General features: G+C 42.1%; 2 protein-coding genes across 3 annotated transcripts; both read left to right on the top strand.

The window, feature by feature from the left end:
* Positions 1-25,444: 25,444 nt before the first annotated feature.
* On the top strand, positions 25,445-33,188 carry LOC121584811 (neuropeptide Y receptor type 1-like). 2 transcript variants are annotated; one of them, XM_041900943.2, is made up of 2 exons: positions 25,445-25,511; positions 28,938-33,188. In XM_041900943.2, the coding sequence occupies exon 2, from the start codon at positions 29,120-29,122 to the stop codon at positions 30,230-30,232; it is 1,113 nt and encodes a 370-aa protein (XP_041756877.1). In that variant the 5' UTR covers positions 25,445-25,511; positions 28,938-29,119; the 3' UTR covers positions 30,233-33,188. The 2 variants fall into 2 exon arrangements, with proteins under 2 accessions (XP_041756877.1, XP_041756878.1); XM_041900944.2 differs by lacking the exon at positions 25,445-25,511 and adding an exon at positions 26,036-26,195.
* A 3,235-nt stretch (positions 33,189-36,423) lies between these two features.
* On the top strand, positions 36,424-65,767 carry LOC121584812 (beta-centractin). The gene is made up of 11 exons (XM_041900945.2): positions 36,424-36,649; positions 43,850-43,914; positions 45,580-45,655; positions 45,840-45,965; positions 46,137-46,261; positions 46,477-46,693; positions 64,303-64,395; positions 64,524-64,698; positions 64,831-64,892; positions 65,050-65,090; positions 65,188-65,767. The coding sequence occupies exons 1-11, from the start codon at positions 36,602-36,604 to the stop codon at positions 65,288-65,290; spliced, it is 1,131 nt and encodes a 376-aa protein (XP_041756879.1). The 5' UTR covers positions 36,424-36,601; the 3' UTR covers positions 65,291-65,767.
* Positions 65,768-72,089: the final 6,322 nt, after the last annotated feature.

Below are 72,089 nucleotides of genomic sequence, written 5' to 3'. Positions count from 1 at the left end.
CTCTCCTTGTCCTGGTCTGCTTTTGGGTTCTGGCTGAGGGAACTGTGACAAGATGGGAGGTATTGAATAGAGTTGAAGGATGGGACTAATAACAAATAACAACAAATAATAACAAAGATAGCTAATAATGTAAGCATACTGTGTCCATAATAAGTATATAGGTTATATGTTGGGAGCTTTTGGGAAAGAGCACAGTTAGAAAGATATGGCATATAGAAGCAAACCGGATGGACATCATGAAAATGATCGGAGAGGTTGAGAGTAGAAGAAGTTCAGGAGCATTATATATATATATATATTATATATATATAATATAATTATTGCAAAATGAACTGTGTCCATAAGGTGTAGATAGTAAGTATAGACCGGAAGTAGAGGCCTGGGCATTGTTGTTCACTAATTAACTCCAAGTAGGGAAAGGATGGCGGGGTTGAAAAGTAATAAAGGGGAGTATATATATATAAAAAACATGGGGATTGGAAGTGATGCAGACAATTACATTGACAGAAGATACAATCTATCTGCAATATTAAGCTGATCCACCGCCCCCCAAAAAAAAGAAAAAAGAAAAGAAAAAAGAAACGGAATGGAGCTAAACACAGGGAAAATCCTAGATTAAAACCTGGTTCAGTCTGCTTTCCACCAGACACTGGGAGATGAAGTCACCTTTCAGCAGGACAATAACCTACAGTGGGGAAAAAAAGTATTTAGTCAGCCACCAATTGTGCAAGTTCTCCCACTTAAAAAGATGAGAGAGGCCTGTAATTTTCATCATAGGTACACGTCAACTATGACAGACAAAATGAGAAAAGAAAATCCAGAAAATCACATTGTAGGATTTTTAATGAATTTATTTGCAAATTATGGTGGAAAATAAGTATTTGGTCAATAACAAAAGTTTCTCAATACTTTGTTATATACCCTTTGTTGGCAATGACACAGGTCAAACATTTTCTGTAAGTCATCACAAGGTTTTCACACACTGTTGCTGGTATTTTGGCCCATTCCTCCATGCAGATCTCCTCTAGAGCAGTGATGTTTCGGGACTGTCGCTGGGCAACACGGACTTTCAACTCCCTCCAAAGATTTTCTATGGGGTTGAGATCTGGAGACTGGCTAGGCCACTCCAGGACCTTGAAATGCTTCTTACGAAGCCACTCCTTCGTTGCCCGGGCGGTGTGTTTGGGATCATTGTCATGCTGAAAGACCCAGCCACGTTTCATCTTCAATGCCCTTGCTGATGGAAGGAGGTTTTCACTCAAAATCTCACGATACATGGCCCCATTCATTCTTTCCTTTACACGGATCAGTCGTCCTGGTCCCTTTGCAGAAAAACAGCCCCAAAGCATGATGTTTCCACCCCCATGCTTCACAGTAGGTATGGTGTTCTTTGGATGCAACTCAGCATTCTTTGTCCTCCAAACACGACAAGTTGAGTTTTCACCAAAAAGTTATATTTTGGTTTCATCTGACCATATGACATTCTCCCAATCCTCTTCTGGATCATCCAAATGCACTCTAGCAAACTTCAGAAGGGCCTGGACATGTACTGGCTTAAGCAGGGGGACACGTCTGGCACTGCAGGATTTGAGTCCCTGGCGGCGTAGTGTGTTACTGATGGTAGGCTTTGTTACTTTGGTCCCAGCTCTCTGCAGGTCATTCACTAGGTACCCCTGTGTGGTTCTGGGATTTTTGCTCACCGTTCTTGTGATCATTTTGACCCCACAGGGTGAGATCTTGCGTGGAGCCCCAGATCGAGGGAGATTATCAGTGGTCTTGTATATCTTCCATTTCCTAATAATTGCTCCCACAGTTGATTTCTTCAAACCAAGCTGCTTACCTATTGCAGATTCAGTCTTCCCAGCCTGGTGCAGGTCTACAATTTTGTTTCTGGTGTCCTTTGACAGCTCTTTGGTCTTGGCTATAGTGGAGTTTGGAGTGTGACTGTTTGAGGTTGTGGACAGGTGTCTTTTATACTGATAACAAGTTCAAGCAGGTGCCATTAATACAGGTAACGAGTGGAGGACAGAGGAGCCTCTTAAAGAAGAAGTTACAGGTCTGTGAGAGCCAGAAATCTTGCTTGTTTGTAGGTGACCAAATACTTATTTTCCACCATAATTTGCAAATAAATTCATTAAAAATCCTACAATGTGATTTTCTGGATTTATTTTCCTCAATTTGTCTGTCATAGTTGACGTGTAGCTGTGATGAAAATTACAGGCCTCTCTCATCTTTTTAATTGGGAGAACTTGCACAATTGGTGGCTGACTAAATACTTTTTTCCCCCACTGTAAAACACAAGGCCAAATCTACACTGGAGTTGCTTACCAAGAAGATAGTGAATGTTCCAGAGTGGCCGAGTTACAGTTTTGACTTAAATCTACTTCAAAATCTATGTCAAGACCTGAAAATGGTTGTCTAGCAATGATCAATTTGACAGAGCTTGAAGAATTTTGAAAAGAATAATGGACAAATGTTGCACAATCCAGGTGTGAAAAGCTCTTAGAGACTTACCTAGAAAGACACACAGCTGTAATCGCTGCCAAAGGTGCTTCTACAAGGTATTGACTCAGGGTGTGAATATATTTTTTATTTATATTTTAGTCATTTAGCAGACACTCTTATCCAGAGCGACTTACAGGAGCAATTAGGGTTAAGTGCCTAGCTCAAGGGCACATCGACATTTTTCACCTAGGGGCACATCAACATATTTCACCTAGTTGGCTCGGGGATACTTACGGTGAGGGAAAAAAGTATTTGATCCCCTGCTGATTTTGTACATTTGCCCACTGACAAAGAAATGATCAGTTTATAATTTTAATGGTAGGTTTATTTGAACAGTGAGAGACAGAATAACAACAACAAAATCCAGAAAAACGCATGTCGAAAATGTTATAAATAGATTTGCATTTTAATGAGGGAAAACATGACTTAGTACTTGGTGGCAAAACCCTTGTTGGCAATCACAGATGTCAGACGTTTCTTGTAGTTGGCCACCAGCTTTGCACACATCTCAGGAGGGATGTTGTCCCACTCCTCTTTGCAGATCTTCTCCAAGTCATTAAGGTTTCGAGGCTGACGTTTGGCAACTTGAACCTTCGGCTCCCTCCACAGATTTTCTATGGGATTAAGGTCTGGAGACTGGCTAGGCCACTCCAGGACCTTAATGTGCTTCTTCTTGAGCCACTCCTTTGTGGCCTTGGCCGTGTGTTTTGGGTAATTGTCATGCTGGAATACCCATCCATGACCCATTTTCAATGCCCTGGCTGAGGGAAGGAGGTTCTCACCCAAGATTTGACGGTACATGGCCCCATCCATTGTCCCTTTGATGCGGTGAAGTTGTCCTGTCCCCTTAGCAGAAAAACACCCCCAAAGCATAATGTTTCCACCTGTTTGATGGTGGGGATGGTGTTCTTGGGGTCATAGGCAGCATTCCTCCTCCTCCAAACACGGCGAGTTGAGTTGATGCCAAAGAGCTCGATTTTGGTCTCATCTGACCACAATACTTTCACCCAGTTCTCCTCTGAATCATTCATATGTTCATTGGTAAACTTCAGACGGGCCTGTATATGTGCTTTCTTGAGCAGGGGGACCTTGCGGGCGCTGCAGGATTTCAGTCCTTCACGGCGTAGTGTGTTACCAATTGTTTTCTTGGTGACTATGGTCCCAGCTGCCTTGATATCATTGACAAGATCCTCCCGTGTAGTTCTGGGCTGATTCCTCACCGTTCTCATGATCATTGCAACTCCACGAGGTGAGATCTTGCATGGAGCCCCAGGCCGAGGGAGATTGACAGTTATTTTGTGTTTCTTCCATTTGCGAATAATCACACCAACTGTTGTCACCTTCTCACCAAGCTGTTTGGCAATGGTATTGTAGCCCATTCCAGCCTTGTATATGTCTACAATCTTGTCCCTGACATCCTTGGAGAGCTCTTTGGTCTTAGCCATGGTGGAGAGTTTGGAATCTGATTGATTGATTGCTTCTGTGGACAGGTGTCTTTTATACAGGTAACAAGCTGAGATTAGGAGCACTCCCTTTAAGAGTGTGCTCCTAATCTCAGCTCGTTACCTGTATAAAAGACACCTGGGAGCCAGAAATCTTTCTGATTGAGAGGGGGTCAAATACTTATTTCCCTCATTAAAATGCAAATCAATTCATAACATTTTTGACATGCGTTTTTCTGGATTTTTGTTGTCTCACTGTTCAAATAAACCTACCATTAAAATTATAGACTGATCATTTCTTTGTCAGTGGGCAAACGTACAAAATCAGCAGGGGATCAAATACTTTTTTCCCTCACTGTACGTATATGAGATATTTATGTATTTCATTTTCAATAAATGTGCGAAAATGTCTAAAAACATGTTTTCACCTTGTCATTATGGGTTACTGTGTGTAGATGGGTGAGAAAAAAATACATGTAATCCTTTTTGAATTCAGGCTGTAACACAACAAAATGTGGAATAAGTCAAAGGTTATGAATACTTTCTGAAGGCACTGTATATATGGGGGATTATGAAATGCTCACTGGTTTAAATAATGACACCTGATTACATAAAAATGTCCAAGAAGTCTAGCTATTATTTTTATTTGTATATTTTTGTACAGTACCTTACAATACCATACACATTGGTGGGCTTCAATAGTTGGTGGTCTTCAATCCTATCAGCACACTGGTTTGTTCTCTGTCTCATTTCATCCTTTTCCTTCCCACCTCTTGTCCTCTCACTGTAAAAGCTTGACACAGTGTTCTGCGTCACTGTCTATAGTTGCAGGAAGAGAGGCCAGAAGTAACAAAGGGCAAAGTATCCTGTCAACCCAAATTCCATCTAACAGACCCAAAGGCAATGTGGTAGATGTTATTCCTATATTCTAGATGGCTTAAGCTGGCCCACAAAAACCCATGTCACATTAATAAATAATGCTATGCTGATTGCATTGAAACTGAAAGGTGAAGCTGATGCAGCTCCACTAGATATATCTGCCTTCCTCACAAGTGGTTGATTCTACAGTGCTTGAATAATTCCTTTTGACATTGGTCCTGGCATGGTTGTATCAAACACTTGAGCAAAATAAAGTAATGCTGAAAGTCAGACTACTAGACTGAGGAGGGTACTGTAATGTTATCACAGCTTTTTGCTTCTCCCTGGTCTTGTTGTTTTATTTGACTTGTGAGAATGTGGATAGGTTGTTTGTTGTTGTTGGGCCGGACTCAAGGTCACATCATGCCTAGTCGAGTCATTAATGAGAGTAGTCCAAACAAGCTGGTAAAAATATAATCAGTGGTCAGGAAGGGCAGTTCAGCTTGTGTACAGATGCAGTTGTTGTAGGAAAATAACTATACAGGTTAAAGCTATGGCACGAGTGAGCCAGAGATCAAATACATTCAACTTCAAGGCTATGTATTTGGCAGATGCTTTCCAACAAAATAAGCCATTGTTTGAGCTATTAACTGCCAATTGCTTGCAAATGGTAAGTAGGCATTTTCTGTTTAAACTATTTCAAAACTTTGTATTATCTTTTGCAACCATGTGGACAATGCACACCTACTGTATAGAACGCCCTTCAGCCAATCAGATTTGATCATTTAAAGGTCCATTGCAACTGTTTTTATCACAATATCAAATCATTTCTGGTTAACAATTAAGTACCTTACTGTGATTGTTTTCAATTAAATGGTAAAAAAGAAACAAAAATAGCTTCTTAGCAAAGAGCAATTTCTCAAGCAAGAATTTTGCTAGGACTGTCTGGGAGTGGTCTGAGTGGGGAGGGGAAAACTGAAAATGAGCTGTTATTGGCAGAGAGGTTTGGAACTCTCTTTCTTATTGGTCTATTAACTAATTTACCGCCTGGTGATGTCACCAGGCAGGCCAAAACTACATCCCACCAAAACAGGCTGAAATTTCAGGCAGTCTTTCAAACAGCTCTTACACTAAAAATCTATTATCATAATTTTCACAATTTCACAGTATTATTCCAACCTCATAGAGTGGAAAATCACGTTTTTGACTGCACTGGGCCTTTAACAAAGTTATAGTGTAAGAATATAATAGCACTATAGAGACTGTAAATCTTTGAATTGGACATCACTGTTCACAAAGTGTATAATCCGGACATAAAGGGGCGGTTTCCTGGACACAGATTAAGCCTAAACCAGGACTAAAAAGCATTTTCAATGGATATTCTCTATTGAGCTTGCTTTTTAGTACAGGACTAGGATTAATCTGTGTCTGAGAAACTGCCCCAAAGAGTTAATCTAGTCATAATAAGCAACTACTGTCGGCATGCAAAGAAAATGATCTATCAATTTGACATGATAATGTCTGTCAAAATAGTAATGTATCGCTAAAATCTGCAGCATCAGCTGCAGCATCAGCTGCCAGTTAGAACTACAATAGAAAGTAATGAGGCTTAGCACTAAGGTTTGTTGAAAGGCGGGTGAACCAACCGTGCTCCCCTCCACAACATGGTGAACTCTGCGGAACTTGCAGACCTGTGGACAATACAACTGATTAGCACAGGACAGGTGGGTACCAGCACTGCCATTCACACTCGGTCTTCAAGCTACAGAAGATGGTTTCCATGTCAATTAGTCCCCCTTTTATACAGGAGAGTTAAGTGGCCAAGGACCCAGTATTACTGATTTTGGCATATAGGTCTAGTCTAGTGATCATTTGTTTGGAATATTTTATCTGTTTCACAGAGTGTAATAATTGGAATTAATAAACAGATCCCAATATGCTTTACAATGGACCAACTTTGTTCTCTGTGGTGGTGTAAATCAGAGGAATGGTTGGGTAGAGACTGAAGTATGACCCTGGCAGCTGCCATTTTGCTGTGGCTGCTCAGTGATTACGAATGTGCGATCAATTCTCCTCCACACTAAGATACTATAATACAACAGCTCAGAGGGCCAATGTTTGATGAAGCCTACTGTCAGTCTCAGCTGGCTTTCTCCAAGTGATACATAATTCTCTCCCTCCAAGTGATAAACAGTGGGTTTTTCCTACACTTTTATTAGGTCGTATCAGTAATGATTTCTACAGATGCACTTGCTACATTTGTCATTGTCATAAATCATTCTGTGTAAAAACAACTTATGTTTATCACAGGGTATTCTTCTGGAAATAGCTAAGGTATCTGTTTAAAAAATATTACAGTTTTTTGTTCCGTGTTTATAGTATTTGAATTACTTCTCTCTTTAAACTAAATTCAGAAAAATACTAAGATCAGTTAGTTCAAGTAAATATTTTAAACATTACTATTCCAAATGTTTGACCTGAGCGTTTGTGGAAAAAAAGCCAGCATACAGTATTATGGCAGCTCACAGGCTCCAAATGATACAAATAACACAGCACTTTGGTTATCTTAGAGGTCAGTAGCAGAGGCCAATGTAACCATTAACAATTATTATTAAGGACATAAATAAAGGTGAAATAAAATAAAAACTAAAAACATTTCAGAGCCATTGAATGCAAGAACGCAGAAACCTTTCCTCCAACAACAACACAGGCTTGATGGCACATGGTAAATATATTCACAATTGAGGAAGTTCGAGGGATAGTGTAGTAGTCAGTCCCCTCTTGTAATATTTAAAAAAAGATAATCAGTTAGATTGTCAAGTGAGGAAGAAGACAAGGTTTTGACACATGGTTCCGTTAATGTGTCAGGGTATCTGATAACAGTGTTGCTATTGTTTGTGTCTCGGTGTTGTCCTGCTTTTTCCCTGTACCGGGCTTCCATGGCCCCCTACCATTGCCTGCTCTGATTATACATTGTTAGTTTATGACTTCCCTGAGAGACAGGTGCTGTAGTATGGGCTGGCTGATGAGTTCTCCTTTAGTACATTTCTGCATGTAGGGCCCATGTGTGGTGGCAGGAAAATTACATTCCCCAGTGGAAGTGTTAAATGAATTACTGAGGGCTGCCTGCATGCAGCCATCAACACTGCTCTACTCTACAGTAACAGGAGTCTGAAAGGGATTTGGACTCTGGCTCTGCATCTGTCTGCAGGGTAAAAGGTACAGTTGAAGTCGGATGTTTACATACACTTAGGTTGGAGTCATTAAAACTCGTTTTTCATCCACTCCACAAATGTCTTGTTAATAAACTATAGTTTTGGCAAGTCGGTTAGGACATCTACTTTGTGCATGACACAAGTCATTTTTCCAACAATTGTTTACAGACAGATTATTTCACTTATAATTCACTGTAATCTGAGAAACTGTGGGTCAGAAGTTTACACACACTAAATTGACTGTGCCGTTAAACAGCTTGGAAAATTCCAGAAAATGATGTCATGGCTTTAGAAGCGTCTGATAGGCTAATTGACATCATTTGACTCAATTGGAGGTGTACCCGTGGATGTATTTCAAGGCCTACCTTCAAACTCAGTGCCTCTTTGCTTGACATCATGGGAAAATCAAAAGAAATCAGCCAAGACCTCAGAAAAATTTTTGTAGACCTCCACAAGTCTGGTTCATCTTTGGGAGCAATTTCCAAACGCCTGAAGGTACCACGTTCATCTGTACAAACAATAGTACGCAAGTATAAACACCATGGGACCACGCAGCCGTCATACCGCTCAGGAAGGAGACGCGTTCTGTCTCCTAGAGATTAACGTACTTTGGTGCGGAAAGTGCAAATCAATCCCAGAACAACAGCAAAGGACCTTGTGAAGATGCTGGAGGAAACAGGTTCAAAACTATCTATATCCACAGTAAAACAAGCCCTATATCGACATAACCTGAAAGGTCACTCAGCAAGGAAGAAGCCACTGCTCCAAAACCGCCATAAAAAAGCCAGACTACGGTTTGCAACTGCACATGGGGACAAAGATCGTACTTTTTGGAGAAATGTCCTCTGGTCTGATGAAACAAAAATAGAACTGTTTGGCCATAATGACCATTGTTATGTTTGGAGGAAAAAGGGGGTTCCTTGCAAGCCGAAGAACCCCATCCCAACCGTGAAGCACAGGGGTGGCAGCATCATGCTGTGGGGGTGCTTTGCTGCAGGAGGGACTGGTGCACTTCACAAAATAGATGGTATCATGATGAAGGAAAATGATGTGGATATATTGAAGCAACATCTCAAGACATCAGTCAGGAAGTTAAAGCTTGTTCGCAAATGGTTCTTCCAAATGGACAATGACCCCAAGCATACTTCCAAAGTTGTGGCAAAATGGTTTAAGGACAACAAAGTCAAGGTATTGGAGTGGCCATCACAAATCCCTGACCTCAATCCTATAGAACATTTGTGGGCAGAACTCAAAAAACGTGTGCGAGCAAGGAGGCCTACAAACCTGACTCAGTTACACCAGCTCTGTCAGGAGGAATGGGCCAAAATTCACCCAACTTATTGTTGGAAGCTTGTGGAAGGCTACCCAAAATGTTTGACCCAAGTTAAACAATTTAAAGGCAATGCTACCAAATACTAATTGAATGTATGTAAACTTCTGACCCACTGGGAATGTGATGAAAAAAATAAAAGCTGAAATAAATCATTCTCTCTACTATTATTCTGACATTTCACATTCTTAAAATAAAGTGGTGATCCTAACTGACCTAAGACAGGGAATTTTTACTAGGATTAAATGTCAGGAATTGTGAAAAACTGAGTTTAAATGTATTTGGCTAAGGTGTATGTAAACTTCCGACTTCAATTGTACATAACGGGGTGGAGTCAGGGAAACTCTAAAGACAATGTTTGCCTGTCCTGGTGGCCATTCTAAAGGCCCCCCAATCTAAACGCCCCCTGCTAAGCCCTGTCTGTCATGCTTTCTCGATTGGATTGATTTATACAGCAATAATACACCCAAACCCTATTTGGACCAACCTCTTCTTTTTCTGTTGCATGTTTCTGCTCACTGAGCATGTACAAAGCCATTCTCTCTCATTTTCTAAACAAGTCATTATTTTTGCACCAGTAATCTCATTGCCAATGTAACCATTAACAATTATTCCCTGCTTTCAAGCCCATAATCTGGTATAGACTAACAACGAGGCAAATGATGAAATTAGACAGATGACTTCTTTCAAATCATCAGGTGCTAAATTGAATAAGCTTTTAATTAGGCTGTTACTAAGGCTATTACCGTGCCCAGGAACCTCAGCAACCAGCTGGTCATATCTGCCATGTGTCAGTGGATCTGGCCTGAAAATTAAAGTAGGCTGCTAACAATCAATATTAACTTGTCAATTTCTGCTCCATCATACTGGATGCTACCATCATCATACTGGATGCTACCATCTGCATCCTGCCAATTCTCACCCCTTTTTCCCAATAAGTGTTCTATTTTCAGATGTGAAATTCACCACCTCAATTTGGTGTTGGTGGTGTTACTTTTTGCTGTAAACATCACCTATTAAAAGCATAAAATCAGGCTATTGAACATAAAGTAGACAATGATATTATATATAGCCATTACTGTACATCCACTGAACTGCAGATGAAGCATATGCAGTTGAAGTCGGAAGTTTTCATACACCTTAGCCAGATACATTTCAACTCAGTTTTTCACAATTCCTGACATTTCATCCTAGTAAAAAGTCCCTGTCTTAGGTCAGTTAGGATCACCACTTTATTTTAAGAATGTGAAATGTCAGAATAATAGTAGAGAGAATGATTTATTTCAGCTTTTATTTCTTTCATCACATTCCCAGTGGGTCAGAAGTTTACATACACTCAATTAGTATTTGGTAGCATTGCCTTTAAAATTGTTTAACTTGGGTCAAACATTTCGGGTAGCCTTCCACAAGCTTCCCACAATAAGTTGGGTGAATTTTGGCCCATTCCTCCTGACAGAGCTGGTGTAACTGAGTCAGGTTTGTAGGCTCCTTGCTCGCACACGCTTTTTCAGTTCTGCCCACACATTTTCTATAGGATTGAGGCCTGGGCGTTGTGATGGCCACTCCAATACCTTGACTTTGTTGTCCTTAAGCCATTTTGACACAACTTTGGAAGTATGCTTGGGGTCATTGTCCATTTGGAAGAACCATTTGCGACCAAGCTTTAACTTCCTGACTGATGTCTTGAGATGTTGATTCAAAATATCCACATAATTTTCCTTCCTCATGATGCCATCTATTTTGTGAAGTGCACCAGTCCCTCCTGCAGCAAAGCACCCCCACAGCATGATGCTGCCACCCCCGTGCTTCACAGTTGGGATGGGGTTCTTCGGCTTGCAAGTCGACCCCTATTTCCTCCAAACATAACGATGGTCATTATGGGCAAACAGTTCTATTTTTGTTTCATCAGACCAGAGGAGATTTCTCAAAAAAGTATGATCTTAGTCCCTTTGTGCAGTTGCAAACCGTAGTCTGGCTTTTCTATGGTGGTTTTGGAGCAGTGGCTTCTTCCTTGCTGAGTGGCCTTTCAGGTTATGTCGATATAGGACTTGTTTTACTGTGGATATAGATACTTTTGTACCTGTTTCCTTCAGCATCTTCACAAGGTCCTTTGCTGTTGTTCTGGGATTGATTTGCACTTTTCGCACCAAAGTACGTTCATCTCTAGGAGTCAGAACGCGTCTCCTTCCTGAATGGTATGACGGCTGCGTGGTCCCATGGTGTTTATACTTGCGTACTATTGTTTGTACAGATGAACGTGGTACCTTCAGGCATTTGGAAATTGCTCCCAAGGATGAACCAGACTTGTGGAGGTCTACATTTTTTTTCTGAGGTCTTGGCTGATTTCTTTTGATTTTCCCATGATGTCAAGCAAAGAGGCACTGAGTTTGAAGGTAGGTTTTGAAATACATCCACAGGTACACCTCCAATTGACTCAAATGATGTCAATTAGCCTATCAGAAGCTTCTAAAGCCATGATATCATTTTCTGGAATTTTCCAAGCTGTTTAAAGGCAGAGTCAACTTAGTGTATGTCAACTTCTGACCCACTGGAATTGTGATACAGTGAATTATAAGTGAAATAATCTGTCTGTAAACAATTGTTGGAAAAATTACTTGTGTCATGCACAAAGTAGATGTCCTAACCGACTTGCCAAAACTATAGTTTGTTAGCAAGAAATTAGTGGAGTGGTTGAAAAACTAGTTTTAATGACTCCAACCTAAGTGTATGTAAACTTCCGACTTCAACTGTATGACCAACTACGAGGCCAGACGGTTTCCACTGATCCACTGAACTGTGAATGAAACTTGATTTGACTGGAGCTGCATGGTATACTTATGTAGCTTTCGAAGAAGAACAGGAAGGAGATTTGGAACATTAATTTGAATTAGTTGTGTACGATCAGCAGATCTAATGCATGGTAGATGGATTCTACCTTTAATTCTGCTAATGTAATTGTGTTTTAATAAACCCTATTGCAGTTTGTGCTCTCTCTTTCTCTCTCTCTTTCTCTCTTTCCACCTCTCTCTCCCCCTATCTCTCCCTCGCTCCCCTCAATACCATGGGCTCTGAACATTTTATTAAATTACAGCTAAACAAAATGTCAGCCTTAAAGGGCCCTATATTACACCAGTGCAGCTAAGCACTACAAAACTGATTACTATGCTACTATTTTGTGTTGCTTTCTTTCCTTTTCCCCTCACTTTCATTCTGCATTGTGTTACTTTATGTATAGATACAGTAGGATACACAATGATGCAAGGCTGCAAAACTGCATTATATGTGTGATATTTACAACATTTCTGTTGAATTTGTGCTGTGATCAAACGATTACTGCTCCATTACAATAAAAACAACATTGTTCATTTGAATTTCATATCATCAATTCTAATAATATCGTTGTTTACAGTAACTCTCCAGGATATATATTGGAAAGATGCAGGGATCATGAGGAGTTCATGGAGGGTTGTCCAGATGCTTCAGGAAGATCATGAGGGGTTGAGTTCTAAGCCACTTGGTCATGGGAACACTGGGGTTTAGTGTGGGAATGGAGATTTTAGCAAGCGAGGGGAAAGAAGGGTTTAAACTTGGTATGAGACACTGGATGTCCAGCCCAGGCAGACTTGACTGTCTCCTGATTAGTCTAGCCAATACAGTAAGTTAGACCCTCCAATGCTAAAATACATTTTATTCTTGTTTTTATTTCATCCTTGTCATCAGGAGTCATTGGACAAATACATCTCAGGTGTTCCATAAAGGCCAATTAGAACAAAGCAGCATCAGGGTGAGCTCAATGTCAGGTGTGATCTGTTGGATGGAAGGGGCTATTTGTCATCCCTGAGAGCCAGAGGCATTGTGGCCTCCATTCTAGGGCAGGGTAATTTACAGCCTCATGGGAGTTATAGGATTGTGTCAAGGATCTCTTCAACTGGGGTTCATGTTTGGGACTGCTGTTTCAGGGGGATATTGAATATTGTGCTGATCATTCCTCTAAATAAATAGTTTTTGGACATAATTGGCATGGGTGAGAGATGGAATGAATAATTAGGGTGAGGACAGGGTTGTAGCAGTGGAGAATGCCTAGTACCTACCAATACCTCTAATATTCTCTCCACACTGGTCAACTTGCTATAGCTCAGAGAGCATTGATTTTAAGAGCGTATTGATTCTGGGTGACACCCTGACTTTAAATGAAAGCAGTCTTTGGAGAACTAATGAATGAGAACTGAAGTGAATACCTAGGTGACAGACTGCTATTTGCTGTCTTATAACTGATATGAGGAAACGGTCAAGCATAGACAATTACTCCCCATGCATATCTGTTACATGTATTGTAGCAAACAGCAGGGTAGGGAAGTGAACCAGGGTCGCTGGTGTGAAAGGCAAACACCCTATGCATCGCACCAATAGGGTTAACCCACTTGGTGGGAATTGTAGTGTGGCTCATATAGCAAGGATCGCTACACTGCCCCCTCCAAACAGGAAGACACTACTCAGCTTCCTCACACGTCCAGGTCTACTCAGCTTCCTCACACGCCCAGGCCTACTCAGCTTCCTCACGTGTCCAGGCCGTGTGTTCCGATGGCCTCACGGCCCCCATCCCACGTCTGACACCAATGTAGCAAACGGCAGGGCAGGGAAGCAAACCCGGGTTGCTGGTGTGAAAGGCAAACACCTTATGCATTGTGCCAATAGGGTTAACCCACTTGGTGGGAATTGTAATGTGGCTCATATAGCGAGGATCGCTACAGTATTCTTTAAGCAAACAATACCAGTAAGGAAGCATCTAATGATAACCGGATAATTCAGCCCTTAAGGACAATGAGAGGTCTTGAAGATAAATAGCGGGGCAGATCTTCAGTCTCAAGACAGATAAATCAAGGATAAACAAGCATACTGTGAGATTACAGTACAGTGATCTGTCAGCAAGCTGCGTGAATTATGGGTATGTTAGCGTGAAGCTAGGATGCAATTTACTGTCCATGGGGCAGAGATACTTATTGATTTACACTGCCAGTGACACATAATGAATCTCAACAATTTTCCCCACAAGAAACTATGTCCAACTACTTGTTTATGTAATAGGTATCTCCCCCTAATATCACCTCATTCCTGGAGAGATTATTTGTTCTAGAACAGTTGGTTCTGTGTGATAAGAAGAACTGAGCACATTTAGTACCACTTTCAATACTTTATCAACGACAATCAACAAACAGTAGATGATAAACTGGGCAGGTTGTTATCTAGTGTCTACAGTGCATTCGGAAAGTATTCAGACCCCTTGACGTTTTCCACATTTTGTTACGTTACAGCCGTATTCTAAAATGGATTAAATAAAAAAATGTCCTCATCAATCTACACACAATACCCCATAACGACAAAGCGAAAACAGGTTTTTAGACATTTTTGCAAATGCATTTACATAAGTATTCAGACCCTTTGCTATGAGACTCGAAATTGTGCTCAGGTGCATCATGTTTCCATTGATCATCCTTGAGATGTTTCTACAACTTGTGGTAAATTCAATTGATAGGACATGATTTGCAAAGGCACACACCTGTCTATATAAGGTCCCACAGTTGACAGTGCAGGTCAGAGCATAAACCAAGCCATGAGGTCGAAGGAATTGTCCGTAGAGCTCTGAGACAGGATTGTGTCGAGGCACAGATCTGGGGAAGGGTACAAAAAAATGTCTGCAGCATTGAAGGTCCCCAAGAACACAGTGGCCATCATCATTCTAAATGGAAGAAGTTTGGAACCACCAAGACTCTTTCTAGAGCTGGCCGCCCGGCCAAACTGAGCAATCGGGAGAGAAGGGCCTTGGTCAGGGAGGTGACCACGAACCCGATGGTTACTCTGACAGTGCTCCAGAGTTCCTCTGTGGAGATGGGAGAACCGTACAGAAGGACAACCATTTCTGCAGCACTCCACCAATCAGGCCTTTATGGTAGAGTGGCCAGATGGAAGCCACTCCTCAGTAAAAGGGACAACAGCCCGCTTGGAGATTGCCAAAAGGCACCTAAAGGACTCTCAGACCATGAGAAACAAGATTCTCTGGTCTGGTGAAACCAAGATTGAACTCTTTGGCCTGAACGCAAAGTGTCACATCTGGAGGAAACCTCACACCATCCCTACGGTGAAGCATGGTGGTGGCAGCATCATGCTGTGGGGATGTTTTTCAGCGGCAGGGACTGGGAGACTAGTCAGGATCATGGGAAAGATGAACGGAGCAAAGTACAGAGAGATCCTTGATGAATACATGCTCCAGAGCGCTCAGGACCTGTCACGGTTAACTAAGCCAGAACCCAGAAGCAGACCAGGACACGGTACGTGAGACAAAGGTGAGTGTTTATTTATAGAGTCCGAGTGAAGCTGAATAATCCAGGGAACAGAGCGGGTGGCGTGGATGGGTTGTTGAGGGTGCAGTGGTTGGTCGGTACTGGCTCGGCAGCCGCCGACCATCAGGCAGAGGTTGGGTGAAGGTTCCGGGTGAGAGATGTTCATGGCTAACGATCCGGCAGGAACTGGATGTTGGCCCAGAGCCTAAGAAGGGTGATGATCAGGACCAGGTGTGCAGATTGCTGATGGGATGCAGGTGCGGAAAACCAGAGCGCTCCCCGGAGCGTTCCCGAACCCTCGGGAAACTGGAGAATACGAGCAGGAACACTAGTCACCAGACAGGACCCGACTCAGACAGCCGGGATCGTCACAGTACCCCCCCTCCGACCGAACGCCACCGGGCGGACTTCCCGGAGCGCCAGGATGGAGGCGGTAGAAGTCACTGATGAGGTCTGCGTCTAGGACCTGTCGCCGCGAATCCAACTCCTCTCCTCAGGGCCATACCCCTCCCAGTCCACGAGATACTGGAAACCCCGGCCCCGCCGTCTGGAATCCATGATGCGACGCACCGTGTAGGCAGGACCACCTCCGATCATCCGAGGAGGAGGAGGAGGAGGCGGAGGAGGCAACAGAGGACTGAGGAAGACAGGCTTGAGGCAGGAGACATGAAAGGTGGGATGGACTCTGAGCGTCCTCGGTAGTTTGAGTCGAACTGCCACTGGATTGATCACCTTCTCCACCACAAACGGACCAATGAACTTCGGTAACAACTTCCTAGACTCAGTCCGTAACGGAAGATCCCGTGTGGCCAACCAAACCCCTATCTCCGATGGTATAGGTGGGAGCGGGAATCCGGCGACGATTCGCCTGGAGCTGATACCGGTCCGAAACTCTAAGGAGTGCCTTTCTGGCCCGATGCCAGGTCCGGTGGCAACGCCGAATATGGGCCTGAACAGAAGGCACTGAGAGCTCCTTCTCCTGAGAAGGAAACAGGGGAGGTTGGTAGCCATACAGGCACTGGAAGGGAGACATCCCAGTGGCAGATGTAGGAAGAGTATTGTGGGCATACTCAACCCAAGGCAACTGAGAAACCCAGGAGGTGGGGTTGGAAGAGACCAGACAGCGTAGCGTTGATTCCATCTTCTGGTTGGCTCTCTCCGCCTGACCATTGGATTGGGGGTGAAAACCAGATGTGAGACTGACCGTAGCTCCAATGGCCAAACAGAAGGACTTCCAGACAGCAGAGGTAAACTGAGGGCCACGGTCGGAAAGCGATATCACTGGGCAAACCGTGGACCCTGAAAACCTCCCCTAACCAGGATCTCGGACGTCTCCGAGGCAGAGGGAAGCTTGGCAATTGGCACAAAGTGGGCGAACTTGCTGAATCTGTCCACGATAGTCAGAACGCACCGTGTTCCCCTCAGAGGCGGGCAACCCCGTGACGAAGTCCAGGGCCAGATGCGACCATGGTCGCGGGGAATAGGAAGGGGGTGAAGTAGTCCAGAGCTGGGCCGATTGGTACTCTTATTCTGCGCACACACTGGACAGGCAGCAACAAAACCCCGAGTATCCTCGGCCATGGCAGGCCACCAAAAAGCGTCTGCGAAGAAACGCCATAGTCCGAGCCACGCCAGGGTGACAAGCCATCTTGCTTGCGTGGGACCATTTGAGGACAGCAGGGCGAACCCGACTCAGGCACAAACAACCGACCGGGTGGACCGTTACCGGGACCGGGGCTGAGTCCGAAGGGCCGTCAGCACCTCCTCCTCAATCTTCCACATAACTGCTCCCCACGACGCAGTTCCGGGGGAGGATTGTCTCGGTCTTGGACCCACTCTCCTCCGTCTTGGAGAACATCCGGGACAAGGCGTCCGCCTTGCCGTTCTTAGATCCAGGTCGGAACGTCAGGGCAAACTTGAATCGTCCGAAAAACAACGCCCACCTGGCCTGGCGGGAGTTGAGGCGTTTAGCCGATTGCACGTAAGCAAGATTCTTGTGGTCCGTCCAGACAATAAACGGTTGCTCCGCCCCCCTCCAACCAGTGGCGCCACTCCTCCAAGGCAAGTTTCACCGCGAGAAGCTCCCGGTTACCCACATCGTAATTCCTCTCCGCAGGCGAAAGGCGACGAGGTAGTAGGCGCAGGGATGGAGTTTACTGTCCGTGGAGCATCGCTGCGACAGGATGGCGCCAACTCCCACATCAGACGCGTCCACTTCAACGACGAACTGACGGGCCGTGTCCGGTTGAGAGAGAATCGGTGCGTTGGTGAATCGCCTCTTCAAATCCAGAAACGCTCGATCCGCCTCCGGACTCCACTTGAAGGTCCTGATGCTGGAAGTCAAGGCAGTTAACGGAGCGGCCACACGGCTGTAATCCCGGATGAATCTGCGGTAGAAATTCGCAAACCCCAAAAATCTCTGGAGCTGCAATCTCGTACCGGGCTGGGCCCATTCCAGAACCGCTCTAACCTTCTCCTGGTCCATCCTAATCTCTCCCCTGGAGATGATGTACCCGAGAAAGGATGTCGTGTGGGCGTGAAACTCGCACTTCTCGGCCTTCACGAACAGGCGATTCTCCAACAATCGCTGCAGCACCTGCCGGACATGCTGGACGTGGTCGGAAGGTTCCTTCGAGAAGATCAGAATGTCATCCAGGTAAACAAACACAAAGAGACCGATCATATCTCTCAGGACGTCGTTCACCATACTCTGGAATACCGCTGGAGCATTGGTCAGTCCAAACGGCATCACCTGATACTCGAAGTGACCCATCGGTGTATTGAAACCCGTCAACCACTCGTCCCCCTCTCTGATCCGGACCAGGTGATACGCATTGCGTAGGTCTAGCTTGGTGAACACCGTAGCACCCTGTAAGGAGTCGAAGGCAGAACTCATCAAGGGCAGGGGATACTTGTTCTTGATCGTGATGTCATTCAACCCCGATAATCAATACACGGTCGAAGAGAGCCATCCTTCTTACCCACAAAGAAGAATCCTGCCCCCAGGGGTGATGACGAGGGGCGACGAGACCAGCAGCTAGGGACTCCTTGATGTAGGTCTCCAACGCCTCACGTTCAGGTCGGGAGATACTGTATAACCTTCCCTTGGGGTAGACAGCTCCAGGGACCAGGTTGATGGCACAATCATAGGGTCGGTGGGGAGGGAGTGACAGAGCCTTCTGCTTACTGAAAACTTCCCCCAAATCGTGATATGTCTCGGGAACCAGGGACAAATCTGGGGGTTTAGCCTCAATCACCTGACTGGGAACCGAATGGGGGCAGGCAGTCTTGAGACAGTTAGCATGACAATCAAGGCTCCAACTCGTTACCTTGCCCGTCACCCAATCGAACGTGGGATTGTGTTCCTTCAGCCAGGGGTATCCAAGGACCAGAGGAACATGGGAAGACGGCAGAATGAAGAATGAAATCATCTCAGAATGATTCCCCGACAACAGCATCTTAACCGGTTCAGTCCTCATCGTGATACGTGCCAGACTACTGCCGTTCAGAGTGGTCGCTTCAATGGCTTCCGGCAATTGCTCCTTGGAAAGCCCCAGCTGTTCCACCAACTCGGCATCAAGAAAGCTTCCATCGGCACCTGAATCGATAAAAGCGTTAAGCGCTAAGCTCTGATTCCTGTTCACAAGGGTAGCCGGGAAACGGGGTCTGACAGAGGTACTGAGAGGTTGAAACTGGCTCGCTAAAAGTCCTCCCAACTTTAGCGAGCCGGGCAGTTTGACGACCGCCGGGAACAGGTGGAGATGTAATGTCCCGAGCTACCACAGTAGAGGCAGCAGTTGGTCTGACGTCTCTGTTGACGCTCCTCCTTGGTTAACCCGTGCCGCCCCCACTTGCATGGGTTCAGAATCGAGAGAGGGACCTCTCCACTAATCCATTGTGGAGGAGAATGATCGACGTGTTCTGGTCCACCACCCGACCCGACTGGGAACTGAGAAGCTAATCGGTTGGACGGAACCCATTGCTTCTCCCTCCTTCGCTCTCGGACTCGATTATCCACCCGAATAGACAAAGCTACCAAGCTGTCCAGGTCACTAGGCTCCGGATAGGAGATCAACTCATCCTTGAGCTGCTCCGACAGACCCTGGTAAAAGGCCGCTTGCAGAGACTCCTCGTTCCACCCACTCTCCACCGCCAACGTCTTGAACTCGATCACGAAGTCGGCCACGCTGCGAGTTCCTTGGCGAAGCGAAAACAGGCGCCTAGCTGCGTCCCTCCCTCGGACGGAATGGTCGAAGAGCTTCCTCATCTCGGCCGTGAACCCCTGGTATGAAGCCATGCAGGGATCCTGTCGTTCCCAAACGGCTGAAGCCCACTCCAGCGCTCGACCACGCAGCAACTCAATCACAAAGGCTATCCTAGCCTTGTCTGTGGCATAAGAGTAGGGCTGTAGATCGAACACTAGTCCACACTGCATAAGGAAGGAACGGCATCTTCCCAGCTCTCCCTCATACTTATCCGGCGTCGGAACCTTGGGCTCACGGATGGACACAGCTTCAGAAGCGGCAGGCGAGATGGGTGAAACCGGTAGTGGATCCTCCACCGGACACTTGCGTTGGTTCTGGACCTCCGTCAGACCGGTAGAAAGGTTCCGAACTGACAACGCGATCTCCTGTAGTACCGTGCTATGATAGCCCAACATCTTCTCCTGCTGGGTAATAGCATGGCGAACAGAGTCCAGGTCCGCTGGGTTCATTACTGGCCGGATCGTTCTGTCACGGTTAACTAAGCCAGAACCCAGAAGCAGACCAGGACACGGTACGTGAGACAAAGGTGAGTGTTTATTTATAGAGTCCGAGTGAAGCTGAATAATCCAGGGAACAGAGCGGGTGGCGTGGATGGGTTGTTGAGGGTGCAGTGGTTGGTCCGGTACTGGCTCGGCAGCCGCCGACCATCAGGCAGAGGTTGGGTGAAGGTTCCGGGTGAGAGATGTTCATGGCTAACGATCCGGCAGGAACTGGATGTTGGCCCAGAGCCTAAGAAGGGTGATGATCAGGACCAGGTGTGCAGATTGCTGATGGGATGCAGGTGCGGAAAACCAGAGCGCTCCCCGGAGCGTTCCCGAACCCTCGGGAAACTGGAGAATACGAGCAGGAACACTAGTCACCAGACAGGACCCGACTCAGACAGCCGGGATCGTCACAGGACCTGAGACTGGGGCGAAGGTTCACCTTCCAACAGGACAACGACGCTAACCACACAGCCAAGACAACGCAGGAGTGGCTTCGGGACAAGTCTCTTAATGTCCTTGAGTGACCCTGCCAGAGCCCGGACTTGAACCCGATCGAACATCTCTGGAGATACCTGAAAATAGCTGTGCAGTGACGCTTCCCATCCAACCTGACAGAGCTTGAGAGGATCTGCAGAGAAGAATGGGAGAAACTCCCCAAATACAGGTGTGCCAAATTTGTAGCGTCATACCCAAGAAGACTCAAGGCTGTAATCGCTGCCAAAGGTGCTTCAACAAAGTACTGAGTAAAGGGTCTGAATACTTATGTACAGTGAGGGAAAAAAGTATTTGATCCCCTGCTGATTTTGTACGTTTGCCCACTGACAAAGAAATTATCAGTCTGTAATTTTAATGGTAGGTTTATTTGAACAGTGAGAGACAGAATAACAACAAAAATATCCAGAAAAACGCATGTCAAAAATGTTATAAATTGATTTGCAGTTTAATGAGGGAAATAAGTATTTGACCCCCTCTCAATCAGAAAGATTTCTGGCTCCCAGGTCTCTTTTACACAGGTAACGAGCTGAGATTAGGAGCACACTCTTAAAGGGAGTGCTCCTAATCTCAGCTTGTTACCTGTATAAAAGACACCTGTCCACAGAAGCAATCAATCAATCAGATTCCAAACTCTCCACCATGGCCAAAACCAAAGAGCTCTCCAAGGATGTCAGGGTCAAGATAGTAGACCTACACAAGGCTGGAATAGGCTACAAGACCATCGCCAAGCAGCTTGGTGAGAAGGTGACAACAGTTGGTGCGATTATTCGCAAGAATAAACACAAAATAACTGTTAATCTCCCTCGGCCTGGGGCTCCATGCAAGATCTCACCTCGTGGAGTTGCAATGATCATGAGAACGGTGAAGAATCAGCCCAGAACTACACGGGAGGATCTTGTCAATGATATCAAGGCAGGTGGGACCATAGTCACCAAGAAAACAATTGGTAACACACTACGCCATGAAGGACTGAAATCCTGCAGCGCTCGCAAGGTCCTCCTGCTCAAGAAAGCACATATACAGGGCCGTCTGAAGTTTGCCAATGAACATCTGAATGATTCAGAGGAGAACTGGGTAAAAGTGTTGTGGTCAGATGAGACCAAAAAAGAGCTCTTTGGCATCAACTAAACTCGCCGTGTTTGGAGGAGGAGGAATGCTGCCTATGACCCCAAGAACACCATTCCCACCGTCAAACAGGGAGGTGGAAACATTATGCTTTGGGGGTGTTTTTCTGCTAAGGGGACAGGACAACTTTACCGCATCAAAGGGACGATGGACAGGGCCATGTACCGTCAAATCTTGGGTGAGAACCTCCTTCCCTCAGCCAAGGCATTGAAAATGGGTCGTGGATGGGTATTCCAGTATGACAATGATCAAAAACACATGGCCAAGGCAACAAAGGAGTGGCTCAAGAAGAAGCACATTAAGGTCCTGGAGTGGCCTAGCCAGTCTCCAGACCTTAATCCCATAGAAAATCTGTGGAGGGTTCAAGTTGCCAAACGTCAGCCTCGAAACCTTAATGACTTGGAGAAGATCTGCAAAGAGGAGTGGGACAAAATCCCTCCTGAGATGTGTGCAAACCTGGTGGCCAACTACAAGAAACGTCTGACCTCTGTGATTGCCAACAAGGGTTTTGCCACCAAGTACTAAGTCATGTTTTGCAGAGGGGTCAAATACTTATTTCCCTCATTAAAATACAAATCAATTTATAACATTTTTGACGTGTTTTTCTGGATGTTGTTGTTGTTATTCTGTCTCTCACTGTTCAAATAAACCTACCATTAAAATAATAGACTGATCATGTCTTTGTCAGTGGGCAAACATTCAAAATCAGCAGGGGATCAAATACTTTTTTCCCTCACTGTAAATGTGATATTTCAGTTTTCTATTTTTTATAAAAACATGTTTTTGCTTTGTCATTATGGGGTATTGTGTGTAGATTGATGGAGGAAAAACACAATTTAATAAATGTTACAATACTGCTGTAATGTAACAAAATGTGGAAAAAGTCAAGGGGTCTGAATACTTTCCGAATGCACTGTATAAGGCTGCTCATCAAATCTATCATAACCTTGTCTTTGTCATAGATATCTTAATGTTTCTCTGTACAAAAACCTACTTGCAGTATTTGATCATTTCATGGTTTCAAATTACTCCCTTTTCTATCTTTCAGAATTACAAAGAATATCCACCCTGTAAAGACATCCTTCCATTACCTTTTACAATCAAGCTCAGAGTAAATTTTAGAGAACGGTACATACAGTCACTGTTTCAGACTATGACCTTCACCCAGAAAAACGTATATTTGATTCGTTCTGAAATAATGTTCCTTCATGTCTGTCTTTCCTAACAGCAAGGCCAGTTAAAAATAGTGTGGAAGGAGGGATGGTCATGTGAGTTACAGGTGTGAAGAGCCGTAGTCCTCTGCAGTCCATTACTGGAGAGTATTGAATGCTTGCTCATTGGGACAAAATAGACCCAAAGTCCCCAAGTGCCTCTGGTTTCTCCGGCAAAGGAGCATGCACACTCACTCTCTTCCTAATGGTCAAAGAAAATAGTCTGTTTATCCTGAGAATTCCGGTTTGGCCACTATTACATTTTTGGTGTCTCGTTTTGAATTTGTACACTAAATATTTAGAATATTGTGCAGATGTTTTACTTTTTACCTGTGAAAACAGCAGTTCTGAAACAGGAACCTAAATATGAGCGATGTGTGTATTACCTAATTGTTCAGGGAGATGACACCTGCGTCCACGCTCCATGCGAACACCATGCTGTGTGTTAATGTCCATAAAGGGCTCTTTGGATGTTCTGTCTGTCTCGTTTTCAAGCACAGTCAGTCACAATCTGACTCATTCAGGAGGTCCTCCTTCTCTTCACATCCCTCTCTAGGGTGAAGGGCATGGGGACAGTAAGAACCTGTCATCTTCTGGCTTACCAAGTGCAAAATCCCAATTAAATAGTTTTCTTTGTGAAAGCCTGTAGGATCTGTCATCATGTCTTGTGATGCTGTTTCAATTAGGAAGGATGTGATACACAGTTTGACACCAGTAGGCTATATAGGTGGGCATGGTAGCTGTGATTCTCAAATTCAAACCTAGCCTCCTAAATTTTTTGCATTGAGGAGGAATGACAATCTGTAATATTTTCGTATTAGTTTAATTGACCTTTGGGAAAACACTGGGAAACTGGTGGATTTGGGGGGATGGCTATATGAAGCTATGCTATGGGAACAGAGAGGTCAGAATTCCTGTCTGCATGGGATGTGACGACTTTAACCAGTTGAGTGCGATAGCCAACACTTTTTTCCCTAGCCTTTAACTTATTCACCATATATCCATGCTGTTGCTTAGCTTTGAATGAGAAGAGGAGACCAAAAACATTCATATGACACATCGCTACCCATCCACATTGCTCCAGCCAAACTGACATTTCTTCTCCACGTATGTAGCTATCGTTAAAGCAGCAGAATTAAATTCAAGGTGAGAGACATCAGGCAAATGGCATGATGTTGCTAGATGCTTTAATTTAGCTGTGTATATACTGTATACAGTAGCCAATTGCCACCTGAAAAACCAGCTACAGACCATGTTTTTTCAGTGTCTGCTCCCAAAATATTTCATTGTTTTTATTAATTTTTTCCTGTGAAGCACATTTTGTCTGAAATGTGCTTTATAAATAAAGCTTGATTTGATTTTGATTTGGTTACGGTGTCTCAAGATGGACTAACAGTACTATTGCCGCTTTTTCTCGTTTTTCAAGCGAAGGTCTTTTAAGGGAGTAGGCTATGCGCTCTCATTCAGTTCACCTATTGGAGTTCAGCTAGGCGCCAGCCGAACCAAACCTTTCGGAAGGCTTATGTGCGCAATTTTACATCTAACTAAGATGTTTGATGCAGTATTTCTCAAGTGAACAAAATGTGCATGAAAACTAGTAATCTCTTGTTGAATGACATCAAACACTTCATTGAAGAATCCCGTCCATACGCCGCATTCACATGCTAGTCAGAACTAGGAAACTCAGAAATGTCCGACTTGCTAACTGGTTGAACAAGGCACGTGTATAATTACAACCAATTAGCAAGTTGTACATTTCCAAGTTTCCTAGTTCCGACTAGCACATGAACGCAGCAATAGTTCCCACTTCTACTAGGAGTAGTACTGTTGAGCAATCATCATATGCCGAATTCACTTGCTAGTCGGAACTAGGAAACTGGGAAACTTTCGATTATAGTTAATCAGCTGCCTCATTCAACGAATTACCAAGTCAGAAATGTCCGAGTTCCAACTAGCATGTGAAGGCAGCAATAGACTTCGGCTACCGAACTTTGAATTGCTTCAAGAAGAAAACTCTGCCGAACACCAAAACGAACAAAAACGTCACAAAATGTTGTTATATGCGCGAACTGTTTTGAGAGGGAAGCATGCGACAGCTTTATGCTTGATGCCGACAAGCCACCTCCTACCTTCCTGTGTATGCTTGATAAAATCTCTTCTGTGGAGATTTGGTTCCCAATATTGATTCCTCCAGCAGACCAGACCTTTAGTGTGAAGTTCGGAAAAGGGGGAGAAAATAACGGTAAACGTAGAATATAGGCAATGCATTATACATCTATTTTCAAAGCATTGTAATTATGCAATAATTAATAATTAAACCAAGGAATGGTGAAGGGCAAAGTAAGGGACCTAAATTAGGTTTTCAGATGGTATTCTCCAGCTGTGGGCAGCAGATGTGTAGTTGAAGGGATAAGCACATTTATCATGGGATAGACTGCGCTAGCTATTATAGGCTATAAGATGTTGAAGCCGTTTATTGCATTTAATAGGTTGCTAAATTAGACAATAGACAATTTATTTTTTCCCCTATTCAGATTCCACTTGAAGTGGCATGATGGTTTATCATACTGTCACCCTGTTTGTGGCTTCAATGTTCAAAATGGGAACTTGTTTATCTCAATAAATTGTGGCTTAATAATTAATGTAATATCCGGTGTAGGCTACTAGGGAGGAAATGTTGTTTTAGCCTCCTTACTCATGCGGTTATTCGCTTGAACGGAAGACCTGTATGAGCGCCGGATCGGCTATTGCCTATTAGATCACGGCGCCTCGAACTACCCGCGGGAGTCGCTCATCGTTTCGGGGGAAAGAGCATTCCTCGTGCGTCTGCATCATTTGGCAGATGAGATGGAACCTTAGCTCTCGAATAGTCAATGGGGGGCAAGGAAAAACTCAGTGAAATTTAGAAAAACGTTGAGCGAAGCGGGTAAGAATCGGACTTTTCTATTTTTATTCTCACATTAGGTCTAATTATTAGGTATAATAATAAACTATATGCTTAGGCTATAACAGACAGGATTTTAATAATTGTTTTGCCATAATGCCATTTAGAATACAGCCTATTATATTTGTTGGGCTATATTACATTAGGAAACATTGTGACAAAGATCATTAATTACTGAGCAAATGCTTTAACTAATGCTTCAAAAACAATATTCACTATTGATGTTCAATGAGAGGATAAACTCTGTATCGAATATTTAGGCTAACTCACTCTGCATGCCTCTTAAACTAAACGGTTCCAAGAACTTAATCTGCATCATGACACCTCTCATTACCCCTTGTCTATATTTGCTTTAGTTCAATGAGATCTCTTTGGGTACCTATAGCCAGGATATAATACCATAGAGTTGAGATAATGCCAATTTCAATCTTCAACACATATTTAGGGTACTGTATGTATGGCTTCATGTGGTGGCAAATTCAATACATTGTTGCTGGAAGTGTCTCAATATGTCCATATAATAACTTGTATAATCTCTTATGAATATTGGCAATTGCTTGAAGTTGTGGAAGCCTTATGTTTCACATACTAAAGAGGACTAAGTAGGCTAATAAGTAGTTCATTATGTAGACCAACATGTGTGAAACAGTTCAGTTGTTTTGTACAGTATAGGCCTAATGGGTTTAAATAGGATTCTGGGGCATTAACAGGATGTTATATAATAGTCTAGCACATCATTGAATCGATTCCAGTCATATTGATTCTTGTAGCAGATTTTGTCCAGATGTACTGTATGCCTCACTTTTATTAGCCCATTCAATTGCATTGTTTGTTTAATTGAACTCCACAAGGCAGCATTTGGCATGTGTTTGATAAACTGTTCCCTCTCCATCACAAGCTCTACAATAGATAATCTGCACCATTGATGTAATGAGCCTTGGGGTTTTGTACATGAAGTTCAGCCACATAAAGGATCCTACATGAAACACCATCCATTTGGTAATTATGTTTCGGTTAGGGCTATATATCATCACAGAATATGCAGTGTGACTGTCAACCTAATCATTAGAAACAACCCTGGTTGAGCCCCAGGCAGAAGTGGTTTATTCAAGTTTGATTAGACAGAGGCCTGTCTCTATCTAGCTTATAATCACACAGGGCCTTGAACTAAGTGATAATAATCATCCTAAGAACCTGGAGGCTACTTCATTTAGAAGAAAATATCACTTCATTACTCACCGAATATCAATCTGTTGTGGTCCATCAAAGGTAGATGCAAAAACATGAGAGATATTGAATTGATCATCTCAAAGGTGCATTTATGCACAATGGGTGGGAAAGGACATCCTGTAACAATAGTGTCAATGATGATGGGGATAAAAATAATTACCATATGTTATTTCATCTCAACTCAAGAGTTTGCTGTGCTTTGACTGTGAAATTGATATTGTTGCAGTTAAAGAACATGGGTTGTCTTTGGAATGGAATGCTGATCTTATCCTGAATTGCTAGTTCCCAAGATGTGAAATTAATCCTATCCAATTGCTCTCAGGATAAATGTTGTAGCCTTGGGCCAAACATCCTGGTAATCAGTGCTGCTTCCTTCTCTTGACCTCCGCCCCCCTTTCCCCTTTCCCCCTTCCTATTTCCTGCACCTCAAGTCTTTCGCCATCCTTGGAATTGGAGTCCAGTCGTATTGCACATCACATATTAGTCAGGAGGTGGCGGTGGGTTAAATACATACGTCAATGGATAATATACCAGTACCTATGCTGTAGGACAGCTGACCCTTTGTGATAGCTTTGAGGAGTCATCTGTCAATCTTTGTGATACACTTGAGGTCATAGTCAGACACAGAGTAAAGAAGGGGAGTAATTTTCCACACAGGAGACATCTAGCTCTTGGATTGTGAGAGAGGAAGAAATATATCCATTGTCTATGCTACCCAGTTGAGGCGGCCCAGCAGGATTCTATCCTTGACATTCAGTACCTTCTCATGTTTCATTCTGATGGCATGTCATTGACATGGTTATTGTCATGGAAATGAGTTGGAACGGGTTGTTTTTGGTATGGGGAGACAAAATGATATCATGAGGCCTTTTGATGGTAACACATTTCAGCGTTCATCCATGCTGCTTGCTTGATGATATGGTGTTAATGCATCGTTAGTTATGAATACTAGTACTCAAGTAGACAGGCGGATACATTTGAATGTTTTTCAGTCACTGCCTCTTGAAGCTCTCTCATCAGTCATTCTCCTCTGGTTTGCAATAGTCTACTCGAATAAATCGAATTTCAGTGCTTACACAAGCGTCTCAAGATCCTAAACAAAGATGAATGAATACTGCAGTGATAGCCAAGGCTAAGTTTTGTTTTGACCAATTTCAAATGTATAGGCATATCTACTCACTTACTATATTTCAATTTATTTCAGAGTATACTGTGTGTGCACCAAAGTGGAACCCATTGAACCTATGTTATAGAAAGCAAAGATTACATTACATTTCAAGATTGTTTGACATTTTTCATCTTTACTTCAAAAACACACTACCTAAAGTGGATCCTAAAGTATTTTCCTGCATCTAACAGTTTTCAGAGCAGGAGTTAACATGGTTGCAAAGACAAGTCCTTTATTTATCCTGGGTTTATTCAATAACTGCATTCACATTTGGGAAATCAGCTCAGTGAAGGATTTCATCTTATAAGTGTTGTTTTCTCTTTCAGACAGCAAACAAAGACTGCAATCAATGTTCCAGCCATTAATAAGAGTACTGGTATGATGAAAACCCCAGCAAATTCAAATATACAATAAACACACATATGATAAATAATATTGAAGTGGAGGGAAACAACATACTAATACATTTGGATCCCAGTCTACAAAATAAGTTCTGACTTCTTCTAGCATGGAGGTGTCCCATGTGAACAATAGTAGTCATCACGCCTGGTGGAAAGAGATGCCATGGGGGGACACAGACGAGTGCCCCACCTCCCTGAGTGGCACCACCTTCCTGATAGTTGCCTACAGCGCACTGATTGCAGTGGGCCTTATCGGTAACATCTGCCTGGTGTTTGTCATCACACGGCAGATGGAGATGCGGAACGTCACCAACATCTTCATCGCCAACCTGTCAATTTCTGACATCCTCATGTGCATTGTGTGCCTGCCGGTCACCATCATCTACACCCTAATGGACCGCTGGATCCTGGGGGAGGCACTCTGTAAGGTCACACCCTTTGTCCAGTGCATCTCTGTCACAGTCTCCGTCTTCTCCCTGGTCCTCATAGCCATGGAGCGCCACCAACTCATCATCCACCCCACTGGATGGAAGCCTGTGGTGGGCCACTCCTACCTGGCTGTAGCCATCACCTGGATGGTGGCCTGCTTCATCTCTCTTCCTTTCCTCTCCTTCAACATTCTCACCAACAGTCCTTTCCAAAACATTAGCCTCCCCTTCAATCCCTTCACTGACCACTTCATCTGTATGGAGCGGTGGCCCTCAGAGCACAAACGACTGGCCTACACCACCTCCCTGCTGCTCTTCCAGTACTGCCTTCCCCTCATCCTCATCCTGGTCTGCTACCTGCGCATCTTCCTGCGTCTCCGACGGAGAAAAGACATGGTGGATCGAACCCGGGACAACCGCCAGAAGAAGGCCAAGGGGTCAAAGAGGATCAATGCCATGTTGGCCTCCATCGTGGCAGTGTTTGCCCTCTGCTGGCTCCCGCTCAACATCTTCAACACCGTGTTTGACTGGAACCACCAGGCCATCCCATCCTGCCAGCATGACATCATCTTCTCTGCCTGCCACCTCACAGCCATGGCCTCTACCTGTGTCAACCCCATCATCTATGGCTTTCTCAACAGTAACTTCCAGAAAGAGCTCAAATCTACCCTATACCGCTGCCGCTGCTGGGGGGCACCAGAGAGTTATGAAAGCTTCCCTCTCTCTATTGTCAGCACAGAGGTCACTAAGGGGTCGATCTTGAGCAAAGGATCGATTAGCATGAATGTATAGTCCTGACCCATTCAGAAAGGGAGAGAGAAAGTATAGAACTTCAATCCCCATTGTCTTGACCATCCATTGAAGTTTGTCTTGCTCAGCATTATGCTGGAGCAAGGGTTGACAGGGGTTGTTCAAATTAGTCACGTGAATGTTTTGTGTCTTAGCAATCAATGATTGACCTCTTCAGTGAGAATGGAGAGAAACGTGAAAGTAAGAGAACACGGTGCCTCAAGAGACATTTTACAGTGTCCTCAATTAGGTATGTGGTTTTACACCTTAGAGGAAGTCGATGAGTTTATGACGGTTCAAAGGTCTTCTTCACTGTAAGCACTGTGGAGTAAAAGGTGTGCTTTACACCATCATACTATTTCAATGTATTATTTGGGTCTCTATAGAGCAGTGGCATTCAAAGTTGGGGTGGGGTCGCAGGGATTTAAAAAAATTAAAATGCACCAAAAAAGTAAGAGTAAAGATTAATGTATTGGACAATATGTATAGACAATATGAATGCACGCATGAATGTAAGTCGCTTTGGATAAAAGCACCTGCTAAATGGCATATATTATTATTATATTACAATATACCTTTTTTTTAGGAAGATAATTTGAAAAATAACATTGTAATGAGTTAATGTATTTATTGATTCTCTTAATTTTGATAAGTTGATGAAAATTAATTGAAAGTTATTTGTTGATGTAAAAATAGAAATTTACCGATTTTAAGGTTGTCATTAGATTTGGGGTGGGGTCACCAGAAATTCTGGCCAAACAAATTGGGTACCTGCTTGAAAGGTTTGACTACCACTGCTATAGAGTGTAGTCAAATGTGTTGTAGTGATAGTCAAACTTGCATGGCAGCACAAAAGTCTTTAAAATCTACTATAATTGATGGATTTTTAAATTGAGCTTTGACTCCTCTTGGGTTCCACTCACAAAGTCATGTTTGAATAATGTGAGATTTTCAGATTGTGCTTTTCTCACATTTTACTCCTGTTAATCCTGGATCATGGATAGCTCCTGCTATAGCTGTGTTTTTACAGAATTCGCTATCCTTTCAACCCTCCTTAGTGCAATTCCTTCCCTCATGCAGAGACTCATGGAATATGCATGTTAAGGGATGCCAAGTGCTAACCACTTCCAATGGTTCATTTGTGATATTGATGTGGGTTTAAAGGGATAGTTCTCCAAAAGCATTTGTTAATGATTTCCTTCAAAGATAGGAATCATGTGATCTTTACACCGGCAAATGACTTGGCTAAGATCACACCATGTCAATAAAGTTCTCAGAATTGTTTTGTTTGTAAACAGACCAATGACAGAATAAAGTTATGGAATTTGTATTGAAACGCAACTTTGACAAGGACTGACATTGAAAACTAGTGATTTAAAGCACAGTACCTGTCACAGACATGTTTTGTTCCCACCAAGGTTTACTGCCAAATAAATTACTGTGCTAGTGGCTGACTTTGATAATAAAATGTGCCATGCAGCAACCATACATCTAGGGCCATATAACAAAAGAAAAGGGGCAGTAAATGAATACACTCTGTACTCTATGACTGCAGCACATGGAATAATATCCTACTGTATATCCTTGCTCTCTCACTGAGGTCCACTGAGTCTTTGTATGCACAGCAATAGATCTGGCGCCTTGTTTAGCCCTGCATGGTGTATATGGTACTTGATATGTCTCTTGTATTGCAATGTGGGAAAATTGGTTTATAATATAAATGGAAATCAATCATTCATAATTTCCATCTGTTTCCCCTCTAATCTACTCACGTAAACATATTTTCAGCCATTCCGCTTGGGCAGTTGCAAGAATGATTATCCAATATGACCACACTGTAACTCATTCATGAATGTGTGCAATCTTTCCTTATTATTCTTTGTTTTGCAGGGTAAAATAAACAGTAAGTAGTTCAAATATCAGGCCATATTTGTAAGATGGCTGCCTTTCTTTAAAAAAAAAAAATGATCAGAACATTTCTAGAACATTTTCATAATGTGAGGTCATAACTTTGGATAATTAACATTTTGTCAGATACATATATTTAAATATATGGCTCTGCTTAATTTTAGCCAATGTCTGAAGAACGTTCTCTGTTTACTGGGTAGTTAGCAATGAGCTTTTAGAAGCCAGATAAAGTGTTCTACATTCTATGTATTCCTTTCTGCAGGGTTAATCTTTATTAAAGAAAAGGTTATAATGCCAATAGATGTTACAGTAGCTATACAGAAGATTCTGTTTAAAAAAAGAAAAGAAAAAAGTGTTTTATTGCATTTCATGTTTGTTTTTTTATTCTGCAGGTGCTCTTAGATATATCAAAGTAATGTCTATCAGCATTTTTTCCTTTTCCCAATGTATTTCATTATGATTTAGAGTGTGAATCCTTCACAAAATAGTACATTTTATTCGGTGGTGTACTCCATGGCGACATAACACATTTTCTACTAGCTTAAATTCCAGCAGTCTAGTAAATGATATCAACACCCCAAAGGGAAAGTGTTTATGTGCTTAAACATGAGCAGACAATGTTGAAGTAAGACTGTGTGACCCATACCTGTAAATTAATATCACTACCAATGGGAAATGGGTGAGATCTGTATATGAAAATATTTATATTTAAGGTTGACTATAATGAAATGTTCCTTGTTGTCAAGAGGCTACACAGGTTAAGTGATACATGATATGGTTTCTATACAGGATAGCTCAGGTGCAAATAATGTCCAGACATGGATCAGATCCACCCAACCTTATTATTGTTTATATAGGGTGTTAATGACCATTTGTGACTAAGCAGTAAACATTTCACAAAACTGTATACTGTATCCATTTCTATTAAGTTTATCTATTCTTATTTGGTATCTTTTTCTATTCTGTTTCCACTCCCTGTCACTCAATTACTCTCTCACTCACTCATTCACTCACTCACTCACTCACTCACTCACTCACTCACTCACTCACTCACTCACTCACTCACTCACTCACTCACTCACTCACCAGTCACAAACACACAAATACAGTCAAGAATATAATTTTCAGATTCGCAAGCATTCTATTCCTCCCCCTTACTCCTCTCACTATCAATCCCTCACCTATACAATTATTATGAGACAACATATGCTGTAAAAAAGCGAATTCATAAGTTATTCATAATTCACAGATGAACACATTCTGTGTTCTTCAGTGAGACATGATTACAGAGTTGAGTTTGACATTCTTTTTCAAGAGTCTCACATATTTTCTCCCAGAAACAGAAATCTGTATCAATTCTGGGGTTTCTTTTTCTTATCACTTGTCCTGTTGGGGCCACTATAGATACTTCCAAATAAGCCGAATCTGCATTTGCCCTGTAAACAGTTTGCTAAGATGAAAATGTTTTCTGTGGACTGTCAAGGATAGTTATGGAAAGTGTGTGTATGTTAAATGATAGGGTTATGTGGGTATTTTGAAACCAAGTAAAGTGATGAAACAAAACCACACTGTCTGTTTTCCTTATTGGAGCTGGTACACAACATATTTCTAAACACATGAGGAATGGGATGTAGGAAGCCTGCACTAGTCCACCCATCCTTCAGTCTGAAACAGTAGGGATCATCCAGTCAAATGCCATATGTTCAAATGTTAATGAATTCCCACTAATACCTGTTGTGGTCACAGAGCAAAGTCACATTGGCCTGTGTGTAACCTCACTTCTGTGGAAGAAAAATAGAGGGATTTGAAGTGTATTCTCTTTTGTTCTTGTCAGTTGAATAGGTCATATAAAGCAGCTATGCCCTCTTGAATTCTAACCCTGGTATTAGACATGCAAGAACGTGTGGCTGCATTGAAACAGTCACCTGGGGTCATACTCACATATTGGCTCAGTCCATATTTACCAGTTCCTCCATGTTGCTATTGAATTGTCCTAATGCCATATCCTTTTATTAGGTATTTCCTGATGCCCTTATGCCCTGGCTGCTCTGATAGCTTTAGTTGCTTGGGGGAAAATGATGCCAATAGATCTGTTATGACGAATGGAACACAAGGACATTTGTAAGATAACCTTTGCTTTCCATCCATCTGCCACATAAATCATTTTCAGAGATCATCACACTCATCTCAAGATTATGCTATAGCAGAAAGACTCATCTGTGTCTCTGCAAACACAAAATCGTAATATAAACCTCATATTCTAGTCAAAATTGTCTTGTCTCTTTGTGTTGTGTATTAGGGGTAATGACAGTTGAAAGCAGCTGCCACTTGATGAGTCTCATTTCCCCACAGGGGTGGCATTTGACTGTGGCAGGTCTTGGCCTTCATTTATGGACCTTTTATGGATCCCTACCCACCTGTAACTGATCAGGATAAAACTACAACATTAAATTACAGAAATCACAACTTGATTGCCAACCATTGTGCCACAGCACCTTCTAACTCTCTGTCTATTCAGCACTTCTATTTTCTCATCTTTATTATTATGCTGTGGTTGCCTAGTTACTGAAGAGCACTGTCTATCTCCTCTCTCATTGGACCCTCTATGACAGAAAAGCCAGTCCAAGCTGCTGCACTTTTAAGATTAACTGGCACCAGTGATGACAGTGATCTGCTTACCTCCACTGTTCTCCAACATATCTCTCTGTTGAGCTTGAAGACTTGACAAAGGTATCAGAGGACAGAAGCTCATCCTCCCGTAATGTTATGAATTTGTAGGATAAAACATTTACAAGATAGCATGTTTGACTAGTGATTAATTAAAAGTTGTTAGATCTGGCCATCAGTGCCCTTTCAGAAATCATTAGGGGCATGCCACCTCTAATGGTGGGTGGTAAGTCAAATTGTTACAAAGCCCTCTGGGGAAAAACAATTATCTCTAGGCCAAGGTTAATTTGTTGGTAGTCTCATCGACACGAGGTTACATTCTCCCACTGTAGATGGTGTTAAAACACCATAATATGCCTTACAGACTGATTAAGAAAGAAGTTTCAGACAAGGACATTTATGTCTGTGTGAAAGTCTTGAGATTGGTTTAGCAGACATCTCATTAGTGATAGGGTGTCCACCAAAGGATACAGATACTCTCTCCTACTGTACTAACTGCTCTGGTGGCTGGCTGTATACTCACAGAGAAAATGAGATCCATCTCATTACTTTTTACAAGAAGTGTTTGAAAGGAAAAGCAGGTTGAGTGCATTGGTCCATGCAAAACGTGAAGAGTAGAAATAATAACTAATGTAAAGTAAATTGAATCTGTCAGTCAGACTAAAAGAGCATGTAAGTCGCTCTGGATAAGAGCGTCTGCTAAATGACTAAAATGTAAATGTAAATGTAATAACCAATGCCATTTGGACTCTTAATATAGCCTGTTTTAGCAAATGTTTCTTACAGTTATTAATACTCTCCTCTAAATTCTCAAAGTAGGCTTATATTATTTGACAAAATAATGGCCTGAATGATACATCTGCAATTTGGAAAAGTGAAAAATCAAATTTGTAATCTTACTTACGTTCCCAGAAGAAAGAATGGCACTCTACAGCAAATTGTAAAGTCCCACATTCCACGTTGTATTTCAGTGCCATCTGGTGGTGGTGTTGCCAAATCGAAACATAATAATAATAATAATATGCCATTTAGCAGACGCTTTTATCCAAAGCGACTTACAGTCATGTGTGCATACATTTTTACATATGGGTGGTCCCGGGGATCGAACCCACTACCCTGGCGTTACAAGCGCCATGCTCTACCGATTGAGCTACAGAGGACCACGTGCTAGCTAACTAAGTAACTAACGTTAGTATCAGCAACATAGATTCTTTGCAGATTTTTCATAGGTTTTTTTTCAATGTGTATGGAGATATCAGATAAAATAAAATAAAAATGATATTGTGTCAGTCATAACTGGTAATTGCATGGGTTTGAACACATTTGTATCTTTGAGGTAGGCCTAACTAATCTACTGACATAAATTCTAGTAACATGGTGTACAAATAGCTGACCTTCCTTTAATATTTTAAAGTGTATAAAAAGAAGAACGTCTAGTCACAGTGTATCTAAAAGAGGTTACCCAGACCAAAATATTTTTTCAACGTTTTGCAACGTTGTGGTCGTAAATTCAGTTGTAGCATCAACGTCTATATGCAACCTTTCACAATGGCTTGCGATTGGCTTGTGTGGCTGTACATTGACGTCAACAACACGGCAAAACAAAACGTTGCATATAGAAATATAAAATGTAGAGTGTGCGCTATTAGCTATTATAGTTGAGCAGCTCTATACATACATTTTCTTTCTTCAGCATTGCGCGTCTCCACCGCTGAACACCACCAGACGAAATTGCATGCTAGCTAGGAAAACAGGATTAATTAAAGAGTGAAAGGGCGGATAGCTCGTTGTATCACCATGGAGTCCTACGATATAATAGCAAATCAGCCTGTGGTGATTGATAATGTAAGTAACGTTAGTTAACTCGCAAACATAATTTGTAAATAAAGCTAGCTAACGTTAGTCAAAAATAAATGGATCACTCGCTAACGTTAGTCTGCGGTTCAATGTGGTCGTTGTCTTGTTTATACCTGTTAACTAGATAGCTAGCTAACACTAGGTAGCTAGCTAGTTAGCTGCTTAACGTTACAGTAGCTACATTTACATTTCAGTCATTTAGCAGACGCTCTTATCAAATGGCTAGCTATATTGTCTGTGCTCTTATCCAGAACGATTTAGCCACCGTTACTGTTAGTTCATTCATTAGATAACTAGCTGGGTGGGACAACCACATATCTCAGTCATATAGCTAGTACTATAACTTAGCTAAGTATCTTCATTTACCTCAATAAACGTGCTAGCTAACTAAGTAACTAACGTTAGTATCAGCAAAGTCAGTGTTAGTAGGGGAAAAAACAGCCATCTTTTGCAAACCTTATTTTATTGGCAAGATTTGTATTTATTATGGATCCCCATTAATACTCTTCCTGGGGTCCAGCAAAATTAAGGCAGTTATACATTTAAAAAACATTACAATACATTCATAATAGATTACACAACATATTAAGTGTGTGCCCTCAGGCCTCTACTCTACTACCACATATCTATAACAGAAAATCCATGTGTACATGTGCTTATGTTATCTTGTGTTTGTATGCGTGTGTCTATGTTTGTATTGCTTCACAGTCCCCGCTGTTCCATAAGGTGTATTTTTATCTGTTTTTTCAATCTAATTTTACTGCCGGCATGAGTTACTTGATGTGGAATAGAGTTCCATGTAGTCATGGCTCTATGTAGTACTGTGCGCCTCCCATAGTCTGTTCTGGACTTGGGGACTGTGAAGAGACCTCTGTTGGCATGTTTTGTGGGGTATGCATGGGTGTTCCAGTAGTTCAAACAGACAGCTCGGTGCATTCAACATGTCAATACCTCTCATAAATACAAGTAGTGATGAAGTCGATCTCTCCTCCACTTTGAGCCAGGAGAGATTGACATATATATTATTAATGTTAGCTCTCTGTGTACATCCAAGGGCCAGCCGTGCTGCCCTGTTCTGAGCCAATTGCAATTTTCCTAAGTCCCGCTTTGTGGCACCTGACCACACGACTGAACAGTAGTCCAGGTGCGACCAAATTTAGGGCCTGTAGGACCTGCCTTGTTGATAGTGCTGTTAAGAATGCAGAGCAGCGCTTTATTATAGACAGACTTCTCCCCATCCTAGCTACTGTTGTATCAATATGTTTTGACCATGACAGTTTACAATCCAGGGTTACTCCAAGCAATTTAGTCTCCTCAACTTGCTCAATTTCCACATTATTCATTACAAGATTTAGTTGAGGTTTAGGGTTTAGTGAATGATTTGTCCCAAATACAATGCTTTTAGTTTTTGAAATATTTAGGACTAACTTATTCCTTGCCACCCATTCTGAAACTAACTGCAGCTCTTTATTAAGTGTTGCTGTCATTTCAGTCACTGTGGTAGCAGACGTGTATAGTGTTGAGTCATCCGCATAAATATACACACTGGCTTTACTCAAAGCCAGTGGCATGTCGTTAGTAAAGATTGAAAAAAGTAAGGGGCCTAGACAGCTGCCCTGGGGAATTCCTGATTCTACCTGGATTTTGTTGGAGAGGCTTCCATTAAAGAACAACCTCTGTGTTTTGTTAGACAGGTAACTCTTTATCCACAATATAGCAGGGGGTGTAAAGCCATAACACAAGTTTTTCCAGCGACAGACTATGATCGATAATGTCAAAAGCCGCACTGAAGTCTAACAAAACAGCCCCCACAATCTTTTTATCATAGATAGCTACACGGATCAAAAATATAAATGCAACATGCAACGGTTTCAAAGATATAAGGAAATCAGTCAATTGAAATAAATTCAGTAGGCCCTAATCAATGGATTTCACATGACTTGGAATACAGATATTACATTTTATTTGTCACATACATGTGTTTAGCAGATGTTATTGCGGGTGTAGCGAAATGCTTGTGCTCCGACAGTGCAGTAATATCTAACAACTTCACAACATAATTTATAACCAATACACACAAATCTAAGTAAGGAATGGAGTTAAGAATATATACATATATGGACGAGCAATGACAGAGCGGCATGGACTAAGATACAGTAGAATATTATAGAGTACAGTATATACAGTGGGGAGAACAAGTATTTGATACACTGCCAATTTTGCAGGTTTTCCTACTTACAAAGCATGTAGAGGTCTGTATTTTTTAATATAGGTACACTTCAACTGTGAGAGACATAATCTAAAACAAAAATCCAGAAAATCACATTGTATGATTTTTAAGTAATTAATTTGCATTTTATTGCATGACATAAGTATTTGATCACCTACCAACCAGTAAGAATTATGGCTCTCACAGACCTGTTCGTTTTTCTTTAAGAAGCCCTCCTGATCTCCACTCATTACCTGTATTAACTGCACCTGTTTGAACTCGTTACCTGTATAAAAGACACCTGTCCACACACTCAATCAAACAGACTCCAACCTCTCCACAATGGCCAAGACCAGAGAGCTGTGTAAGGACATCAGGGATAAAATTGTAGACCTGCACAAGGCTGGGATGGGCTATAGGACAATAGGCAAGCAGCTTGGTGAGAAGGCAACAACTGTTGGCGCAATTATTAGAAAATGGAAGAAGTTCAAGATGACGGTCAATCACCCTCGGTCTGGGGCTCCATGCAAGATCTCACCTAGTGGGGCATCAATGATCATGAGGAAGGTGAGGGATCAGCCCAGAACTACACGGCAGGACCTGGTCAATGACCTGAAGAGAGCTGGGACCACAGTCTCAAAGAAAACCATTAGTAACACACTACGCCGTCATGGATTAAAATCCTGCAGCGCACGCAAGGTCCCCCTGCTCAAGCCAGCGCATGTCCAGGCCCGTCTGAAGTTTGCCAGTGACCATCTGGATGATCCAGAGGAGGAATGGGAGAAGGTCATGTGGTCTGATGAGACAAAAATATAGCTTTTTGGTCTAAACTCCACTCGTTGTGTTTGGAGGAAGAAGAAGGATGAGTACAACCCAAGAACACCATCCCAACCCTGAAGCATGGAGGTGGAAACATCATTCTTTGGGGATGCTTTTCTGCAAAGGGGACAGGTCGACTGCACCGTATTGAGGGGAGGATGGATGGGGCCATGTATTGCGAGATCTTGGCCAACAACCTCCTTCCCTCAGTAAGAGCATTGAAGATGAGTCGTGGCTGGGTCTTCCAGCATGACAACGACCCAAAACACACAGCCAGGGCAACTAAGGAGTGGCTCCGTAAGAAGCATCTCAAGGTCCTGGAGTGGCCTAGCCAGTCTCCAGACCTGAACCCAATAGAACATCTTTGGAGGGAGCTGAAAGTCTGTATTGCCCAGCGACAGCCCCGAAACCTGAAGGATCTGGAGAAGGTCTGTATGGAAGAGTGGGCCAAAACCCCTGCTGCAGTGTGTGCAAACCTGGTCAAGACCTACAGGAAACGTATGATCTCTGTAATTGCAAACAAAGGTTTCTGTACCAAATATTAAAAAAGTTCTGCTTTTCTGATGTATCAAATACTTATGTCATGCAATAAAATGCAAATTAATTACTTAAAAGTCATACAATGTGATTTTATGGATTTTTGTTTTAGATTCCATCTCTCACAGTTGAAGTGTACCTATGATAAAAATTACAGACCTCTACATGCTTTGTAAGTAGGAAAACCTGCAAAATCGGCAGTGTATCAAATACTTGTTCTCCCCACTGTACATATGAGATGAGTAATGCAAGATATGTAAACATGATTAAAGTGACTAGTATTCCATTTCTTAAAATGGCCAGTGATTTCAATAGGCAGCAGCAGCCTCTAATGTGCTAGTGATGGCTATTTAACAGTCTGATGGCCTTGAGATAGAAGCTGTTTTTCAGTCTCTCTGTCCCAGCTTTGATGCACCTGTATTGACCTCGCCTTCTGGATGATAGCGGGGTGAACAGACAGTGGCTCGGGTGGTTGATGTCCTTGATGATCTTTTTGGCCTTCCTGTGACATCGGGTGCTGTAGGTGTCCTGGAGGGCGGGTATTTTCCCCCCCGGTAATGCGTTTGGCAGACCGCACCACCCTCTGGAGAGTGCTGCGGTTGCGGGCGGTGCAGTTGCCATACCAGGCGGTGATGCAGCCCGACAGGATGCTCTCAATTGTGCATCTGTAAAACCTTCTGAGGGTTTTAGGTGCCAAGCCAAATTTCTTCAGCCTCCTGAGGTTGAAGAGGCTCTGTTGCGCCTTCTTCACCACACTGTCTGCGTGGGTGGACCATTTCAGTTTGTCAGTGATGTGTACGCCAAGGAACTTGAAGCTTTCCACCTTCTCCACTGCGGTCCCGTCGATGTGGGTTGGTGGGTGCACCCTCTGCTGTTTCCTGAAGTCCACGATCATCTCCTTTGTTTTGTTGACGTTGAGTGAGAGGTTATGAGTGAGTTCAATCTTTGTCTCGTCCCTGACTCAGTCTGAATATGTTGGCTTAAAATAGATAGATAGAGCCCGTTTAGCTCAGTTGGTAGAGCATGGCGCTTGCAACGCCAGGGTTGTGGGTTCGATTCCCACGGGGGGCCAGTATGAAAATGTATGCACTCACTAACTGTAAGTCGCTCTGGATAAGAGCGTCTGCTAAATGACTAAAATGTAAATAGATAGGCTGTTGTGTCCTATCTATCTAACTTTGCCCCAATGTTATTTTCCTGGCACCACACTCCCAGAGTCCTCACCTCCTCCCTGTAGGCTGTCTCGTCATTGTTGGTAATCAAGCCTACTACTGTTGTGTCGTCTGCAAACTTGATGATTGAGTTGGAGGCGTGCTTGGTCACACAGTCATGGGTGAACAGGGAGTACAGGAGGGGGCCGTCTGGGCCGGCAGCCTTGCGGGGGTTAACATGCTTAAATGTCTTACTCACGTCAGCCACGGAGAAGGAGAGCCCACTGTCCTTGGTAGTGGGCCACGTCGGTGGCACTGTGTTATCCTCAAAGCGGGCGAAGAAGGTGTTTAGCTTGTCTGGAAGCAAGACGTCGGTGTCGGTGACGTGGCTGGTTTTCCTTTTGTAGTCCATGATTGTCTGTAGACCCTGCCACATACGTCTCGTGTCTGAGCCGTTGTCTCTATACTGATGTTTTGCCTGTTTAATTGCCTTGAGGAGTGAGTAGTTACACTGTTTGTATTCTGCCATATTCCCAGTCCCCTTGCCATGCATCTGTTGGTCACAGACACCTTAAAAAAAAAGGTAGGGGCGTGGATCAGAATACCAGTCCATGTCTGGTATGATCACCGTTTGCCTAATGCAGCGCGACACATCTCCTTCGCAGAGTTGATCAGGCTGTTGATTGTGGCTTGTGGCATGTTGTCCCACTCTTCTTCAGTGGCTGAGCATAGTTGCTGGATATTGGCGGGAACTAGAACAAGCTGTTGTACATATCGATCCAGAGCATCCCAAACATGCTCAATGGGTGACATGTCTGCTGAGTATAAAGGCCATGTAAGAACTGGGACATGTTCATCTTCCAGGAATTGCGTACAGATCCTTGCGACATGGGGCCATGCATTATTAGGCTGAAACATGAGGTGATGGCGGCAGATGAATGACACGACAATGGGCCTCAGGATCTCGTCACGGTATCTCTGTGCATTCAAATTGCCATCGATAAAATGCAATCGTGTTCGTTGTCCTGCCCATACCATAACCCCACCGCCACCATGGGGCACTCTGTTCACAACGTTGACATCAGCAAACCGCTCGCCCACACGATGCCATACACTCTGTCTGCCATCTGCCCAGTACAGTTGAAATCGGGATTCATCCGTGAAGAGCACACTTCTCCAGCGTGCCAGTGGCAATCGAAGGTGAGCATTTGCCCACCAATGTCGGTTACGACGCCGAACTGCGTTCAGGTCAAGACCCTGGTGAGAACGATGAGCACGCAGATGAGCTTCCCTTAGACGGTTTCTGACAGTTTGTGCAGAAATTCTTCGGTTGTGCAAACCCACCGTTTCATCAGCTGTACGGGTGGCTGGTCTTAGATGATCCCGCAGTTGAAGAAGCTGGATGTGGAGGTCCTGGGCTGGCGTGGTTACACGAACATTCAGTTATCTGGCAACAGCTCTGGTGGATATTCCTGCAGTCAGCATGCGAATTGCATGCTTCCTCAATTTGAGACATTCGTAACATTGTGTTGTGTGACAAAACTGCACATTTTAGTGGCCTTTTATTGTTCCCAGCACAAGGTGCACCTACATGTGTAATGATCATTCTGTTTAATCAGGTTCTTGATATGCCATACCTGTCAGGTGGATGGATTATCTTGGCAAATTAGAAATTCCCACTAACAGAGAGAGAGAGAAATAAGCTTTTTGTGCGAATGGAACATTTAGGTAAATTAGCTAAAGCCAGAGAGATACAAATATATTTGCTGAAGCCCTGGACAAGTTTTGCTCATCAGTCAGTCAGTAATTTAGTCTAGCTAGCTAGCTATAATATACCATAGCAGATGGGAATGCAGGTGGTAACCAAGCTAACCTATAGCTAACAGTTAGCTAACGGACGGTTGCAACCCATCCTCATCCCTATGCTAACTAGGGAGAGCTCACAGTCTGAAACATTAGCTATTATCTTGCTTGTCAGGGTGAGCTAGCTAGCTAACTAGCCAGCTATAATTAAGAAGACGTTAGCTATGAAAGAAAGGACATGAATGAGGAAATTAGTTAATCTTCGGTGGCAAATTAGCTCATCATCTAGGCTAGATTATTATCAGTTTCCGCTCCAGGCTACTTGATATCAGCATCATTGTGAAATTAAAGAAAGCGTAATTTACTTATGCATCATTGTGTTGCTGACCGCAATCAAGCATTAGAGTACAATAATTGTGATGAACAACAGAAGGAACAGGATATTTTTTACTTCCGATATTGGGGTCTGATTAGATACAGTAGTTAATAGGATGCCCGTGTGCTGGTGTTTTCCCCTCAGCACTGTCTCATGACTACTGAATGATATCACTGTACAAACAAGATGAACAGTTGGTGTCAGAGACACCCTCAGTCTCTATAATAAATTAGTTAATTTATGTAGCTAGCCTGCAAGGGGCTACATTTGGATTTTCTTACTTTCTCTTTCAGGGCTCTGGTGTTGTTAAAGCTGGTTTTGCAGGAGACCAGATCCCCAAATACTGCTTCCCAAACTAGTAAGATCACACACCTTTAGCCATCTCAACACTATAATATGAAATACCTACAGTGCCTTCAAAAATTATTCACATCCTTGACTTTTTCCACATTTGGTTGTTACAGCCTGAATGTAAAATGGATTCAATTGATATTTGTTGGTCATTTGCTTAAATACAATAAATACATGTCAAAATGAAATTATGTTTTTATAAATTTTTACAAATTAATTTAAAATGAAAAGCTGAAATGTCTTGAGTCAATAAGTATTCAACCCCTTTGTTATGGCAAGCCTAAATAAGTTCAGGAGTACATGTTTTATTAACAAGTCACATAATACTCAAAGTTGCATGGACTCTGTGTGCAATAATAGTGTTTAACATGATTTTTGAATGACTACCTCATTTCTGTACCCCACACATACAATCATCTGTAAAGTCCCTCAGTCGAGCAGTGAACTTCAAACACAGATAAAACCGCAAAGACCAGGGATGTTTTCTAGTGCCTTGCAAAGAAGATGGGTAAAAATATCAATAAAACAGACGTTGAATATCTTTGAGCATGGTGAAGTTATTAATTACACTTTGGATGGTGTATCAATATACCCAGTCACTACAAAGATACAGGCGTCCTTCCTAACTCAGTTGCCGGAGAGGAAGGAAACCGCTCAGGGATTTCACCATGAGGCCAATGGTGACTTTAAAACAGTTACAGAATGTAATGTCTGTGATAGGAGAAAACTGAAGATGGATCAACAACATTGTAGTTACTCCACAAAACTAACCACAAAAGAAGGAAGCCTGTACAGAATAAAAATAGTTAAAAACATGCATCCTGTTTGCATCAAGGCACTCAAGTATTACTGCAAATAATGTGGCAAAGCAATTAACTTTTTGTCCTGAATACAAAGTGTTATGTTTGGGGCAAATCCAATACAACATTTTCAAGCATAGTGGTGGCTGCATCATATAATGGTTATGCTTGTAATCATTAAGGACTGGGGAGTTTTTCAGGATAAAAAAGAAACGCAATGAAGCTAAGCACAGGCAAAATCCTAGAGGAAAACCTGGTTCAGTCTGCTTTCCACCAGACACTAGGAGATTAATTCATCTTTCAGCAGGACAATAACCTAAAACACAAGCCCAAATCTACACTGGAGTTGCTTACCTTGAAGACAGTGAATGTTCCTGAGTGGTTGAGTTACAGTTTTTATTTAAATCTGCTTGAAAATCTATGGCAAGACTTGAAAATGGTTGTCTAGCAATGACCAACAACCAATTTGACAGAGTTTGATACATTTTGAAAAGAAGAATGGACAAATGTTATACAATCCAGGTGTGCAAAGCTCTTAGAGACTTACCCAGAAGACTCACAGCTGTAATCGCTGCCAAAGGTGATTCTAACATGTATTGACTAAGGGGTGTGAATACTTAATTAAATACAGAAAGATCTAATTTACATATCAATAAATGTGCTAAAAAAAACATTTCACTTTGCCATTGTGGGTAGAAAGGTGAGAAAAAAAAATCAATTTAATCAATTTTTAATTCAGGCTGCAACAAACAACAAAATGTGGAATAAGTCAAGGGGTATTCATATTTTCTCAAGGCACTGTAATATATTTTACTGAAATGCTTTGATTGAATCAAAGTGTATGTAAAATAATCCATGTCTTTACCTTTTAGTGTGGGTCGTCCAAAGCATGTTCGGGTGATGGCAGGTGCGCTGGAGGGAGATCTCTTCATTGGCCCAAAAGCAGAGGTATGTACAGTGCTTTACTAAGACCGATGCCCATGGCCCTATTGTGTAACTCATAATGTAGGCTAATGGGCTTCATGTTGTAGGCCTAGATTTAGGCCGTTATTAAACTGAATCTGTATTTTTAAACAATATATAGTTATGGCCATTATTCCCAACACCTGTTGATCTCTCCATGTGGTTGTAGGAACACAGGGGACTCCTGTCTGTGCGGTACCCTATGGAGCATGGTATTGTGAAGGACTGGAATGATATGGAGCGCATCTGGCAATATGTGTACTCTAAGGAGCAACTACAGACCTTCTCTGAAGAGGTATTTTTCTCTGGTTTCTGTGACACAGACATATTCTGGGTACTTTTAATTAGATCATGAGATGTTTTTCTCTCAGGGTTTCTTGAAAAGTGAATTTGAATGTGAGGTTTTGTTTTTAACTGTTGTTTAACTGCATTGCCTTTCTTTTCCATCTCTCCTAATGTTCTTTAGCACCCTGTGCTGCTAACAGAGGCCCCCTTGAACCCAAGTAAAAACCGTGAGCGTGCAGCAGAGGTGTTCTTTGAGACCTTCAATGTACCAGCGCTCTTCATCTCCATGCAGGCAGTATTAAGCTTGTAAGTTTGTCTGTCCTCTGTAGCTGCTATCTTGTCTCATGTTTGCCAGTGTTAGGTTGGGCATACTAGAACATTACAAGATTTCACCCCCAGAGGAGGAAAACACAAGCTAATATGGCATGTAATGCATTAGTAACTGTAGAGATATGAAAATGATCTAATAATCATTAGCATAAACACTGTAACAGTTTTGAATATCTCTTTGGATATTGCAGATATGCCACAGGCCGGACAACAGGAGTGGTGCTGGATGCTGGTGATGGGGTAACCCATGCTGTGCCCATCTATGAAGGCTTTGCCATCCCTCACTCTATCATGAGGGTGGACATTGCAGGGCGGGATGTCTCACGCTACCTACGCCTGCTACTGCGCAAGGAAGGCTATGACTTCCACACCTCAGCTGAGTTTGAGGTTGTGCGTACTATCAAAGAGGTATGGATGGGGAAATTGTGTTGCATTTTTGATGCGGGTAAAATGTGACAATTCTAGTCAAATAGTTTTAACAATCTTCTAGGGCTGTCAAAGTTAATGTGTTAATAACGCGTTAACGCGTGACATGTTTATCTGCATTTTTATTTTTTTACTCCATTAATCGCCACTCCATTTCTTCACCGCACTAAACCTTTTAAGCGCACCTGTTTCCGCACAGATCTTTTTAAGCAGAACATGGCTACAGCAAAGACGGTATAGTCAGTGCTTGCGTCTTTACGTCGCTATGCCTCTAGCCAAAATCATGTAAAAGTTATGCCCAATATTACCAGAGCTATATTTTTTCTTTCTGCCACGGATTCATGTGCATGTCAAGGGCCGTTTTAAAATACTCCTGAGCTGCTATTTTTTGGTTTGATAACAAACAACATTGTTTAGCTAGCTAGACATGTTAGCTAGCTAGCAACCTGATAACTTGACCACTGACTAGGCTATGCCCAAATATGGATGGCACAGGAAGAACTGAAAAGGAATAGGTTACTCAAAAAGATGCTTCAAAGGTAGGCTGCATATGCAAGAGTGGGGTGTGTGTGTGAGAGAGGATGTGTGTGTGTGAGAGTAAGTAGCTAAGTGAGAGAGCGAGAGGGCTGAATCTCAAACCAAACACTTGGCCCCTAATCCCTTTATCGAGTGGCCACTTGCTGTTGTGTTCGATAGTGATCACTCGAGTCTGCAAGTGCTTTGGCCAAAATGAGCATTGAGACGATGCACACTCGACATCCAAACTGCCAATTATCAATATTTAAAATCCATTTCCGAGCGTTGTCTCCCGCGACCTGTCTTGTAGTATTTTTTACATTTACATTTTTAGTCATTTAGCAGACGCTCTTATCCAGAGCGACTTACAGGAGCAATTAGGGTTAAGTGCCTTGCTCAAGGGCACATCAACAGATTTTTCACCTAGTCGACTCGGGGATTAGAACCAGCGACCTTTCGGTTACTGGCACAACGCTCTTAAACACTGACTCACCTGCTATGAAACACGGGAACTGGGGACCTGGGGCAGACAGACACACGCATACTCCGATAGACAGTGATAAAGTTGTAAAAACAAAACGACATCTTTACTCCTGCACGAAATATGTGCTGGTTGGTAAGCTTCTCTTTCATTTCGTATGAAGTGACTGGCTCAGGCTTAGCTAGCAAGTTAATAATGGACAGGTTTTTGTGTACATGATCAAACTTCAGAAAACATTAAACTCCTTAGCTAGATGTAAAATCGTGTGACTAAGACCTGGAAAATTAAACTTCAAAATTAATGACAGATTTCTTGATTTATCTTGATGAATTCTGACAAATTTTGAGGGCGACGTAGTAGTAACTGTTGCTAGGATTCATGAGAAGAAGTAGCTGCCAAGGGCGCCGAGTCGGCATAGGATGCCCACTCGATAAAGAGGCTACCGAAGTGCGCTGTGGAGTCTCGTGAACGTGCATGTCTAGTGATCTAGTGCTCAAAGTTTTTGGTTTGAGATTCAGTGGTGCGGGAGGGAGCGTGTACAGTCGTGGTCAAAAGTTTTGGGAATTACATTTTTACATTTTAGTCATTTAGCAGACGCTCTTATCCAGAGCGACTTACAGTTAGTGAGTGCATACATTTTTTTTTTTTTTGAATGACACTAGTATTGGTCTTCACAAAGTTCGCCGCTTCATTGTTATGTGATATTTTTGTCAGATGTTACTATGGTATACTGAAGTATAATTACAAGCATTCATAAGTGTCAAAGGCTTTTATTGACAATTACATTAAGTTTATGCAAAGAGTCAATATTTGCAGTGTTGACCCTTCTTTTTCAAGACCTCTGCAATCCGCCCTGGCATGCTGTCAATTAACTTCTGGGCCACATCCTGACTAATGGCAGCCCATTCTTGCATAATCAATGCTTGGAGTTTGTAAGAATTTGTGGGTTTTTGTTTGTCCACCCACCTCTTGAGGATCGACCACAAGTTCTCAATGGGATTAAGGTCTGGGGAGTTTCCTGGCCATGGACCCAAAATTTCGATGTTTTGTTCCCCAAGCCACTTAGTTATCACTTTTGGCTTATGGCAAGGTGCTCCATCATGCTGGAAAAGGCATTGGTCGTCACCAAACTGTTCTTGGATGGTTGGGAGAAGTTGCTCTCAGAGGATGTGTTGGTACCATTCTTTATTCATGGCTGTGTTCTTAGGCCAAATTGTGAGTGAGCCCACTCCCTTGGCTGAGAAGCAACCCCACACATGAATGGTCTCAGGATGCTTTACTGTTGGCATGACACAGGACTGATGGTAGCGCTCACCTTGTCTTCTCCGGACAAGGTTTTTTCCGGATGCCCCAAACAATCGGAAAGGGGATTCATCCGACAAAATGACTTTACCCCAGTCCTCAGCAGTCCAATCCCTGTACCTTTTGCAGAATATCAGTCTGTCCCTGATGTTTTTCCTGGAGAGAAGTGGCTTCTGTGCCAAAATGAACATTGAGACGATGCACACTCGACATCCCAACTGCCAATTATCAATATTTAAAATCCATTTCCGAGCGTTGTCTCCCGCGACCTGTCTTGTAGTATTTTTTACATTTACATTTTTAGTCATTTAGCAGACGCTCTTATCCAGACTGACTTACAGGAGCAATTAGGGTTAAGTGCCTTGCTCAAGGGCACATCGACAGATTTTTCACCTAGTCGACTCGGGGATTAGAACCAGCGACCTTTCGGTTACTGGCACAACGCTCTTAACCTGGAGAGAAGTGGCTTCTTTGCTGCCCTTCTTGACATCAGGCCATCCTCCAAAAGTCTTCGCCTCACTGTGCGTGCAGATGCACTCACACCTGCCTGCTGCCATTCCTGAGCAAGCTCTGCACTGGTGGTGCCCCGATCCCGCAGCTGAATCAACTTTAGGAGACGGTCCTGGCGCTTGCTGGACTTTCTTGGGCGCCCTGACGCCTTCTTCACAACAATTGAACCTCTCCTTGAAGTTCTTGATGATCCGATAAATGGTTGATTTAGGTGAAATCTTACTAGCAGCAATATCCTTACCTGTGAAGCCCTTTTTGTGCAAAGCAATGATGACGGCACGTGTTTCCTTGCAGGTAACCATGGTTAACAGAGGAAGAACAATGATTTCAAGCACCACCCTCCTTTTTAAAGCTTCCAGTCTGTTATTCTAATTCAATCAGCACGACAGAGTGATCTCCAGCCTTGTCCTTGTCAACACTCTCACCTGTGTTAACGAGAGAATCACTGACATGATGGCAGCGGGTCCTTTTGTGGCAGGGCTGAAATGCAGTGGATTTTTTGGGGGGGGATTAAGTTCATTTTCATGGGACTTTGCAATTAATTGCAATTCATCTGATCACTCTTCATGACATTCTGGAGTATATGCAAATTGCCATCATCAAAACTGAGGCAGCAGACTTTGTGAAAATTAGTATTTGTGTCATTCTCAAAACTTTTGACCACGACTTTAGTCCTATGTGGGAAAGGGGAAAGGGGAAAGGGAGATATCTAGTCAGTTGTACAACTGAATGCATTCAACTGAAATGTGTCTTCCGCATTTAACCCAACCCCTCTGAATCAGAGAGGTGCGGGGGGCTGCCTTAATCGACATCCACGTCTTCGGCGCCCGGGGAGCAATTAGGGTTAAGTGCCTTGCTCAAGGGCACATCGACAGATTTTTCACCTAGTCGGCTCGGGGATTAGAACCAGCGACCTTTCGGTTACTGGCACAACGCTCTTAACCACTAAGCTACCTGCCGCCCTTGATGTGTGTAAAGTTCTCTGAACAGTACAGATTATACAGTGTTTTCATAACATTGTAACACTAGTTTAAAAGCTCTTTGTTCTTTGTATCCATAGAGCCAGTTATTTTTTCCTATAGTCAAACTCATTTAATAGCTCAACCTTCAACACCATAGTGCCCTCCATGCTCATCACTAAGCTCAGGGCCCTGGAGCTGAACCCCTCCCTGTGCAACTGGATCCTGGACTTCCTGACAGGCCGACCCCGTGGTGAAGGTAGCCAACAACACCTCCGCCACGTTGATCCTCAACACGAGGGCCCCACAGGGGTGCGTGCTCAGCCCACTCCTGTACTCCCTATTCACCCATGACTGCGTGGCCACGCACTTCTCCAACTCAATGATCAAGTTTGCTGATGACACAACAGTGGTAGGCCTGATTTACCAACAATGATGAGACCGCCTACAGGGAGGAAGTGAGAGCCCTGGCGGAGTTGTGCCCGGAAAATAACCTCTCTCTCAACGTCAACGAAACGAAGGAGCTGATTGTGGACTACAGGAAACAGCAGAGAGAGCACGCCCCCATCCACATTGACGGGGCCGCAATGGAGAGGGTCAAAAGCTTAAAGGTCCTTGGTGTGCACAACCTCAAATGGTCCCTTCACACAGACAGTGTGGTGAAGAAGGCACAACAGCACCTCTTCAATCTCAGGAGGCTGAAGAAATTCGGCTTGACCTTTTAAGACCCTCACAAACTTCTACAGATGCACCATTGAGAGCATCCTGTCGGGCTGTATTGCGGCCTGGTACGGCAATTGCACCGTCCACAACCACAGGGCTCTCCAGAGGGTGGTGCGGTTAGCCCAACGCATCATCGGGGGCACACTGCCTGCACTTCAGGACATCTACAGCACCCGGTGTCACAGGAAGACCAGGAAGATCATCAAGAACCTCAGCCACCTAAGCCACGGCCTGTTCACCCCGCTACCATCTAGAACAGGGTTCCTGAACTGGCCGCCGAATTTGGCCCTCGGTGGTTTTATTTGGACCCCCAAGTTTTCGGATGAAATAAAATAATATATAGTGGTGTGTGTGTGTGTGTGTGTATGTGTGTGTGTACAGTACCAGTCAAAAGTTTGAACACACCTACTCATTCAAAGGTTTTTCTTTATTTTTACAATTTTTTACAATGTAGAATAATCGTGAAGACGTCAAAACTATGAAATAACACATATGGAATCATGTAGTAACCAAAAAACTGTTAAACAAATCAAAATATATTTTATATTTGAGATTCTTCAAAGTAGCCACCCTTTGCCTTGATGACAGCTTTGCACACTCTTGGCATTCTCTCAACCAGCTTCACCTGGAATTATTTTCCAACAGTCTTGAAGGAGTTCCCACATATGCTTAGCACTTGTTGGCTGCTTTTCCTTCACTCTGCGGTCCGACTCATCCCAAACCATCTCAATTGGGTTGAGGTCGGGGGATTGTGGAGGCCAGGTCATCTCATGCAGCACACCATCACTCTCCTTCTTGGTAAAATTGCCCTTACTCAGCCTGGAGGTGTGTTGGGTCATTGTCCTGTTGAAAAACAAATGATAGTCCCACTAAGCGCAAACCAGATGGGATGGCGTATCACTGCAGAATGCTGTGGTAGCCATGCTGGTTAAGTGTCCCTTGAATTCTAAATAAATCACAGACAGTGTCACCAGCAAAGCACCCCCACACCATAACACCACCTCCTCCATGCTTTACGGTGGGAACTACACATGCGGAGATCATCCGTTCACCCACACTGCGTCTCACAAAGACACAGCAGTTGGAACCAAAAATCTCCAATTTGGACTCCAGACCAAAGGACTGATTTCCACTGGTCTAATGTCCATTTCTCATGTTTCTTGGCCCATGCAGGTCTCTTCTTCTAATTGGTGTCCTTTAGTAGTGGTTTCTTTGCAGCAATTAATTAATTACTTAAAAATCATACAATGTGATTTTCTGGGTTTTTGTTTTAGATTCCGTCTCTCACAGTTGAAGTGTACCTATGATAAAAAATTACAGACCTCTACATGCTTTGTAAGTAGGAAAACCTGCAAAATCGGCAGTGTATCAAATACTTGTTCTCCCCACTGTATATCTCTGAATAGATCCGAAACTATGCTAGATAATTGAGAATTGATCCCCTTCAACATTCTATACCTGAATCCAACTCGATTCTCCATATATTTAATCAACACAGGTATAAATTCTCAGTCATCTATCTTATGCGATATCAAACCTCTCAAACCTCTATAACTCAGTCTGAGTAAAAGATAAACACATATTTAACTACAATATACAGTGGGGGAAAAAAGTATTTAGTCAGCCACCAATTGTGCAAGTTCTCCCACTTAAAAAGATGAGAGAGGCCTGTAATTTTCATCATAGGTACACGTCAACTATGACAGACAAATTGAGAAAAAAAAATCCAGAAAATCTCATTGTAGGATTTTTTATGAATTTATTTGCAAATTATGGTGGAAAATAAGTATTTGGTCACCTACAAACAAGCAAGATTTCTGGCTCTCACAGACCTGTAACTTCTTCTTTAAGAGGCTCCTCTGTCCTCCACTCGTTACCTGTATTAATGGCACCTGTTTGAACTTGTTATCAGTATAAAAGACACCTGTCCACAACCTCAAACAGTTACACTCCAAACTCCACTATGGCCAAGACCAAAGAGCTGTCAAAGGACACCAGAAACAAAATTGTAGACCTGCACCAGGCTGGGAAGACTGAATCTGCAATAGGTAAGCAGCTTGGTTTGAAGAAATCAACTGTGGGAGCAATTATTATGAAATGGAAGACATACAAGACCACTGATAATCTCCCTCGATCTGGGGCTCCACGCAAGATCTCACCCTGTGGGGTCAAAATGATCACAAGAACGGTGAGCAAAAATCACAGAACCACACGGGGGGACCTAGTGAATGACCTGCAGAGAGCTGGGACCAAAGTAACAAAGCCTACCATCAGTAACGCACTACGCCGCCAGGGACTCAAATCCTGCAGTGCCAGACGTGTCCCCCTGCTTAAGCCAGTACATGTCCAGGCCCGTCTGAAGTTTGCTAGAGTGCATTTGGATGATCCAGAAGAGGATTGGGAGAATGTCATATGGTCAGATGAAACCAAAATAGAACTTTTTGGTAAGAACTCAACTCGCCGTGTTTGGAGGACAAAGAATGCTGAGTTGCATCCAAAGAACACCATACCTACTGTGAAGCATGGGGGTGGAAACATCATGCTTTGGGGCTGTTTTTCTGCAAAGGGACCAGGACGACTGATCCGTGTAAAGGAAAGAATGAATGGGGCCATGTATCGTGAGATTTTGAGTGAAAACCTCCTTCCATCAGCAAGGGCATTGAAGATGAAACGTGGCTGAGTCTTTCAGCATGACAATGATCCCAAACACACCGCCCGGGCAACGAAGGAGTGGCTTCGTAAGAAGCATTTCAAGGTCCTGGAGTGGCCTAGCCAGTCTCCAGATCTCAACCCCATAGAAAATCTTTGGAGGGAGTTGAAAGTCTGTGTTGCCCAGCGACAGCCCCAAAACATCACTGCTCTAGAGGAGATCTGCATGGAGGAATGGGCCAAAATACCACAACAGTGTGTGAAAACCTTGTGAAGACTTACAGAAAATATTTGACCTGTGTCATTGCCAACAAAGGGTATATAACAAAGTATTGAGAAACTTTTGTTATTGACCAAATACTTATTTTCCACCATAATTTGCAAATAAATTCATAAAAAATCCTACAATGTGATTTTCTGGATTTTTTTTTCTCATTTTGTCTGTCATAGTTGACGTGTAACTATGATGAAAATTACAGGCCTCTCTCATCTTTTTAAGTGGGAGAACTTGCACAATTGGTGGCTGACTAAATACTTTTTTCCCCCACTGTACATAGAAATAAATTGTGACCATCATGACATCATCCCCACCAATGGTCCTCTGTAGCTCAATTGGCAGAGCATGGCGCTTGTAACGCCAGGGTAGTGGGTTCGATCCCCGGGACCACCCATACGTAAAAATGTATGCACGCATGACTGTAAGTCGCTTTGGATAAAAGCGTCTGCTAAATGGCATATTATTATATTATTATTATATTATAATACAACAATCCATGACACTTTGTAAATTACATGGATATTACAATATATTCAAATGTATATATCAAAAATAAAAATAACTTCAGTCTTCTTCATCTATATTCAGTCAGAGGAACCCCAAGCTTTTCCTGGTCACTTGGGGCGCTATCTGATCCCTTGATATTCCTCTTCTTCCTGTAACCCTTAATTCCATGGCATACAATTCCAATTTAACAGTCCCATACCTCAATCAACATTATCAGTGGAATCTGAACTGAAATAAAACAACATAAAATAATAATCATTCCTTTCCCTCCTTGCATTAACATTAACTGACACATCACTAACTAATCACAGGCATGTTAATAATCATTTGTACAGATCTTAAAATCAATCCCCTATAAATTTGAAAACAACATCCCATAACTATGGCTACAGTAATTACTATGGCCACAATAGGACCTAGAATGCTTGCCATCCATGTTCCTATGGAATTATCACTAAAAAAAACATCAACTGCATTCAAATTACCATATCATCCTAATCTTAATATAATATAATCCAATGCCATGTGATTATCAATTACCCATTCTAATGATTAACATCTCAGACCCAATTCTTAAAACCCCATGATTGTTAAAATAAAACAATATTCAACTCAGACTTTGTCCTCCTAATATACCTCAAATATAACATACACATTATAACACTCTATTATCACTCCCTGTTAAATCATCATATCCCTCAACTATTCCTGCTTTAATAATTCAACCAAATTCATATAATATGAAAATATCATAACCCCATGATAATAACCAATTAATTACTTTCCTATCAACATTATCAATATCACCCAATACTCCAAATCTATATCGTTACTAATATGTTAATACTTTAATCAAATTAATGAACATATTCATGATTTCATTCACAATCCTCACCTTAACTTCCATATTAAAACTTCCAGAATGTATACTTATATTATCATACATTATAAACATTCATACTTCAATTATAACCTTCCTCCTCCTGAAAATAAATACAGATCATTATCTCAATGCATTCTTAATACTATCAATTTAGCAGTGTATATACCTACTACCCAAATTATCAAATTTAGATAAATCCAATTTTATTATCAACAAGCAACCCCTTTATTCCACCCGGCACTTAAATCTTCTGGCGTCTCTTCATTATGTTCTTCAAACAGCTTCATATTTCAAAATGACTTGCCCATTAAAATGTCACAACTACAATGTCCCATTCGATTCACCACCAACTCCACAACTTCAATGTCCTGTCCATTTGCCAACCATTATACCAACAACATGAGAAATGTTGCATTTGAACAGATCTTTCTCCATTCTCACTCAATGGTGGACTCCTTTCCCACTCCTTCGATATAAAAACATTAGAAAATCCTTTGATATCTTCGATTGATTGTTGTAGACCAGTTGCATATATAAATGGTATTTTACAAAAACGTCTTCAACGCCTCTGATATTCATCTTCAGCCGGTTCATAGTTTGTTACTAGGGGTGTAACGATTCGTTTTAACAACGATTCGATTTGTATCACGATTCGTGGTTGTCGATACGATTCAAGGACGATATTGGTTCATTTAGAACGATACGATCCGAAACGATTCAGTGACTTGAAATCGATTCAGTAACCTTTTAGCCAAAAATTCAACCAGTGTGACTGAAATAAATACCTGGATACTGGACAGTGCAGGTGAAGTTTCCTAGATTCCTGTTTCTTGTAAGGACCGCAATGGTGGCTTGATAATTTCTCGCTCGTCGGCTTCTCCTATGTCGTCCGCCATGCTATGTTTTGTTGTCTTTGCGTCTTTGCGCTGCTGCTGGCGCGGGGCGATGACGTCACGAATAGGCAGACTGAATCGAGTAATGTTTAAAGCCTTTATCATTAAAAGTGCTAAGAAAAAACATCCATATAAAGTCTGACGTGCTTAAATCCAATGGGTTATTTCCTAGTATCGATACAATCGATTTATTACATTTTAAAACGATGTTAGATTGATATATGTTGTCCAAAAGGCCAACTCGCCGAGCACAGATCGATGTAGTTGGATCATAGGAATATAAATCGATACATCGATGTAGTAGATGGATCGTTACACCCCTATTTGTTACTTTTACTTATTTATAGGTACACACCATTCTTTGCCAAATTATCCCTTATTATGCATCAATATACCATCTGTATTTACCTCACTAGAAGACAAAAACACAACAATTTAATTGATTTCATTTCTAAACCAATAAATCCATATAAACATTCATCATATGACAAATTATTACGCTTTAACAATTATTCCTAATACCAATTCCTAATATACTTCCCAATTTCTATTATATAAACCGTTTAAATACATATAACCTAATGGAATGACAACCAGTTGATTCCTGAAAAATCTGGAAAATCTTGAAATTATTAGAGTTCTATAGGTCTGTTCCTCCACTGAGGTAATCAGCCATAACCCACATCTCATCATTATCCTTCATCTGACATCGTCCTCCATCACCTGATAATTGTCATCAACAGTATCCTCATCTCTAATCGTCAATTTCCTCGTAGCCTTCTGTAGCATTGGTTGACATGATACCTGTTCAATCTCCCCTCTATCCATACCTCCTTTGGTGTTGACTGTGTGATGCTGCATTAACCTTCATCCTTCACCAGTTCTATGATCATGCAGTCCTTCTCCATTTATCACCATCTCTCTGTTGTTGTGTCGCGTACCAATATTCCCTGCTTCCAAAAACACACAAATAAAACAAAACAGTGCTCCGCCGAAGCAGTGCCATCTTCCTCCTCTGCGTTAAAAAGTCCTACAATGTTACATATAGATCTAGGAATCTCTCTCTCTTACTTGCCCCTCCATCAAGGTAGCCATCAACACCTATTACTAACCTTCCCACTTGGGTGTTGTCCATCAATGACTTCATGAATCCTTTAACACCACATAGTCTCCAAATTGCAGAAAATGTCCAGATTCTCCTGGTATGTCTGTCAGAAAAGCCTTCACCTTTTCGAAAAAAAAATCTTCATAACATTGTTAGTTGAGACACAGCATGCTACTTCAACCTTTCTTCTTATCATTCCTGATAATCCTTTTAGATTAGGAAGTGCACATTCTTGCAGCTTGTTATGGTCACTAATGTCATAGAAAGGCTTCCTCTAAATTCTGCCTTATACCACAAATACATTTTCCCTTAAAACATTTAATCTAACCCATAACACATTACTTACTACTGCTCAAATTCTTACTATGATATGCAAATATACCAATAAATCCTCATACCATCAATACTACCCCCTATTTTGAACACATGAGTCACAATGTGATTCATGCTTTCAAAAACAAAACACCAACATTGTTTATTAAATCATAATAAAAATTTAATTAAAAAGACAACCTTTGATAATACCTCAATTTACTTCTATCCCATAAAGTAATCCAAGATTAGTATAATTAACTATCAACAGTTATCCCTCATTCAGGATAGCTCTCTCTCTCCCTTGTTTTTATATAGCCCAAACCATATATATCAAAATCAAATTATAAACCACTTTAATAATAGTCAGTTTTAATAAATTACCCTCAACTCAGTAAAATGAACTATCTTACATTTCTCAGCCCTTGTTTCTCGGATTACTAGTGTGGATGATCAGATCACACCAGCAAGTCAGAACAGAGTTCAGAGGTCATTGAAATCATTCAACGAATTGATAGTATACTAATCATTACCAACATTCAAAACATCTAATAAATGTTATGTACCCCAAGTGTACATACAATCCTCATGACAGTTATTCTCATAAGAAATCATGAATACCCAAAACTCAGTCAAAAATAAAAACTCCATAAAATTGAAACTCCTAACTCTCAAAATAACAACCCTTTATAACATCGTACTAGGTGTGTTGTGTGTTTATTTGAAAAACCCATTTGGAAAACAAATAAAACAAACATGGCCAGGCTTTATTTAATTTGGTAGCTCCCTATTACAACCTAAAAATAAGACTACTTAATTTTACTAACTAGTTCCACCCTAGCCCTGGGCAATATTCCAATGAGATAAAGAAATCCCCTTTCTCCTGGAATAGAAAGTATACATGTCGTTAACATTAATTTACAATCAGTAATCCAAAGATAGTAAGTACACACAAAACATGATACATATATCCCCAGTCCTATCTCATCAATAATCCTTTGTATCAATCTCACTCCTCAGAACTACTCCATAAAAATATTATATGAAACCTTTCACAAAATTAAAACCACTCAAAATTCCTCTGAGTTTACAATGATTATGTTGAATTGATTACCCTTCAGATCATATCCTCTTTAAATCTCACCATGATTATTGAACCCCTACATCTGCTCCTTGTGATCCCATATCAACTAAACCATTATCGTTTACAGTATCAACAACCTAGGAAATATCAGTTACCCCCTTTTATTGTTCCTAACTTCCCTCTAAATGTCAAATTCCATACATTATCCAATACAATCACGTACTCCTCTGAAGTAAGACTAGATATCTTATCCCCAGCATCGATTAAAAATTGTTTGATACGTTGTGTCCTACTTTACCCCTAACATAATATTATAGGAGACTTCCATCAATCCTGGAAAACAAAACTCCCACTTAGAAGACACTAGATAATAACGCGTTTCATTAAGTTAACTACACCTTCCACTATAAACCTATAACCCCTTTCTAGTAATTTAATCATCGCAAACTGTTGTATTGATGTTTTTAATATAAACCTATTGTTTCATAATCCAAAACCCACAAAAAGATGTCTACTTAATCCATCAGGCCAACAGCAACAACTATCTCCCATCGTTCAACGTACTATAAACAACCTATCGTTATCTGAAGTAATGAACCGTCTGCATAACTCACTGTTGTTTAAACAAACAATATAATATCATAATACTAAATGATCAATTATCAAATATCGTTCCTTATTCAACTATCTAGACATGTTCTTCATTAGTAAATCGTCTCCACAAAGCAATACTACCTAATAACATATTCTCATTCTCCTAAATATAATTACTTCTATTAAACAATCCCATTCAACATCAAGTCAACCTGTCTCATCACCCAATTAACTTACTTACATTGTAAACCCTCTACAATATCTATCATACTCTATCGCTAATTTTCCTCATAACGGTACCTCAACAGATGACAAATTAATTTAAAGTTATAGTCAAAACAAATAAAACATCCACTTCAAAGCTATCCAACGTTAATTACTATGTTATCCTATCCGACACTGATTGGTAGGACAAAATCTTTCCTATAATGTTATCAATGAAAGCAGTAATTCACGTCAATAGCATCAATGTAAAATATTTGCTTTCTGTCCCTTACTGGGTTCGAACCAGGGACCCTCTACACATATCAACAACATTCACCAACGACACACCATACACAATCCGCGATTCTTGCAAAGCAACTACTTCCAGTTCATAGAGCAAGTGACGTCACCTAATGAAAACCTAGCCCTAGCTCTCACCGCTAACTAGCTAGCCATTTCACCAAACATTCAACCCCCAACGACTTCCTACAAAATACGTGATCCTTGTACACCTAACGTAACCCATAATGTCCCTTACAGTGCTCTCACGTTTCAGCAAGCCCCAATGGTTAACACCCGCAGACAAAAACATGGAAATTCCTCAATTTTTACTAGCAGACCTAATAAAACACACTTTCAAACAGCGTTCTGCATTTACCTCTATCATAGGGTTTAAAAACTAACTTAACAACATTAACCATCCTAAATTGCCGTAGTAACGTCATGTTTGGTTCGGTTTATCTATTACCATATAAGACATTCACTTCTCCATGCGTCGTAAACTATATCCTATTTCTCTTGTAATCAACCAAAATCATAGCCACGCAATGAAACCATCACTCCGCCATTATCAGAATTAATGATATCTAGTCAACTATCCTTTCTAAGTAGGCTACAAGTAACACCAAACACTTGCTGTAGTTTACCATCATATATTGAAATCATCCATTTATCACGATCCAATTTATTTATAGACATATTCCACCATTCTCACTCATTTAATCTAGCAAAACCTTATTCAATGCCCAAAAAAATTACTACCACGCATTCTTCTCTCCATACTCGTTAACATTTTTTACATTTGAGTCATTTAGCAGACGCTCCTATCCCGAGCGACCCACAATTAGTGAGCTCATACATTTTTTTTATAGTTATACTAGCCCCCCTTGGGAATCGAACACACAACCCTGGCGTTGCAAGCACCATTCTCCACCAAACGAGCTACAAGAGTCCTGCTATTTAAACCACACACGCTTCAAATCATACATTCAACATCACCAAACCAAATACTCCATCGTACCCATTCAATCAACACATCAGCAGTGGAATGTAAACTCATAAATGCAGATTGTTACTCCATGCCTTGAAATGATAAATAGATGTCCACCAATAGCGCCATTACAGTGATTTCTCATCTTACCCTCTGATACAAAATGAAGTTCCCTCACTTTACTACGTTAGCTCTACCATGATAATTATTTACATTGAACTCCCTATTTGCTTTGTACTATATTATACATTACGTCTAAAACAACATTACTTATGGTCAATTTATTCCACTATCACATGATCCAACAACAGTATAAACTTAGAAAACCCATATTAATTACTTTCTTCACCCACGACGTACGTCTACGTTTGGGTGAGAAAGTATAATACAGACCTTTCTAATTCTGATTTTGTCATTACCATTTCCAAATCGTCACAACTCCTTATAGAACGTTAGACATTTCTATATACTCACATCAAATAATCCTTCAGTTAGTTTAACAATCCTCATTCAACCCAAATCATCCTCTCCTTCATTCTCTCAGCGGAACCAAAAAAACTGACTGTAATTTCCAAGGACACTGCCATGCCTGTCCCAGAAAAGACTCTTCCACTACTTTCTACAATAACATCAAGCTCTATTTACCCCTTATAAATACTCTCCTGAGGATATTCATTATCACCCATGCAATGTTAGTAACATTCAATGTTAGTAATTTAAATACTTGCATCAAATCCACTTCTGATAATGTTTTTAAAATGTAGTTCGCCTTTAAATGTCAAATTTTGGTGCTATGATTCAATATGTTGCATGTCATTGGCTCCATCTCCTGGTCGTTTTGAGTATTACAAAGGCTTTTATTCTCCCTTCTGTTTATGACGATTTACCACATCAAAGGTCCGTAACCTATTTCTCTCTTTTCTAATATCTTTCAAACTACGGGACTAAAAACCCACTACTTCATAATGTACCATACATTAAGGGTGTCTTCCGCCCATTCTCTTTATGATGTCTGTAACATCAAGGGTTTACCTGAGCCCTTCAATGGAATCATCCACTCTTTATAATATAATGTTTTAAATCATATTAAAGGTGCTCTGCGCCTTATCTCACAATTCTGTTGCATTTACTCCTTACTTCGACCACACTCTAATTTGAATCATAGCACCATGTAATAGTCAAATTATATATTCCTCCTTACATCCCTTTACATACAGTGGGGGAAAAAAGTATTTAGTCAGGTACACGTCAACTATGACAGACAAATTGAGAATTTCTTTTCCAGAAAATCACATTGTAGGATTTTTAATGAATTTATATGGTGGAAAATAAGTATTTGGTCACCTACAAACAAGCAAGATTTCTGCCTCTCACAGACCTGTAACTTCTTCTTTAAGAGGCTCCTCTGTCCTCCACTCGTTACCTGTATTAATGGCACCTGTTTGAACTTGTTATCAGTATAAAAGACACCTGTCCACAACCTCAAACAGTCACACTCCAAACTCCACTATGGCCAAGACCAAAGAGCTGTCAAAGGACACCAGAAACAAAATTGTAGACCTGCACCAGGCTGGGAAGACTGAATCTGCAATAGGTAAGCAGCTTGGTTTGAAGAAATCAACTGTGGGAGCAATTATTAGGAAATGGAAGACATACAAGACCACTGATAATCTCCCTCAATCTGGGGCTCCACACAAGATCTCACCCCATGGGGTCAAAATGATCACAAGAACGGTGAGCAAAAATCCCAGAACCACACGGGGGGACCTAGTGAATGACCTGCAGAGAGCTGGGACCAAAGTAACAAAGCCTACCATCAGTAACACACTACGCTGCCAGGGACTCAAATCCTGCAGTGCCAGGCGTGTCCCCCTGCTTAAGCCAGTACATGACCAGGTCCGTCTGAAGTTTGCTAGAGTGCATTTGGATGATCCAGAAGAGGATTGGGAGAATGTCATATGGTCAGATGAAACCAAAATAGAACTTTTTGGTAAAAACTCAACTCGTCGTGTTTGGAGGACAAAGAATGCTGAGTTGCATCCAAAGAACACCATACCTACTGTGAAGCATGGGTGTGGAAACATCATGCTTTGGGGCTGTTTTTCTGCAAAGGGACCAGGACGACTGATCCGTGTAAAGGAAAGAATGAATGGGGCCATGTATCGTGAGATTTTGAGTGAAAACCTCCTTCCATCAGCAAGGGCATTGAAGATGAAACGTGGCTGGGTCTTTCAGCATGACAATGATCCCAAACACACAGCCTGGGCAACGAAGGAGTGGCTTCGTAAGAAGCATTTCAAGGTCCTGGAGTGGCCTAGCCAGTCTCCAGATCTCAACCCCATAGAAAATCTTTGTTGTCATTGTTGTCACCATATTAGCTAAAGTAACATCATAGTCAACATAGCTAGTAGAACTAATGCGTTAGTAAACTCGCTACAATCATGCAGGAATGTTACCTTGACTTGGAAGAGTTCCGGTGTTGTGTTGGATAGTTATAGTCAGCTAGCTAACATAGCATCATTCTGTTTGAGTAGGCTAAACTAGCTAGCTAGCTGAGTTTGCTAGCTAAGTAAGTGAAAGTTTTTTTTTTTAATGACGAAACATAGCTCTCTTTCTCTCTGTTGCTGCTTGTTCATTTTTGAAGAAATGTATTTGTTCAAAACTGTTCAGCTATTGTCTTTCTCTCTCTTTGAGTCAACTACTCACCACATGTTATGCACTGCAGTGCTAGCTAGCTGTAGCTTATGCTTTTAGTACTTTCATTGGGTGGACAACATGTCAGTTCATGCTGCAAGAGCTCTGAAAGGTTGGAGGACGTCCTCTGGAAGTTATTATTACTAGGTTTTGTATTTAAGTCAATGTACCCAGACGAGGACGGGGGGGGTGGTGTGGTGTGGTGTGTGTGTGTGTGTGTGTGTGTGTGTGTGTGTGTGTGTGTGTGTGTGTGTGTGTGTGTGTGAGAGAGAGAACGTGTTGAACTTCAAGAACATTGATAAGAGGGAGTAGGCCTACTTAAACATTGGGAGCATTAGTAGCTGTATGTTACAGTGAATGTTGTGTTGTTTATGGTGGAAATGCTATTAATACATTGATGTAGATAATGGTGTTTATTACAATCAAAGCATAGTATGAATGCACTGCTTTTTAAATGAAAAAAAGTATTTATTTAGGGCAAAAATTGAGCAAATAAAAAAATTGTGATTAACTTGTTTGACAGCACCTACAATCTTCACAAGACACTCTTTGTCAGTCCTGTTATTTAGATTTTTGCTTCAATCTTTGTCCTTGACACCTGTCACTTTTATCTTGTTTACCACTGCAGAGAGCATGCTATCTATCTCTGAACCCACAAAAAGATGAGACCTTGGAGACAGAGAAGGCGCAGTACACTCTTCCTGATGGCAGCACATTGGATGTGAGTCATTTTAGATGCTTTCGCAACATTTATTGTTTTGAAAGTTGTTCAATATTACTACTTTGACATTATCACGTAAACGTTTGTATTTATACTGAAGCATTGACAGCTTGTTATACCATGTGTAGATTGGCCCTGCTCGATTCCGAGCCCCAGAGCTTCTCTTCCGTCCAGACCTGATAGGGGACGAGAGTGAAGGAATCCACGAGGTTCTGGCTTTTGCCATCCAGAAGTCAGACATGGACCTGCGACGTACACTCTTTTCCAACATTGTCCTCTCTGGGGGCTCCACTCTCCTCAAAGGTATTGACTAGAATTCTGTCCCACCAATTACATATTGAGGACTGTGGCAAACAACAAACGTTTCACTCCACTCCTTAAGCATTGGCTAATTTTATTAATCTATCCTTGTTTTACATTTTCTCTTTCCCAAAGGTTTTGGTGATCGATTGTTAAGTGAAGTGAAAAAGTTGGCACCCAAAGATGTGAAAATAAAGGTATTTGCTTTCTTAACCTTGGGGCCTCATTTACATATGTATGAGCAGTAATTTCAATGTATTAAATGTTTAATGTTGGTTCAACAATAATCATCAATTTCTGAACTAGTTGTGCTGTTTCACAGTCTATTTATTTCCCTGTTTTAATCTTTATTAGATCTCTGCACCTCAAGAACGACTCTACTCCACGTGGATAGGGTAAGTAACATGATGTGATCAGCCACAGATTAAACAGATTAGTCTCTGTTTCCAGAGTAATGAAGAGTAATGATCCTCTCTTGTTGCATGCTTGAAGGGGCTCCATCCTTGCGTCACTGGACACCTTCAAGAAGATGTGGGTGTCAAAGAAGGAGTATGAGGAAGACCGAGCACGTGCCATCCATCGGAAGACCTTCTGAAGAGGCGGGCGGTGCTCCTTTTCTGCCCAAAAAGCTCTGGCTCAAGTCCACCAACTACTCCACTACACCCCCTTATGATAAGGAGAGCCCATGGCTCCCTATAGCATGCCTTCTACATACTTCCCTACACACGCCATATGACTGGGACACTGGCCAGGACTGGCAAAGTGTTGGGGAGCCATTACCAGACAGACCCAGAACCTGTCCCAATGACAAGGCTTTAAGTTGCATCACTTGATATTGTGGACTTTTTCCTTATTTTTAACATTTAAGGCAAACCTGCATTGCAGGATGCAAATTCAGTATTTATTCTACGGTTTGTTATGCCCCATATGAAATGGATCATAAAATCCATCACTTAAATGCCAATGAAGGTGAACGTTCTGCTTTACTTTGATGTATAGATTCAATTAAGAAATTTGTTTTTACCTTTTGGGCTTTGTTACTGTGGCACATTAAACGTAGTGTGCAAAGATACCTTAAGAACTTCTTGTTATAAAGTTACTGTTTCTTTATTTCCCACAGTCTGAATGGAGACAGTTAAAATATGACCCAGTTTACTGTACCTTACACCTCTCTACCCATTTGTGTTGTTTATTCAACTGTTGAAAGACGCTGATGGATACAGTAAAGGTCAAACAATCCGTACACATACAGTGCCTTCGGAAAGTATTCAGACCCCTTGACTTTTTCCACATTTTGTTACGTTACAGCCTTATTCTAAAATTGATTAAATAAATTAAAATCCTCAGCGATCTCACCAGAGATGTTCGGTGCCAAAAGGCACCTAAAGACTCTCAGACCATGAGAAACAAGATTCTCTGGTCTGATGAAACCAAGATTGAACTCTTTGGCCTGAATGCCATGCGTCACGTCTGGAGGAAAACTGCCACCATCCCTACGGTGAAGCATGGTGGTGGCAGCATCATGCTGTGGGGATGTTTTTCAGAGGCAGGGACTGGGAGATTAGTCAGGATCGAGGGAAAGATGAACGGAGCAAAGTACAGAGTGATCCTTGATGAAAACCTGCTCCAGGGCGCTCAGGACCTCAGACTGGGGCGAAGGTTCACCTTCCAACAGGACAACGACTCTAAGCACACAGCCAAGACAATGCAGGAGCGGCTTCGTGACAAGTCTCTGAATGTCCTTGAGTGGCCCAGCCAGAGCCCGGACTTGAACCCGATCGAACATCTCTGGTGAGACCTGAAAATAGCTGTGCAGCAACGCTCCCAATCCAACCTGACAGAGCTTGAGATGATCTGCAGAGAAGAATGGGAGAAACTCCCCAAATACAGGTGTGCCAAGCTTGTAGCGTCATACCCAAGAAGACTCGAGGATGTAATTGCTGCCAAAGGTGCTTCAACAAAGTACTGAGTAAAGGGTTTGAATACTTACAGTTGAAGTCGGAAGTTTACATACACTTAGGTTGGAGTCATTAAAACTCGTTTTTCAACCACTCCAAAAATGTCTTGTTAACAAGCTATAGTTTTGGCAAGTTGGTTAGCACATCTACTTTGTGCATGACACAAGTAATCTTTCCAACAATTGTTTACAGACAGATTATTTCACTTATAATTCACTGTATCACAATTCCAGTGGGTCAGAAGTTTACATACTCCAAGTTGACTCTGCCTTTAAACAGCTTGGAAAATTCCAGAAAATGGTCTCATGGCTTTAGAAGCTTCTGATAGGCTAATTGACATCATTTGAGTCAATTGGAGGTGTACCCGTGGAAGTATTTCAAGGCCTACCTTCAAACTCAGTGCCTCTTTGCTTGACATCATGGGAAAATCAAAAGAAATCAGCCAAGAGCTCAGTAAAAAAAATGGTAGACCTCCACAAGTCTGGTTCATCCTTGGGAGCAATTTCCAAAAGCCTGAAGGAACCACATTCATCTGTACAAACAATAGTACGCAAGTATAAACACCACGGGACCATGCAGCCGTCATACCGCTCAGGAAGGAGACGCGTTCTGTCTCCTAGAGATGAACGAGGACCTTGTGAAGATGCTGGAGGAAACGGGTACGAAAGTATATATCCACATAACCTGAGTCCTGTATCGACATAACCTGAAAGGCCGCTCAGCAAGGAAGAAGCCAATGCTCCAAATCCGCCATAAAAAAGCCAGACTACGGTTTGCAACTGCACATGGGGACAAGATCGTACTTTTTGGAGAAATGTCCTCTGGTCTGATGAAACAAAAATAGAACTGTTTGGCCATAATGACCATCGTTATGTTTGGAGGAAAAAGGGGTCGACTTGCAAGCCGAAGAACACCATCCCAACAGTGAAGCACGGGGGTGGCAGCATCGTGCTGTGGGGGTGCTTTGCTGCAGGAGGGACTGGTGCACTTCACAAAATAGATGGCATCATGAGGAAGGAAAATGATGTGGATATATTGAATCAACATCTCAAGACATCAGTCAGGAAGTTAAAGCTTGGTCGCAAATGGGTCTTCCAAATGGACAATGACCCCAAGCATACTTCCAAAGTTGTGTCAAAATGGCTTAAGGACAACAAAGTCAAGGTATTGGAGTGGCCATTAAAAAGCCCTGACCTCAGTCCTATGGAAAATTTGTGGGCAGAACTGAAAAAGCGTGTGCGAGCAAGGAGGCCTACAAACCTGACTCAGTTACACCAGCTCTGTCAGGAGGAATGTGCCAAAATTCACCCAACTTATTGTGGGAAGCTTGTGGAAGGCTACCCGAACCGTTTGACCCAAGTTAAACAATTTAAAGGCAATGCTACCAAATACTAATTGAGTGTATGTAAACTTCTGACCCACTGGGAATGTGATGAAATAAATAAAAGCTGAAATAAATCATTCTCTACTATTATTCTGACATTTCACATTCTTAAAATAAAGTTGTGATCCTAACTGACCTAAGACAGGGAATTTGTACTAGGATTAAATGTCAGGAATTGTGAAAAACTGAGTTTAAATGTATTTGGCTAAGGTGTATGTAAACTTCCGACTTCAACTGTATGTAAATGTAATATTTCTGTTTGTTATTTTTAACAAATTTGCTAACATTTCTAAAAACCAGTTTTTGCTTTGTCGTTATGGGGTATTGTGTGTAGATTTATGAGGGGAAAAAAAGATTTAATCAATTTTAGAATAAGGCTATAATGTAACAATGTGGAAAAATACTGCACTGTATGTATATACAGTGGGGAAAACAAGTATTTGATACACTGCTGATTTTGCAGGTTTTCCTACTTACAAAACATGTAGAGGTCTGTAATTTTTATCATAGGTACACTTCAACTGTGAGAGACGGAATCTAAATTTTTTTCCAGAAAATCACATTGTATGATTTTTAAGTAATTAATATGCATTTTATTGCATGACATAAGTATTTGATCACCTACCAAGCAGTATGAATTCCGGCTCTCACAGACCTGTTAGTTTTTCTTTAAGAAGCCCTCCTGTTCTCCACTCATTACCTGTATTAACTGCACCTGTTTGAACTCGTTACCTGTATAAAAGACACCTGTCCACACACTCAATCAAACAGACTCCAACCTCTCCACAATGGCCAAGACCAGAGAGCTGTGTAAGGACATCAGGGATAAAATTGTAGACCTGCACAAGGCTGGGATGGGCTACAGGACAATAGGCAAGCAGCTTGGTGAGAAGGCAACAACTGTTGGCGCAATTATTAGAAAATGGAAGAAGTTCAAGATGACGGTCAATCACCCTCGGTCTGGGGCTCCATGCAAGATCTCACCTCGTGGGGCATCAATGATCATGAGGAAGGTGAGGGATCAGCCCAGAACTACATGGCAGGACCTGGTCAATGACCTGAAGAGAGCTGGGACCACAGTCTCAAAGAAAACCATTAGTAACACACTACGCTGTCATGGATTAAAATCCTGCAGCGCATGCAAGGTCCCCCTGCTCAAGCCAGCGCATGTCCAAGCCCGTCTGAAGTTTGCCAATGACCATCTGGATGATCCAGAGGAGGAATGGGAGAAGGTCATGTGGTCTGATGAGACAAAAATATAGCTTTTTGGTCTAAACTCCACTCGCTGTGTTTGGAGGAAGAAGAAGGATGAGTACAACCCCAAGAACACCATCCCAACCGTGAAGCATGGAGGTGGAAACATCATTGTTTGGGGATGCTTTTCTGCAAAGGGGACAGGACGACTGCACCGTATTGAGGGGAGGATGGATGGGGCCATGTATTGCGAGATCTTGGCCAACAACCTCCTTCCCTCAGTAAGAGCATTGAAGATGGGTTGTGGCTGGGTCTTACAGCATGACAACGACCCAAACACACAGCCAGGGCAACTAAGGAGTGGCTCCGTAAGAAGCATCTCAAGGTCCTGGAGTGGCCTAGCAAGTCTCCAGACCTGAACCCAATAGAAAATCTTTGGAGGGAGCTGAAAGTCCGTATTGCCCAGCGACAGCCCCGAAACCTGAAGGATCTGGAGAAGGTCTGTATGGAGGAGTGGGCCAAAATCCCTGCTGCAGTGTGTGCAAACCTGGTCAAGACCTACAGGAAACGTATGATCTCTGTAATTGCAAACAAAGGTTTCAGTACCAAATATTAAGTTCTGCTTTTCTGATGTATCAAATACTTATGTCATGCAATAAAATGCAAATTAATTACTTAAAAGTCATACAATGTGATTTTCTGGGTTTTTGTTTTAGATTCCGTCTCTCGCAGTTGAAGTGTACCTATGATAAAAATTACAGACCTCTACATGCTTTGTAAGTAGGAAAACCTGCAAAATCGGCAGTGTATCAAATACTTGTTCTCCCTACTGTATGTGTGTATATATATATATATATATATATATATATATATATATATATAGGGATACAACCATCCCAGCTCTGCAGATTTTGCTGCGAAGAGACATAATCATTAGATCACTAAAAACAAATAATATAAATTTTTTAAATATTCGATGAGGGTTGTTGACGTCAACCGCCTGTATTCAATGGAGATGCTGTGCTACTAGCATCATTCCACGAATATGCATAGCCATCTCAAGACAACTCCGATATAAAGTGTTTTTTCTCAAATTTGCCGGGATGTCACGTGTCCTACTTATATCAGTACACTCATAAGAACTTAAGCATTACGAAACGTATATTCGATCAAATAAACCTCACATAGCAAATAAGCCAGACATTTTTTGTGTTGACGAAATTAGACACTCATTGACCTCCATACAAAAACTCCTTGCTTGGTGGGCGAAACATCGCCACCTGCTGGAGGGAGACAGGTTTTCCGCAGAGTGGGCCTCTCTCTTCGTCTTCCTCTCTGGTACCACTGAGCGGGTGTGGACAGGAACGGTGTGACAGAAATACTTAACCATATTAAAGAATGACGGCACGCACCGGCTTGTAAAACGAGTACACCCAATGTTGGCCCGTGATTGGCTCACCTACTTTCTGATTCAAAATTTGATTGGTTTGATTCTGAGCACCTATGAAATATGTCCATTTAATTGGTAGGCTGGAGTTCAATATTGTCTTATGAGGACGAAGTTTATTGCTCATATTTTATCAAAGCGCTATGAATAAGTGTAGAAAGGGAGAGTAGGAAGGTAAATGGAGTCCCTTGAGAAAGCAAGAAACAGATTTATGTCAGGAGAAGTGCAGTATTATCATAAGGAAACGTATACCTGGATGACGGAGGAGGAATGGAGGGAAAAAGAGAGGCAGAGGAGGTCTAAGAGAGAGAGGGAGGAAGACTGTGAGCTTGAGTCTGTTAAAAATGGCGGGAAAAGGGAGAAGGTTTGTTAAAGAAAAGTGGTAGGAAATGTAAGCAAAGTGAGCTGAAGACAGGAGGAGAAATGGAAGTGAATGAGGGTGAAGTATCTGAGGTGGAAGGTGTGGTGAAGTACTCGGAGCCCGAGGATTGCACAGAGGGTCAGGATGAAGATGAGTCTGTGACAGTAGGAGTGAAGTTTTGGGAAAAAGTGGAGCCTTGCCTTTTGGCTGATCCATTTGTGGTTTCAAGATGGGTGAAAAGAGCGTTAGGTAAAGTGGAATCGGTGAGGGTAACCAGAAGTGGTCTAGTGATAATTGTTTGTGTTTCTGTTTGTCAGAGGGAGAAGGCGCTCAGATTTAGACAAATGGGGGAAAGAATGGTGAATTGTTTCGCTCTCAAGAAAAGGGCGCCATTGAAAGGAGTGATTACTGGGGTAGCAGTAAATGTAAAAGTTGACCAACTTAAGGGGAAGATTCCCGGTGTGTGTGATGCTCGTCGTTTGGTCCGACACAAACAGGGGGGCGAGAGTGGGGAAACAGAGGAGTCATTGTCTGTTCTTTTGAGTTTTGAAGTTGACTCTTTGCCTGATAAAGTGAAGTTAGGGTATATAAGTTATACTGTACGAGCTTATGTGCCGAATACATTACGATGTTACAGGTGTCAAACTTATGGGCACGTGGCAGCAGTGTGTAGGAGGGAGGTTCCAAGGTGTGAGAAGTGTGCAGAAGGGCATGAGACAAAGGAATGTGTAACATTGTGGAAAGTAGTGGTATGTGCTAATTGTAGGGGTGCCCATGGGGCTGGGGATCAGAAATGTCCTGTGCGAGAGAGGCAGGTTGAGGTTTCCAGGGTAAGAGTAGTGAAGAAGTTGTCATATGCTGAGGCAGTGAAGAAAGTAGAGGAAGATGGGTCAAGGGGGAGGAGTGGTGAGAGTAGCAGAGATGTACCAATGCAGAGGGATAGGACAACAAGTGATACAGTGGGGAGAACAAGTATTTGATACACTGCCGATTTTGCAGGTTTTCCTACTTACAAAGCATGTAGAGGTCTGTAATATTTATCATAGGTAC

Source organism: Coregonus clupeaformis, chromosome 16 (assembly GCF_020615455.1).
Source record: "Coregonus clupeaformis isolate EN_2021a chromosome 16, ASM2061545v1, whole genome shotgun sequence".
Lineage (NCBI taxonomy): Eukaryota > Metazoa > Chordata > Actinopteri > Salmoniformes > Salmonidae > Coregonus > Coregonus clupeaformis.
This window is presented reverse-complemented; position numbering and strand designations above follow the sequence as displayed.

Coding starts and splice junctions, on each gene's coding strand:
- LOC121584811 (XM_041900943.2), top strand. CDS start 29,120: ATGGAGGTGTCCCATGTGAACAATAGTAGTCATCACGCCTGGTGGAAA.
- LOC121584812 (XM_041900945.2), top strand. CDS start 36,602: ATGGAGTCCTACGATATAATAGCAAATCAGCCTGTGGTGATTGATAAT. Junction 43,915..45,579: donor AAATACTGCTTCCCAAACTA/GTAAGATCACAC, acceptor TTTACCTTTTAG/TGTGGGTCGTCCAAAGCATG. Junction 64,396..64,523: donor CTGATGGCAGCACATTGGAT/GTGAGTCATTTT, acceptor TACCATGTGTAG/ATTGGCCCTGCTCGATTCCG.